This window comes from Bos grunniens, chromosome 11, assembly GCF_055505025.1.
Source record: "Bos grunniens cultivar Pamir isolate PY7600 chromosome 11, Bosgru_T2T1.0, whole genome shotgun sequence".
Taxonomy (NCBI): Eukaryota; Metazoa; Chordata; class Mammalia; order Artiodactyla; family Bovidae; genus Bos; species Bos grunniens.
In genome coordinates this window covers 60,354,073-60,412,088 of record NC_141175.1, presented here as the reverse complement: position 1 = coordinate 60,412,088, position 58,016 = coordinate 60,354,073, and the positions used below count along the sequence as shown (strand labels likewise).

Here is a 58,016-nt window from a genome sequence, read left to right as displayed (position 1 = left end):
GAAGTGCCAAAGTTCCTGCCCCCAGAATAACTAGTGACACTCAGAAAAAGTACCCACATGAGAGAGTGTTTCCTAGCAGTAGAAGCAAGCACCTTTCACAACCCAGATTTGCTGTGTCCTGAAACTGAAAAGAAAACATTCTACTAAAAAAAAAAAAAAAAAAGGCCTCAAATAAACTGGGAAGTCTTTCTTAATCTTTTTTTTTTTTTTTTTGGCAACACTGTTTGGAAGTGTTGCCAACACCCTCCCCTCTTTATTTCTGAACCTTTCCTATAGACTTACAACTGATTTCTCTGGCCCACACTCTGCCTGATTCATCCCATCCTCCTCCCTGCAGCTAGCAGTGACAGATCACCTCTCTCTACTGCCTAAAACACCCACTGTCAAGATTCAGAACAAAGCCTTTTGCTCTGATGAACATGGCCCTTCAGTAAGTGGTTCCTGCCTTTCCTTTTCTCAGCTCCTCCTGAGTCACCATAACTTGTCACCCACTCGCAGCTCCTCAGGGTCACCCACCAGTTCCTCACTAATCCTTGCCTTTGCACACTGTTTCCCCTTCATGAAACACTTCTCTCCTCATCTCCTTCCCCACTCATCACTGCCTGCTGGTGGTCTTTTACTCCTCCTTCAAGATTCAGCAGCTGGAGCAACCACCTTAGAAAGTCACTAAAATATAAACAGTAAAAAAGGAAACAAACAAACAAAAACCAGAAGAATTAGAACAGTATATTTTAAAATTTATTTAAATAAAAAAAAGGAAGTACAAACACACAAGCAGATAATGAAATAACATATCCACACAGAGATATATACATCAATACCAGCATTACTCATAAAAAATGGAAAAAACCCAAATGTCCATCAACTGATGAATAAATAAAATGTGCCATATTCATACAATAGTATGAATAAAAAAGAATAAATATTGAGAAAATTTTCCCAAAGAGAAACCCCTTGTCTGTTAGCAGTCACTCCCTATTTCCCCCGCAATGCCTCCCACCCCCAAACCCAGGTCCTAGGCAACCATGAATTCACTTTTTGTCTATAAATTCGCCTCTTCTAGAATTTCACATAAATGCAGTCATACAATATATGATAACTTGTGTCTTTTATTTAGCATTATGTTTTCAATCTTCATTCATTCTTATACAATGCATCAATATTGATTCTTTTTATTAAAAAAGAATAAATAAATTTTTTTGAATTAAAAAAAATCTTTTTTAAGTTACAGCTAAATGATCACCTACACTACAAGGCTTTCCCTGACTTTCCCAGGCAGAATACACACATATAATCACACATCTCAATAATCCTACATGGCACTTCATAGGGGTAACTAAAATTATTGTAACAATTTTTTGTTTCAGCAAATTCCAAAAAACAGTTGGCAGGTTATTAAAAAATTTTTTTTTATTATTACAGAAAATATCACACAAAAGCAGACAGCAGGGAACTCCCATTTACCTATGACTCAGTTCATGGTTTCCCCATCCAATAACACCCCCCCCCAAATTATTTTCAGCAAGCTATTTTTGCACATCCTAACCATTCTTCCCTCGTCCAAGGTAAGGAGCAATGGCTGCGCTTTGCTGGAGCAGCCGTGAAGAGATACCCCACGCCCAAGGTAAGAGAAACCCAAGTAAGACGGTAGGTGTTGCAAGAGGGCAGCAGAGGGCAAACACACTGAAACCATACTCACAGAAAACTAGTCAATCTAATCACACTAGGACCACAGCCTTGTCTAACTCAATGAAACTAAGCCATGTCCGTGTGGCAACCCAAGATGGGCGGGTCATGGTGGAGAGATCTAACAGAATGTGGTCCACTGGAGAAGGGAATGGCAAACCACTTCATTATTCTTGCCTTGAGAACCCCATGAACAGTATGAAGAGGCAAAATGATAGGATACTGAAAGAGAAACTTCCCAGGTCAGTAGGTGCCCAATATGCTACTGGAGGTCAGTAGAGAAATAACTCCAGAAAGAATAAAGGGATGGAGCCAAAGCAAATACAATACCCAGCTGTGGATGTGACTGGTGATAGGAGCAAGGTCCAATGCTGTAAAGAGCAATATTGCATAGGAACCTGGAATGTCAGGTCCATGAATCAAGGCAAATTGGAAGTGGTCAAACAAGAGATGGCAAGAGTGAATGTCAACATTCTAGGAATCAGCAAACTGAAATGGACTGGAATGGGTGAATTTAACTCAGATGACCATTATATCTACTACTGTGGGCAGTAATCCCTCAGAAGAAATGGAGTGGCCATCATGGTCAACAAAAGAGTCCGAAATGCAGTACTTGGATGCAATCTCAAAAACGACAGAATGATCTCTGTTCGTTTCCAAGGCAAACCATTCAATATCACAGTAATCCAAGTCTATGCCCCAACCAGTAACGCTGAAGAAGCTGAAGTTGAATGATTCTATGAAGACCTACAAGACCTTTTAGAGCTAACACCCAAAAAAGATGTCCTTTTCCTTATAGGGGACTGGAATGCAAAAGTAGGAAGTCAAGAAACACCTGGAGTAACAGGCAAATTTGGCCTTGGAGTACAGAATGAAGCAGGGCAAAGACTAATAGAGTTTTGCCAAGAAAATGCACTGGTCATAATAAACACCCTCTTCCAACAACACAAGAGAAGACTCTATACATGGACATCACCAGGTGGTCAACACCGAAATCAGATTGATTATATTCTTTGCAGCCAAAGATGGAGAAGCTCTATACAGTCAGCAAAAACAAGACCGGGAGCTGACTGTGGCTCAGACCATGAACTCCTTATTGCCAAATTCAGACTTAAATTGAAGAAAGTAGGGAAAACCACTAGACCATTCAGGTATGACCTAAATCAAATCCCTTATGATTACACAGTGGAAGTGAGAAATAGATTTAAGGGACTAGATTTGATAGATAGAGTGCCTGATGAACTATGGATGGAGGTTCATGACATTGTACAGGAGACAGGAATCAAGACCATTCCCATGGAAAAGAAATGCAAAAAAGCAAAATGGCTGTCTGGGGAGGCCTTACAAATAGCTGTGAAAAGAAGAGAAGCGAAAAGCAAAGGAGGAAAGGAAAGATATAAACATCTGAATGCAGAGTTCCAAAGAATAGCAAGAAGAGATAAGAAAGCCTTCCTCAGTGATCAATGCAAAGAAATAGAGGAAAACAACAGAAGGGGAAAGACTAGGGATCTCTTCAAGAAAATCAGAGATACCAAAGGAACATTTCATGCAAAGATGGGCTCGATAAAGGACAGAAATGGTATGGACCTAACAGAAGCAGAAGATATTAAGAAGAGACGGCAAGAATACACAGAAGAACTGTACAAAAAAGATCTTCATGACCCAGATAATCACGATGGTGTGATCACTGACCTAGAGCCAGACATCCTGGAATGTGAAGTCAAGTGGGCCTTAGAAAGCATCACTATGAACAAAGCTAGTGGAGGTGATGGAATTCCAGTTGAGCTATTCCAAATCCTGAAAGATGATGCTGTGAAAGTGCTGCACTCAATATGCCAGCACATTTGGAAAACTCAGCAATGGCCACAGGACTGGAAAAGGTCTGTTTTCATTCCAATCCCAAAGAAAGGCAATGCCAAAGAATGCTCAAACTACTGCACAATTGCACTCATCTCACACGCTAGTAAAGTAATGCTCAAAATTCTCCAAGCCACACTTTAGCAATATGTGAACCGTGAACTTCCTGGTGTTCAAGCTGGTTTTAGAAAAGGCAGAGGAACCAGAGATCAAATTGCCAACATCTGCTGGATCATAGAAAAAGCAAGAGAGTTCCAGAAAAGCATCTATTTCTGCTTTATTGACTATGCCAAAGCCTTTGACTGTGTGGATCACAATAAACTGTGGAGAATTCTGAAAGAGATGGGAATACCAGACCACCTGACCTGCCTCTTGAGAAATTTGTATGCAGGTCAGGAAGCAACAGTTAGAACTGGACATGGAACAACAGACTGGTTCCAAATAGGAAAAGGAGTTCGTCAAGGCTGTATATTGTCACCTTGTTTATTTAACTTATATGCAGAGTACATCATGAGAAATGCTGGACTGGAAGAAACACAAGCTGGAATCAAGATTGCTGGGAGAAATATCAATAACCTCAGATATGCAGATGACACCACCCTTATGGCAGAAAGTGAAGAGGAACTAAAAAGCCTCTTGATGAAAATGAAAGTGGAGAGTGAAAAAGTTGGCTTAAAGCTCAACATTCAGAAAACGAAGATCATGGCATCCGGTCCCATCACTTCATGGGAAATAGATGGGGAAACAGTGGAAACAGAGTCAGACTTTATTTTTCTGGGCTCCAAAATTACTACAGATGGTGACTGCAGCCATGAAATTAAAAGATGCTTACTCCTTAGAAGGAAAGTTATGACCAACCTAGATAGCATATTCAAAAGCAGAGACATTACTTTGCCAACAAAGGTCCATCTAGTCAAGGCTATGGTTTTCCTGTGGTCATGTATGGATGTGAGAGTTGGACTGTGAAGAAGGCTGAGCGCCGAAGAATTGATGCTTTTGAACTATGATGTTGGAGAAGACTCTTGAGAGTCCCTTGGACTGCAAGGAGATCCAACCAGTCCATTCTGAAGGAGATCAGCCCTGGGATTTCTTTGGAAGGAATGATGCTAAAGCTGAAACTCCAGTACTTTGGCCACCTCATGCGAAGAGTTGACTCATTGGAAAAGACTCTGATGCTGGGAGGGATTGGGGGCAGGAGGAGAAGGGGACGACAGAGGATGAGATGGCTGGATGGCATCACTGACTCGATGGACGTGAGTCTGAGTGAACTCCGGGAGTTGGTGATGGACAGGGAGGCCTGGCGTGCTGCGATTCATGGGGTCGCAAAGAGTCGGACACGACTGAGCGACTGATCAGATCTGAACTGTTCTTCATTTTTTAAGACCCGAGGAACTTATATTTTCTAGAAGTCCACAGCAGTCTAATAAAAATATAAGATTGATTAGCATTTTATGTGCCAATAACTGCTCTAAGCACTTGGCATGAATTAGTTCATTTAACTTCAAAATTACCTGAAAAGGTAACAATTTTGCAGCCATTTTACACTGAGGAAATCAAGGCTTATGGGTGAAATCAGTTCATTTCAGTTCAGTCGCTCAGTCGTGTCCGACTCTTTGCGACCCCATGAATCGCAGCACACCAGGCCTCCCTGTCCATCACGAACTCCCAGAGTTCACTGAGACTCACGTCCATCGAGTCGGTGATGCCATCCAGCCATCTCATCCTCTGTCGTCCCCTTCTCCTCCTGCCCCCAATCCCTCCCAGCATCAGAGTCTTTTCCAATGAGTCAACTCTTCGCATGAGGTGGCCAAAGTACAGGAGTTTCAGCTTTAGCATCATTCCTTCCAAAGAAATCCCACGGCTGATCTCCTTCAGAATGGACTGGTTGGATCTCCCTGCAGTTGGAAGGACTCTCAAGAGTCTTCTCCAACATCACAGTTCAAAAGCATCAATTCTTCGGTGCTCAGCTTTCTTCTGGAGAAGGCAACGGCACCCCCCTCCAGTACTTTTGCCTGGAAAATCCCATGGACAGAGGAGCCTGGTAGGCTGCATGGGGTCGCTAGAGTCGGACACGACTGAGCGACTTCAATGTCACTTTCATGCACCGGAGAAGGAAATGGCAACCCACTCCAGTGTTTTTGCCTGGAGAATCCCAGGGATGGGGAAGCCTGGTGGGCTGCCGTCTCTGGGGTCACACAGAGTTGGACACACCTGAAGCGACTTAGCAGCAGCAGCAGCAGCAGCAGCTTTCTTCACAGTCCAACTCTCACATCCATACATGACCACTGGAAAAACCATAGCCTTGACTAGACGGATCTTTGTTGGCAAAGTAATGTCTCTGCTTTTCAATATGCTATCTAGGTTGGTCATAACTTTTCTTCCAAGAAGTAAGGGTCTTTTAATTTCTAAACTTGTTCAAAAGTTACCAACCAGAAGAATGGAATTCCAAACCAAGGTTACTAATCATACTTAACCTCTCTCAGAAAAAAGTATACCTCAACTAAAATAGGGCTTCCCTGGTAGCTCAGAAAAGAATATGCCTGCAATGCAGGAGACCCAGGTTCAATCCCTGAATTGGGAAGATCCCTTGGAGAAGGGAATGACAACCCACTCCAGTATTCTTGCCTGGAGAATTCCATGGACAGAGAAGCCTGGCAGGTTACAGTCCATGGGATCGCAGAGAGTCAGAGACGACTGAGTGACTAACACTTTCAGCTAAAATAATCATTTAACTTAGAAGCTGAAAGAATGGTTCTCTTTCCTGGAGTTAAGGCCACTTATAAGGTCAGAGAGACCATCTGCTTGAGACACAGGTCTCAGTTCAAATTAGGGCAACTAAAGGGAACCCTTTCGGAGGCCGTCCACTTGACTCCATACTCTGTGGGTGTTAAGAAACATCTAGGGCCACAGTAGAACCCAGGCTGGCTTCAGGAAATCAAAGGGGCCTTTAAAAAGCAGAACAGGGACTTCCCTGGTGGTCCAATGGTTAGGAATCCACCTTCCAACACCAGGGACACGGATTCCATCCCTGGTCTGGGAACTGAGATCCCACATGCTGCAGGGCAGCTAAATGGCAACTAAGATCCAACACAGCCATAAAAAATATTATTGTAAAAGCCAGAACAAGGACAATACCAGAGTCCCCCACAATTCTAGAACTGTGTTCCCCAATCCTGGGTCACTGACGAATGAGTACTTGGAAGGTGCCTAGTCCAAAAGAAGACATACTGAAATACAATACACACTGTATTATAAAGACAGGGCTTCCCAGTTGGTGGTAGTGGTAAAGAACCCACCTGCCAACGCAGGAGACGCAGGTTCGATCCCTGGGTTGGAAAGATCCCTTGGATGAGGGCATGGCAATCCATCCCAGTATCCTTGCCTGGAGAATCCTAAGGACCAGAGGAGCCTGGTGGGTTACAGTCCATGGGTCGCAAAGAGTCAGACATGAATAAAGCAACTTAGCACACACATGAAGCCTTCAGTTCAGTTCAGTCGCTCAGTCGTGTCCGACTCCTTGCGACCCCAGGAATCGCAGCACGCAGACATGAAGCCTTAGTACCCCCAAAATGTAAAATATTGATTGAATATAGTCCAAATAGTAATATTTTAGATCTGTTGGGTTAACTACTAAAATTCATTTGTTCTTTTTGTTTTTTAACCTTTTCAGTGCAGCCACTAGAATGTTTGAATTACGTATGTGGCTCACAGTTCCACCGGGCGGTGCTATGCAGCCCTGGGTGCCAGCTCCCTGTGGGCTCTCACCTTGTGGCTGCCTCTCACAAGTTCACCAAGAAACCCGAGGCACACCACTGACATGGGAACAGAGGCCAAGTACAGCTAAACTCAGATCAGAGTTCTGATCTGAACTGAAATCATCAGGGACTGGAGACTGGCCCAACACTCCACCAAGAACAGCTTCTGAAATAAAATGAGTGCAACTCTACCTGCAACTCAAGTTGGAATACCCTTGAACCTGGGAACTCCCTCCAGTGTAGTTACATAATCAGGGAGACATTTGGGGGGTCTCATGGCCGGTACGCTGAGATGCAGGAAGCCAGGGCTTCGTTTCCTGGGAGAAACTGCTTCTTCCACCTTGCTGCTAAAGCAGAGATGTTCTCAGTGAATGGAGTTCCAACACAATTTATTCATCAGTAGTCTGCCTAATGTGCGTGCATGCTTAGTCACTTCAGTTGTGTCTGACTCTGTGCAACCCGAGACTGTAGCCTGCCAGGCTTCTCTATCCGTGGGATTTTCCAGGCAAGAACACTGGAGTGGGTTGCCATGCTCTCCTCCAGGGGATCCTCCCGACCCAGGGATCGAACCTGTGTCTCTTAGGTCTCCTGTGTTGGCAGGTGGGTTCTTTACTACTAGCATCACCTGCATGGTGCACAGAACACTGGCACCCCCTCCCCTTTGGATTCCACCCCACCCCAAGACCCGTATTAGTCATCACATTTCCTTCCCTCTCAGAGCTTCATTACAGGTGTTTACCTGCAGAGGTCCACTAGGGCACAACTGAATGCAAGGCTATATTGGGGTGTTTTGGTGTCCTACACTAAAAACCTGGTTACTAAAAAAGCAAAGGCACTGAACCCCTCTCAAAAACATCATGTGATTACTGGGTTAGTGGAGAGTGAAGACTGATGCAACTCTAAGTCTGGCTGCATCAGCTGCTAGGTGAGGCAGGAAGTGAGCAAACTACCTGGCACCAATGAAGCCTTGCAAGGCCGGAGTCACAGCATCGGCCATCTGTGGCCTGACCCTGCCACCCCAGTGCCCAGCATAGAGAAAGTGCTCAGTGCCTGTTAACCAAAGGGAAGGAGAGAGGAGATCATAGAACACTCAGGCCTCCAGTTCCTGGGGTCAGCAGATTCCGAGAAAGAGAAATGACAGCCAGGAACTGGCCTGGCTCCATAGCCCAACTTTGGTGTTGCTACGAACTAGCCTGGCACCCACGGCGAGACTACCGTGCTCTCCTGTGGATCATAAACAATCTCACAGACCATCACCAGACAGGGGCACTCTGTGTTATTTTTGTTCAGTTGCTAAGCTGTATCCAACTCTTTGTGGCCCCATGGAACTGCAGCATGCCTGGCTTCCCTGTCCTTCACTATTTTCCAGAATTTGCTCATACTTAGGTCGAGTCAATAATGCCATCCAACCATTTCATCCTCTGTTGCCCACTTCTCCTCTTGCTCTCAGTCTTTCCCAGCATCAGAGTCTTTTCCAATGAGTCGACTCTTCACATCAGGTGGCCAAAGAATTGCAGCTTCAGCTTCAGCATCAGTCTTTCTAATGAATATTCAGGGTTCATTTGCTTCAGGAGTGACTGGCTTGATCTCCTTAAAGTCCAAGGGACTCTCAAGAGTCTTCTCTGGAACAATTTGAAAGCATCAATTCTTCTGTACTCAGCCTTCTTTATGGTCCAGTTCTCACATCTGGTCCAGTACACGACTACTAGAAAAACCAATGGCTCAAAAGGTAAAGAACCAGCCTGCAATGCAGGAAATGCAGAAGACTCAGGTTTGATCTCTGGGTCAGGAAGATTCCCTGGAGAAGAAAATGGCAACCCAGTCCAGTATTCTTGCCTGGGAAATCCCATGGACAGAGGAGCCTGGTGGTCTAGTCCATAGGGTCACAAAGAGTCGGACACAACTGAGCATGCATATGCAACCCTAACCTTGACTATATGAATCTTTGTGGACAAAGTGATGTCTCTGTTTTTCAATATGCTGTCAAGGTTTGTCACAGCCTTCTTCCAAAGAGTGTCTTTTAATTTCATGACTGCTGTGTGACAGTGATACAAACACCAGATGACTCAATGATCATTTTGTCTCCATAAAACAGACAAAACATGAACATCATCCAAACCACAAATAGGACCAGACACCTCCCTTCCCTGGCTGTTGAGTGACTGCTGCTTCTTTACAATCCCAGCGTTATAGCCTTACTTTCTCAGTGAAAATTAGGATGCTGGGTCACAGAATTCTCCTGCTTCTTGATGACATCCAACCCAGAACAAGGTCCTCCCCAAAGCCCCAGACAGACACCTAAGTTCTCTAAGTCCTAACAGCCTTGGGCTGAGACTCCTTGTGGCATGTGACTTCCTTCATTCAATGAATCAGTAAAACAAATTTGGGGGCTTCCCTGGCAGCTCAGTGATAAAGAATCAGCTGGCCAATGCAGGAGACATGGGTTTGATCACTGGTCCAGGAAGATTCCACATGCTGCAAAGCAACTAAGCCCAAGCACCACAACTACTGAGCCTATGCTTTAGAGCCCGGAAGCCGCAACTATCGAAGCCCTCTTGCCCCAGAGCTGGTGCTCCACATCAGATGAAGTCACTGCAATGAGAAGCCTGAGAACCGCAACTGGAGAGCAGTTCCGCTTCATCACAACTTGAGAAAAGCCTGAACAGCAACAAAGACTCAGTACCATCAAAAAGAAAAAGAAAAAAGAAAATCAACTTTGTTCAGTTATGTGTTCTGAAGTCTTTGACTACAGGGAACTAACAACCCTTAGCCATAAACATCCTTCCCGGGCTAGTAGTGCCAATGGTTGCCACTGTGCCTATATCCTGGAAAGTGGAGAAAGGAAATAAGCACAGGAGGAGAGAAAACTGGTGGCAGCCTAAGGACTGACTCCTGCAGAGGGCCTTCCCAGGGCCAACCCTAGATTGTGCAATCTTCTGTGCCTTTCTCCCACTAAAAGAAAGCTCATTAGAAAAGAGAAATTTTCTACTATTATAGGATTACCCATGAACCTACACACATATACAATAAACCCGTTCACGAACTTCAGAACTTTAAAAATTACACATTACTTGTGATTCAAGTTACAAACGGTGGACACAGCATTAAGGAACGCAAACTCTCCAGAGTCCTACAACCAACTGGAATGATGAGCCAGAAAAGTCTGTCCTGTTTTCCAGTGTCTGACCTGAAAAAGTTACTTAAACTGAGCCTGTTTCCCACAGGCTCCACAACAGACACCACCAAACTCCTGTGAGATAACAGACTAAAGGCCCGGGACACAACCTGTACAAAGTAACAGTTAGGGCTTGGTCACCAGTCGCTTGGTAACGTTTCCCACCTCACAGCCCCTCTTCCCTACTGAACTGACAATTCCTCTGTGACCCTGTCTCACTCAAAAGGCTGGAAGCGTCTGGAGCCCAGGCGGTGTCTTACTTGTCTCTGCTCTCTACCCTCTTACTGCTGCTGCTGCTGCTGCTAAGTCACTTCAGTCGTGTCTAACTCTGTGCGACCCCATAGACGGCAGCCCACCAGGCTCCCCTGTCCCTGGGATTCTCCAGGCAAGAACACTGGAGTGGGTTGCCATTTCCTTCTCCAATGCATGAAAGTGAAAAGTGAAAGTGAAGTCGCTCAGTCGTGTCCAACTCTTAGCGACCCCATGGACTGCAGCCTACCAAACTCCTCCATGCATGGGATTTTCCAGGCAAGGGTATTGGAGTGGGGTGCCATTGCCTTCTCCGACCCTCTACTAGTCCCCACTAAGAATCGGCACATGATGGGAACTCAGCAAAGGCTTGATGACTGAAGAATATCAAAACTTGAGCGCTGGGGCCTCCCTGGTGGCTCAGTGGTAAAAGAGTTGGCCTGCCAATGCAGAGACAGAGGTTCAATCCCCGGTCAGGGAAGACCCCACATGCTGAAGAGCAACTAAGCTCATGAGTCACAACTACTGAGCCTGTGCTCTACAGTCCAAGTTCTGCAACAAAGAGAAGCCAAAGCAATGAGAAGCCCACACAGAAACGAAGACTCAAGACAACCAAAAATTAATAAAACTTAAAAAAACAAAAACCTTGTCAGCTGAAATAAAAATTGAATAGATTCTAATTCAAGTGATTTTTTCCCCCTGTAATGCCTCCCAGATATGTGGCAGCTTAATGTGGATATAAACCTTTCCCAAACACCAGGTTTGCAGCTTGTCCTGTGCCCCTGGGACTGACCACAAGCCTGCAAATGGGGAACATCCAATAAGACCACATTTATTAATGACTTCACTGAAGAAACTTTAATCAAAATTTACTTGTAGAACAAACTGGTATATGTGTACCTGAAACACAGGTGTTTAAAGAAGGAAAACCTCACATTCACAGTTAAGAGAACTGCACTTGGCTCACAGGTGTGAAGGCCTGTGAAACCCACCATGCATTTACTTGTGCCGTGGAACATGCAGGTGTTTTTCAGAAACATAGTTTAACTTTGTTGTTTATCTTTATCCCTGAATTTAACCTAAGAGCTTTTAAGGATCAAGAAGCAGTTGTATCAAGTTTTCTCAACTAAGACCTAGTGCCCAGTCTGTGTAAAAACTATGTACCATCCAGACCAAAATAGTCTTGGAGAAAAATAAAGCACTCCTAACAGCAGGTTTCCTAACAATGTGTGAACCAACTATTTTTAAAGAGCACCTTCAGAGAGAAAAAGAAGGAATTCAGAAGGAAAAGAAAACCTCTTCAAAGCTCAGTCCTGATGATTGACTTTGAGCTTAAAACTTGATTTAGCAGGAATTCTGATGCCTCTAGGTTTGGTAGCTATAATCCAAGAGTCAAAACAGAGGGCAAGGCGAGTGACATGACCGTCTAAGGATTGTGCAAAGTCAGCACTGGGGGATTAGGGCTCTCAACACAAACACCTTTACAGCAGGATGGATTCAGAGTCCCATCTAGAATCATCGCTGAGTTGATCACGGCCTTTCTGTTGCCATCTGTGAAGCTTTCTGGATGTTCACTGCTCGTTGGGCACACTGAAGATTACACACTGGGAGAACACAGGAAAGTCGGGTGACCCATTTTACTGCTTGTCAGCTTCCACGACTGAGGGTCTGACTAGCATAAAACTTGGGGATAATCTGTGACTTTTGTTCAGCTGTGTTAGTCTCCATTAATAAAGAAAATCGATGTCTTGTTTGACAAAAGTTCTATGAAATAAAGCTGCTATCAAGCTCTCTCAGAAATAAAGGAAATATTTATCTACTCTTGGGCTCAAGATTTGAGTGAATCCCACCCCTTATCAAAGATCCAATGTAAATTAAGTGAGCAAAACTGATTCCTATTTTACTGTAAAACGGACACAAATTATATAACAAAGACAAAGAGCCAAAATGGCACCATACTGTTTTATTTCAACCTTCAAACAATATAAAGAGGTACAACTTCTGATGCCAAACCATGCCAAGTAACAACAAAGGAACGAAAAAAATATTAACAACAAAAAGACAGTCATTGAAAGGTGCTTCACAGCAGTGCTTTGGCAGTTCTGGCAAGTATTTCTGTCCAATGGCTTCAAAACAAAAGGGTCTGAATGAACCCATGACCTCAGCTGAAGAACTCCCACACCCTCCCTGGGTAGTTTACACATTCTGAGTCATCACACACCACACCCTATACTCGCCAGACTTATATTTTTATAGTTCACCTCTTAGAACACAGAACTACAGATTGTGCGTAATTGCAACAAAAACTAAAAAACAAAACAGTGTGGTAGAAAAGTAAACGAACTCCTATGTTTCCAGTAAGGCATCAGGGAAATCGCTGCTGGCTGTGCCCTTCATTTCACCAGTTTGAAGAAACGTTTGACTTATATTTCTCAGCAAACCCAATATTCAGAAGCTTAACCAGCAGGCTCAAGTTAAAAGTTTAAAAGACAGTCCTTTTTTTTTTTTTTTTTTTGGTAAATGTTTCTTATAAAACATGAAATCAAGTTCCACTTTATTAAAAAAAAACAACTGAGCATTTTTAATAGTAAAAATATATATATGTTTATATCTCTCTTTTTAAAAAGACATTTAATAACAATACTTCAGAAGACTGGATTTAACCCTCACCCTGCCAAGCTGTCCACCTGGCACAGATACATTAAGGCAAAGGCTCAGAGAGGCATGGCCACCTTGGCGGTGGGCTGGGGACGCAAGAGGAACACACTCTGCTCCTGCAGGGCCCATTCAGAACGGCTTCTCCCTCATGTTCACCGAGCCGTCCTGCATCCCGAAGTAGACTCTCTCGGCCATGTTGATGAACAGCCCCGTGTCCACCACACCTGTGGGACGAAGGGCAGAAGGAAGTGTTAAGTTTGAGCCTCCCAAGGTAGGAAGAAAACCAGGATCACGGGGTCCGTAGGAGTGACCACCTTCAACAGCACCAGACAAATGATACATCTAAAGATGCACCTCATGCATGGTGATGAAAACACATCCTCGTTATTTTTATTCCTTCTTGCAGTCTCTCCCTCTCTGGGATCCTGGATTTCTCTCTGTACTCAAATGTGCAAGCTCTTTCCTGCCTCAGGGCCTTCGCTCACACTGTTGCCTTTATCTGGACCAGTCATCTTCTCAGAGAGGCCCTCCATCATGACTCTAAGTGCTCCCATTCCCAGTGATCCTCAATCACACTATCAGCCTTAGAAGCTTTTCCCACAAAGGGCTGAAAGATACTTGCAATGCATATACTACGTCAAGATGAAAACTCTCCAGATCAGTAAGACAACAGACAATCTAGTGGAAAAATGGGCAAAAGACTTAAGAGATACTTCACAAAAGAGGTTCTCCAAAACAGCCAATAAACATAGAAAACGGTGCTCAAACTGGTCAATAGGGAATGTAGGGACTTCCCCAGCAGCCCAATGGTTAAGACTCTGCTCTGCCAATGCAGGGACGTGGGTCCTGTCCCTAGTCGGGGAACTAAAGGTCTCACACGCTGCAAGGTGCAGCAAAAAAACTGAAAAAAAAAAAAAAAAAAGAATAAAATAAAGGATACATTTTTTTTTAAAAAAGAGAATGCAAATCAAGACACCACTACACACTCAACAGGATGAGTATAATGAAATTTGACTGGAATGTAAAGACACTCCCACACATTGACTATAGGAGTAAACTGGCAAAAAACCATGCTGGAAAATCTTTCTCGGTATATCTTCTAAAGCTGAACATATTCATACCTGATGATCCAGCAACTCTACTCCTCAGTATATATCAGGTATATATATATGATCCTCACAAGATATGTAAGAGAATGTTCCCAACAGCTAAAAACTAGAAACACCCAAATGCCCATAAGAGTAGAATGGATATACAGACGTTTTTTCACACACAAAAATGATGGTATACTATTCAGTAGTGCAAATTAACTACAACTGTCAGCAACCTTTACTGAAAATATTTCATATACACACATACTACAGTGAGATAATACTGTTCACCTACTCATGGACCCAGTGTGTGGGGAAGCACACTGGCATGCACTTCAGGCAGAAGGTAAGCTAACGCCATTGTGGAAGGCAATTCTGCACTATCTGGCAAAACCAGATACACTTATTCTTTCAGCTGGTAATCCCCTTCTAAAAAAGGACTGGAAATGAGTATCTGCTCATGCGGATCTGCCTAAATAAATTTTGTGAGCGTCACAAGATGGAATGCCATATTACTAAGAAAAAAAAAAAGAATGAGGAAGTTCTTTTGTGATCCATTATATAATAACCTTCAAAGGGGCGAAAAAACAGGAAAATAGGAAGACAGAAAAAACAGGAAAATAGGAAGACAGAAAAAACAGGAAACAAAACATGTGCCAAATATGCTGTCAACTGTGTAAACAAAGAGATGGGGGTGGGGGAGCTGACTTGTGTTTATGTAAAATCAACTCAAGAAGGCCACACACACACAAGGACACACAACTCTGGAAGCACTGGCTGTCTTCAGATGGGGAAAGTGGAGGGATGGAAGACAGAGACTTTTCACTGCTGATTCTTAAAATTTTGAAGTATGTAAATTCAAAAGGATAAAAAAATTTTCAAAGACAGCCCCCCCCATACATAAATAAAATCATCTACCGGCACTGCACCAACACGACAGGGGCCTCCCAAAGACATGCCCAGTGGCCACTCAAGACCCAGGCTTCTCAAAAATTCTACTGAGTCAAAAAGTTCCTTAGAGTTTTTCCATAACATTTCAAGGAAAAATCTGAACAAACTTTTAGGCTAACCCAATGTAACATAAGGTGACAGCTTCCACCTGATTCACGAGAAAGCCAAACTGAGTTCAGAAAAGACTTCAACGATTTAAGAGTAGAGGTGCAGGGCAGCTGTCAAAGGTCTGATCTCAAGAGCCACCTCTCTTCAGGTTATTAGGACGCTGGGAGTGACTAACCCATTCCTACACCCATCCCCAGATTAGTGGAAAGGGGAGAGGTGGCCTGGTCTGAACAAGGGGGAAAGAACCCCGCTGGCTTTGGCCCTTCTCTGCTCCGGGTGTAGCAGTGGAACACCCAAGGGTGTGGGAGCCAGGGGCCAGTTCTGCTGCCCTCTAGGTGTCCCCACACAAATGGACGTGCATGGGACACAGGCAGGGTGACAGAGATAGACAGGGAAGCTTTCCCTTCCCTCCTCCCTTGACCCAGTCCAGCATCACATATTACAACAGACCAAAGAGGAGGAGAAAAAGAGAATGAGAGAACAAACCACACGGATGACCCTGGAGGCACTGTGCTAAATAATTCACCATCTAGCTTCTCTGTTTACACCGTCTTCACTTAAGCTCCTAATGAAGCTCTGAACTTCTCTAGGATGTAGCTTCTGCTGACTGAGATGGAGACCAAAAGATGGGAGAAATCTGCTCACAAAGGACATCTCAGTGTCTCAATTAGCCTCGAAAAGTCTGAGCAGGTGCACCAGAGTCCCCTAGTGGGCACTGCAAGTAATCCTCCCACAGAGGAACAGCGCCCTCACTGGTGGGGGCTCCCTGTATTTGCATTATCACTAGGGCTAATTCTTCCAGATTATCAACAGCGTCCAGGCAGAACTCCCTATAACACACAGCACAGCACCTCGCCCACGGCAGGAATCTAACGAAGCCTGGGCTAACTGAGTCTTTCTTCTCCAGAGAACAGGCCAGAATCAAAGAGGTGGCAGCCAAGCTCTTTGCAGAGAAGGTGGGTTTATTTCAAGGCAAGCCCCCTGACACTCCATCGGCCCCATGCCTGCCCCAATTGAAACGGGTTGTGAAACGCCAACTAACAAAGCTGCTAGGTGAACAGTAACTGTTTTCAGGAGGAAAAGGCAAAGGTGTGAAGTGAGAAATTCCAAACATGTTATAAAACAAATTCTTCCCACCCAAGTCTCAAAGCCACAGCCACTGTGCCTCCCATGGCCAGAGGCAGGGGACAGCTATGAAGAGCCTGGGTGTCCACACTCAAGAGTATGTTACCTGGGATCATTTTGATGGCTATGTTCACTTCACTCCATTTGTGGACCCGGTCAAACTTCCAGTCCAGGATAAAGTTCCCATTATCCGTTACCACAGGACCCTAGAAGGTAATTGTCCAGTGGTGAGGTGATACAGATTCAGGCAGGCAGAGGGGACAGGGGAGTGGAGGTGATAACCAAGGACAAGTATCTTAAGCAACCCACTCCAACCAGTGCTCCACCTCATGCTTTCTGTTACTAGAAGGCAGTGCTATGAAGCAGTAATGAGCAGGAGTCCTGAAGCCACTGAGGCAGCTATCTCACAGGGGCCATTTTCCTCTGTGAGCTTCAGATTCCTCTATGGCAAGAAAGGGATAATGAAACCTACCTCCTTCGGCAGCTTATGCGTAAACCACATGGGTAAGCATTTACCACAGTGAGGGCACAGTGATGCTTAGCCATCATTAGAGTGAAAAACTACAGCAAGAGGACAACCAACAAGGCTCAATGCTCCCAGAGCTTCACACTGAGAACCATCAGTGAGGCAATGTACAACATTCCCCCACATCAGGCAGACCCAACAAAAAGATGGAGCAGTGAGGGGTCCTGGGATCACAGGGGCTAGGGGTAGTTTTAGTTAATTAACCCAGAATTACACAGCAGCTGTGGGCACTAGCAAGCATATAAGACCACAAATGTTGCCAGAATACAAAGACTGCTCTGCAAAATGGAGGAGTGGGAGCCCAGTAAGAACACCCAAAGGCAAGACGCTGGGGCTCTTGTGTGGTGGAACCCCAGCTCTGAGAGAACCCTGACAATCTCCTCTTGAATCCTCAGCTACTCAGGGAGCCAGAGTCAGAGCTTGGTATAACAACTATGATTAAGACTGTGATTTTTAAACAGTCACAAAACACCAGGAAGAAAATACATTAAAATAAAATAAAAGTTCATCAGGGAAGAGTTACAGGTAAGTTGCTTTCTCTCCTGTATGTTTCAAACTTTTTATATATAGTTCTGTCTGCAACTATAGTTAGTTTTAGAATTATTACTACTGCTTGTTTAATTAAGTGTAAGAAAAAAAGTTCTGTTCAACCCACTTTAGAAGCTGAAGTGAAGCGTTTGGACTAAGTATCTGGAGTGCATTCCTGGGGAGGAGCTTACATCCCCCAAGGAACTCGACTTCATTTAAACACAGGATGAGAAAAGAGGAAAAAGAAAATTATACCACAAAACCTGAATAACTCTCTGTCCCAGGAGGGACTCCCCAAACCCATTTTTAGCAGCTGTTAGAGAGATCCAGGTACAAAGATCAGATTACCTGAGGAGCATCAGATTCCAAGGGACAGAAAATGTGCCCATTTGTACAGGGTACAGTGTGTTAAGTATAGTCTTGTCTACATGAGTTTGAATATGGAAACTGATAAAGCCAGTGCTCTGCAAATAAGCCAATAGGCTAATTAAAAATAAACGGAGAGAACTTCCATGGTGGCACAGTGGATTAAGAATCTTCCTGCCAACGCAGGGGACAAGGGTTCTATCCCTGGTCTGAAAACACTCCACATGCCACAGGGCAACTAAGCCCATGTGGCACAACCACTGAGCCTGCACGCCGCAACTACTGAAGCCCACACACTTAGAGCCTGTGCTCTGCAACAAGAGAAGTCACCATGATGAGAGGCCCACACTTCTAGAGTAGCCCTGACGCCAAAACCAGAGAAAGCCCTTGAGCAGCAATGAAGACACAGTGCAGCCAATAAATAATCAACAGAAGCCACCTGCCCAGTCTGGGTAAAGACCTAACGGGAGGAGGAGGACAGGCCCCGAGAGCCTGGAACACCTTCCAGAAACCTTCCAGCCACTCACTGCCTTGTTGACGGCCATGCGAAGTTCAATCACGCCCCCAAACTTCTGGGTCACAGTTCGGCTCACTGGGACATAGGCCATAGGGATGACCTCAATGGGGATGCCCTTGTGCCACTGATCCCCGAGGTTCTTTGAATCTTTCCTAGAAAGAAAGAGTCAGAAATACAACAGATATCAATAAGCTCAGCAGTACAGACATGCCAAATTCAGGCATGGAGTTACTAACGAGGTGAGAGGGCAGGGCCAAGTGTCCAGGGCTTCAAACGGACTGGCTATGCTTTACTGTAATTAAATATGACAAAAATGTTAAAACCTGGATATGACTGGCTTGTGGTTAAACAGGTGTGAGGAACATAATCATTTATGCTCTTCCTACAGCTGTAATATTTTTTTTAATTAACATGCTCAGCACAAGTGCCTTCTAGTAGACTCTGAGAGCCTGGTCAAAGGCTGTCCACAACACAAATCACATGTGACAGAGGGGAAGCAGGGGTGCTGGGTGACTGCCCAGGGGCAGGCCTGACCTGCTTCCTCCGCAGGGAGCGAATAGGGTGAATGAGTGATCAATAAGGACATGCTCTATTAATGAGTGTGACATCAGTTTCCTCCTTCCAGCAGACACAAGAAATGGCAGTATCTTCCTTTAGCACCAAAGCAGAACATAATTGTCCAAGGCACTCTCCTGAGTCACAGGAAGGAGAAGTGCTCCTCCCTCCAGCTCTGTTTTCTCCTCCCTAAAATGAGGGCTGGCGTCTGAGGCACCTCCTCAGTGGACAGTTGAGAAACACTGAACATCGTACCTGAAATCGGCAATCACGATGAAGCGACTGGCATTGCCGGCCACAATCTTCTCCTGGGTCAGGCAGCCTCTGGGGAACGGGGAAGAAGCAAAGGAAAAAACACGGGGCTAAGTAAGACAAAATCTGAATTTGGGAACTAAAGTCAGATAAAGGAAACCAAAATCCATTCAGTTCTGACACTCAGAAATTTAATTTTTAATTCTTAAAGGAACAGCCCCACTAACTCTATCACACTGCAACAGACTAAATTGCGTCTCCCCGCCCTCTGCCCCCTAAAATTCATCTGGTGAAGGCCTAACCCCTAATGTGACTGTATGTGAAAGATGAGGTCTCTAAGGAAGTAACTGTGGTTCAATGAGGTTACTGAAGTGGGGCTCTGCTCTGATTAGGATGGGTATCCTTCTAAGATGATACCAAAAAGCTCTTACTCTCTCTCCTGCCACCACAGGAGGCTACACTGAGAAGGCAGCCATCTGCAAGCCCAGGGCTTCAGAACTGTGACAAACAAATTTTTCCCTTGAAGTCACCACATCTAAGATTTTTGTTATGGCACGTGGGCTAAAGACCTGCTACTTCCAGTAAATGGACTGTGGCAAAAGGAGTCTGTGTCTGGGAGAAAGGGCTCCCAGTGGGGCCACAGGCATAACCCAACTAAGATGCATCTGCATCTGCCAGAGAGCACGGTGCCTGGGGGAGGTCATGTGACTGTGGCATGAAGGGGAGGAGTAAGGACAAGCTTTGAACAACCTGCCCTCTCTGCCATTTGACAGCCAGTTATGAAGCAGAGATAGCACAGTGAGACTTTAAGCATGTTTTGTGTCACTCCAGAGTCTGGTTGATTATAAGAACGAGGAGACAGGGACTTCACCTTCTTCAACTCACCACTTCCTAACTCCCCAAAATTAACACTCAAGAAACACCCAATAAATGTTTTCCAAAGGAATAAATACACACATCACTCCCTGCTCAGAGCCCACCAACCTAGTAATCTAGTCCCAGTAATGTGTTCGCTTTAGGCTGTGCAATTTTTTTTTTTTTTTGGCTGTACAATTTTTAAAGTTGGAATCAGCAGAAGGCAGCAGAGAACCCATTAAGATGAATCACTTCATTGACCAGGCTCAGGTCCCTGTCACCAGACTGCTACTAACAACCACAAATGCCCAGCTGGCTCTACAGTCTTATGCCATCAACATCCGAGAAGAAAGACAAACTCGTGTGTATCACAGAGGCACTGTACTTATCCTGCATTCCACTTGGCTTTGCTAAGGATTAACTGGCAGATACTTGGCAAAAAAAGGCCCCACAACTCACCCACCACCCTTGATGAGGTTGAGGTCAGCGTCGACTTCATCAGCACCATCGATGGCAAGATCGATCTGCATTGAAGAAAGATACAAAAACCACTGAGACCCTCGTGAGGGAAGGCTCTGTGCTAAGCATGAACCTGCAACAGCTCTTCAGATCCCAGCTGCCCTATTAGCCAAGCACAGTTATTATTCCTATTTAACCAGTTAGGAAACTAAGACTCTCAGTGATTAAGTTATTCCACTAGGGTCATGAGGAAACATATAGACCACATCTGGGTGCAGCTCTCATCCACCACTTTATTCTTCCTCTACTCTTTGATGGGCTTCTCTTTGGACAAGCTGGAATTACTGAGCATGCAATCTCAGTGTGAGTAACTTCACTTCCAAGTACAGAAAGAGATATATAGTATATCTGTGGGATTAAAATTTCCTTGGAAGCAGGCAATAACGGAAAAAAGTCTGAGAAGCACTGATTTAGAAATGTCTGAACTAATATGGCAAAAACACGGGTATGCTGACACACATCTGATGTGATTTAGAATTGGAAAATTTCTGAGATCCCGCCCCCATGATCCCACTAAAGCACCTGTCTGGGCTTGCCCACTGCCTTTAACAGGAAGTTCCATTGCCAGCCCAAAAGCAGTGAAGGAGGAGAATAGGTTCATTCATGTTTCAAAATGTGAAATCAAGGAAGAGATATATTGATACTTCTCATCACTCCTGGTACTCTGCATGGACCATATGGGAGCCTCAGGAATGGTTTTTCTAAAAACATCAGTATAAAGAAGAAAATGGCAACCCACTCCAGTATTCTTGCCTGGAAAACCCCATAGAGAGAGGAGCCTGGTGGGTTACAGTCTGTGGGGCCACAAAGAGTTGGACAGGACTGAGCAACTGAGCACACATAAAACCTCAGGGTGCAAATTCAGTTCAAACTGCAAGTCAGAAGTTGCCTGATACGGAGGTACCAAAACTTTAGTGGGGCAACCTCACTTCTGCCTTTTTACAAGGATGAAGTGACAGCCCACAATGCTCCCCCCTACCCTGCACTGACCCCAGCTGCACCACAGCCAGCTCCCTGGGGACTGGAGGGAGGCAATCTTTTCTGCGTAGGTCCCATGTCCACCTTCAGCCCAAAGTATGCTATCACTTGGTCCTAGACACCCAAGCCACTCTGGGCACTGTCCGCATATGCCCACATGCTAGCCTGGAGCTGCTCCCAGGGTTCCCATCCTTGCTGGAATGTTCTCTCCTGCCCTTGCCACCTAGCATCACAGCTCTGCTCAAATTTTCACCTCTTTCCACAAAACCCCTCTAAGCAGCAGCACTCTAGAGCTGGAGGCACCTGAATTCATCCTCAGGCTCCCACTTAAAAGAAGCAAGGCCTCAGGCAAACACCTTGCCTTCTCCATGCCTTTCTCACATTTGTAAAATGGGATGGTAATAGTCCCCACCTTCCGAACTACAGGAGCTTAAATACAGGTGACCCTGAACAACAGGGTCAGGTTCAAACCGTGCAGGTCCACTTAGAGGCAGATTGTGTCCACCACATATGCACTGCAGTACTACATGATCCATGGTTGGCTAAACACACAGATGCAGAACCACGAATACAGAAGGCCAACTATGGCACTCAAGCATCTGTGGATTCTGGTTTTCACAGTGGGTCCTGGAACCAAGCCCCTCGGACACTGAGGGATGACTGTGGTTTAATACTGACCAGCACTTAGTAGAATAACCATACACAGTGAGTTACAGTGTACAGTGAGGGCTCGGGAAATGCCAGCTGTGAGGATGCTCCACACTCTCCTCAACGTCAGTCTCTGGATTGCTTGTGTGTTCAATCATCTTAATCATAAAACTTCTGTTTTCAAAAGCCCATGCTTGCCTCAGACAATTGCTTCTTATCTCCATTTAGCGGTAAACTCCAAGGGCCAGCCTGCTCATATTACATGTCTGTGTGAGGGCTGCAGGAAGTCCTGGGTCTCTGAGCCCCCTCAGTTAAACCACAGGGAATGTCCTGGAAATTAAGAACCTCCCCACTTGTGACCTCAGCCAGGATTAATATCTAAAGTCCCAGGAGAAGAGGTAGTATGGCTGACTGACTTTCTTCCTAGACTTGATCAGATATCCTGAGCCCACGAACAAGTGACAGTCATGAAAAAGGAGGCAGAAAAACCCAGCAGCCTCTCTTACCTCTGGGTGTCGGTCCAGGTCACTGAGAGTTAAGCCATACTGCAGGATGAGTTGACGGGCCTGTGGAGAACAGGAAAAAGCACCTGTAATCATCTCTGACCGAGGGTGAGGATTCTCAGAAGCCACTTGGATCTAAGGGTCAGACACTCAGTACCACCAAAGTGAAGTGAAGTTGCTCAGTCGTGTCCAACTCTTTGCAACCCTGTGGACTGTAGCCTACCAGGCTCCTCCGTCCATGGGATTCTCCAGGTAAGAATACTGGAGTGGGTTGTCATTTCCTTCTCCAGGGGATCTTCCCGACCCAGGGATTGAACCCAGGTCTCCCGCATTGCAGGCAGATGCTTTAACCTCTGAGCTACCCTCCCAAATCCAACCTGAACCACCAAGAGATAGGGATCCAGCCCCGAGAATGGCAAAAGTTGGCCCATTCCAGGAACTGGAAGAAGGCAAACAGCACCTACTGAACACTCTGCTCCAGCACTAGACAGAGTCCCTCCTCTGTGACCTGTTACTTAAAATGATGTCATGGCCTCCAAAGCCTCTGGTAATACACTACAGTTGTTGCTGTTTTACTCTCTGAGTTGTGTGTGACTCTGTGTGACTTCCCTGGTGGCTCAGACGGTAAAGTGTCTGCCTACAATGCAGGAGACCCAGGTTCGATCCCTGGGTGGGGAAGATCTCCTGGAGAAGGAAATGGCAACCCACTCCAGTATTCTTGCCCAGAAAATCCCGTGGACGGAGCAGCCTGGTAGGTTACAGACCATGGGGTTGGACGGAGCAGCCTGGTAGGTTACAGACCATGGGGTTGGACGGAGCAGCCTGGTAGGTTACAGACCATGGGGTCAAAAAGAGTCGGACACGACTGAGCTTTCACTTTCTTTCTTTCTGTGTGACTCCATGGACTATAGCCCACCAGATTCCTCTGACCATGAGATGGATTCTCCAGGCAAGAATACTGGAGTGGGTTACCATCTCCTTCTCTAGGGGATCTTCCTGACCCAGGGATCAAACTGAGTCTCCTGAATTAGCAGGCAGTCTTTAATGCTGAGCCACCAGGGAAGCCCAATACAGTACAGTAGGTAGCCCTCATCTGTGGTTTCAGTTACCTATGGGCAACCTCAACCCAAAAATTTTACATGTAACATTCCAGAAATCACAAGTTTTAAACTGCACACCACTTTGAGTATAGCACGATGAGATCTCTGCTACATACTCCATCTGGTCCAGGATGTGAATCATCCTTTTCTTCAGCACACCCCACCTGTTAGTCACTTAACAGCCATCTCAGCTATCAGCCTGATGTCACAGTATCACAGTGCTTGTGTTCAACCAACCCTTACTGCACTTCATACTGGCATTCCTCAGTTTACTGTGCTTCGCTTTATTGTGCTTTGTTACCAGCTGAAGGCTGTGGCCACCCGGCCTCCAGGGAGCGTAAGGGTGCAATTTCTCCAACAGCATTTGCTCACTTTGTGTGTCACACTTTGGTAGTTCTCACGGTATTTCAAACTTTTTCATTATCATTATTACGTTTGTTACGGTAGCCTGTGACCAGTGAGCTTTCACGTTACTACTGTAACTGCTTTGGCGTTTTTTCAGCAATATTTTTAAACTAAGGTATGTCCATTGCTTTTTTAGACATAATGCTATTGCACACTTACTAGAATATAATGGAGTGTAGACATAACTTCTATATGCACTGGGAAATTCAAGTAGCTCACTCTGTATCATATTATATTACAGTGGAATGGAACCAAACCTGGACTATCTCCAAGGTAAAGCTCCAAAGCACAATAGTGATGCTGGCAATTCAGATACACCAAAGACAAGCCATAAAATGCTTTCTTAAGCGCAACAGTCAAAGTTGTTAACTTAGTAAGGAAAGGAAAAAAATTACACGCTAAAGCTGCTAAGATCTAAAACTGTAAGAACAAATCTTCCATCCATGAAACTGTAAAGAAGGAAAAAGAAATTTGTGCCAGTCTCACTGTTGCAACCCAAACTGCAAAAGTTATGACAACAGTGAGTAAATGCCTAGTTAAGATGGAAAAGGAATTAAATTTTACAATAGTGTATTTTGAGAGAGAAACCATGATCACATAACTTTTATCAGTGTCTTGTTACAATTGTCCTATTACTAGTTGTTGTTCTCTCTTACCATGCCTAATTTACCAACTGAATGTCATCACAGGTATCTATGTATATGAAAAAATATAGTATACATCACATTCAGTTGTATCCGCTGTTTCAGGCAGCCACTGGGGGTCTAGGAATGTATTTTCCATGGATGAGGGGGCAGGGGAAGGGGGGAGATTACCATTACTTTTTAAAACTTCCTAAGCTAAGACTTTGGGCTCCTAAATCACTGCAGATGGTGACTGCAGCCATGAATATAAAAAGACGCTTGCACCTTGGAAGGAAAGCTATGACAAACCTAGATAGCATATTAAAAAGCACAGACATCACCTTGCCGACAAAGATCCGTCTAGTCAAAGTTATGGTTTTTCCAGTAGTCATGTATGGATTTGAGAGTTGAACCATAAACAAAGCTGAGCACCAAAGAATTGATGCTTTTGAACTGTGGTGTTGGAGAAGACTCCTGAGAGTCCCTTGGACTGCAAGGAAATCAAATCAGTCAATCCTAAAGGAAATCAGGCCTGAGTATTCATTGAAAGGACTGATGCTGATGGTCCAATACTTTGGCCACCTGATGTGAAGAACTGACTCACTAGAAAAGACCCTGATGCTGGGAAAGATTGAATTTGACTCCTGGATTTTTATTTGATCCTATGAATGATTACTGCTTAATTTTTTAAGTACTGTGGAGATGTTTAAAAGTCCCCCTACTTTTCACAGAGACATAATGAAATACATACAATGAAATCATACTATGTCTGGGATTCCCTTCAAAATAACACAGGCAGAGGAGAAGGGGACAACAGAGGATAAGATGGTTGGATGGCATCACTGACTCGATGGACATGAGTCTGAGCAAGCTCCAGGAGTTTGTGATGGACAGGGAAGGCTGGCATGCTGCATTCCATGGGGTCACAAAGAGTAGGACACAACTGAGCAACTGAACTGAACTGAAACTAAGAGCCAAATCTATAAAACATAAGAAAATTTTTTTTAATAACGTAAAAAAAAATGACAGAAGATCACTATAAATTGATACACAGTGATAATTTCCAGGCCACACTGTTGAATAAAAATAAGCAAGAGAATACCCACACTTAGAAGAGGATGTAAAGGCAGGACACCAGAATGGCTGCTAGTGAGGAACACGGCAAACTGAGAGAACAGACTGGGAAAAATCAGGATGTTTGTGGCCAAGTCAGCACCACTGACTATATGCTTTCAATATATGGAGCAACCAAAGCATGGAAACCTTTTTACCAAAAGCCACGTCTAGAAAATATCTTCTACCTAAAGTCAAAACCACCTGAGATTAAGAATGAGAAGGTCTTGGTTCTAATCTTAAATAAACCAGTCACATGACCCCTATCAAGTTTTCTCACCTATAAAAAGATGAGGATAGATAATGACCAATGTCAATCTTCAAATCCTAAGACTCTAACAATAAAACACAAACACCCTGGACTTTGAAATGTATGGGTCCTATCTGGATCCTGATTCAAACAAACTGTAGAAAAATATTTTTAAAGGATAAGACAATAGGGGAAATTAGAATCCTGGATTTTTACTTCATCCTATGAAAGATTACTGCTTAATTTTTTAAGTATTGTGGAGATGTTTTAAAGACTCCCTATTTTTCAGAAAGACATAATGAAATACATACAATGAAATCATACTATGTCTGGGATTCATTTCAAAATAACACAGGCAGAGGAGAATAGGATACAGATGAAACAAAACTGGCCATCAATTGATCACTGTGGAAACTGGGCAATGGGTACACAGAAGTTCATTGCATTATTCAGTATCCTTTTTGAAGTTTGAAATTTTCCATAATAAAAAGGTAAAATAAAATGCTGAGTGAATCAAGTTCAAAAGAAAAAAACTCATGATTTTGAAAGAGAAATACATAATGAAGGGAGGAAACAAGAAACAAGGTATTGCTGGTTCATTTCTCAGTTCCTAGGTTTCTCCCAACATGATATTGGAGAAACGATACTGATCACAGACCCTTAGGCTATAAAAACATTTGGAAGATGAACCCCCAAAGCCCCCCGCGCACTGTGGTACTCATGCCTTTGGGGAATCCCTGCCCATGACGTCCTGAGGTTGTCCTGTGTTACCAACCGCACACAGCAGACGTGATGGCAAGCCCCAGCTGAGATTAGTTTACAAAGAAGAAAGGGCATGCTCCCTCAAGATTCCGACCCCTTCCTCTACTCACCCTCTCTCACACACACGCTAGGAAAACCTGCTGCCAAGCCCTGAAGACACTGAGAGCCCTGGGGACAAGGCCCACTTCACAGCCTGTGAAGAAGTAAGGCCACAACATCCACTTGACAGAGCATGGAAGCAGATCCTTCAAGCAGAGCTGAGATGCCTGCAGCCCTGTCCAACATTCAGCTGCAAGCTCATCAGACTCAAGGCCAGAAACACCCAGCTCAACCATTCCAGATTCCTGACCCCTGGAAACTATGAGCTTACAAATATTTGTTGTTCTAAGCTGCCAAGTTTCGGGGTAATTTGTTCCAGTGACAGATATCTAATACAGATGGAATATCTAATACAGATGCTGGAATAATGATATGAACTGAATGTAGCTCAGTGTGATATTCTATCACAAATAAAACTGTGTTATATATACTACTGGTGCTCAGTTCCTCAGTTGTGTCCAACTCTTTCAACCCTATAGACTGCAGCCTGCCAGGCTCCTCTGTCCATGTCCATTTTTCAGGCAAGGATACTGGGCTGGGTTGCCATTTCCTCCTCCAGGGGATCTTCTCAACCCAGGGATCGAACCTGTGTCTCCTGCATCTCCTGCACTGGCAGGAGGATTCTTTACCACTGAGCCACCTGGGAAGCCCATTATATATACTATGACCCCTGTTAACTGTATACTTTGGGTTGGCCAAAAAGTTCATTCAGGTTCTTCCATAAAATGTTACATTTGATGTAAACCTGAACAAACTTTTTGGCCAATCCACTAGTTAGAAACAATACTAAACTACATTCAAATGTATTACATGAAAACTGATGGAAGAAAACAATTCTATCATGATTCCTATGGGGGAAAGAAATCTGTATAAAATATATCATTTTCATTTAACACGAAGTTTAAAAACTGCCTGCACCACTTGCCAGTGTTATTGTTTCATGAGGATGTTCTGTTTGTCCACCTAGATGGTAATCAGAGTATGTGAGAGTACATTTTATATACACTTTCACCAGCAGTTAGGATTAGCTGAGCCAATAGTTGAGTAACTATTGTGAGTTCATTCAAAAAGGAGTTACCCAGTACAAACTCCTGCTTTAAGAAAAAAAAATGATGAGACTTCCCTGGTGGTTCTGTGGCTAGGACTCCATGCCCCCAATGCAGGGGACCCAGGGTTCGACCCCTGGTTGAGGAACTAGATCCCACATGCCTCTTCACCACTGCCGCCAGCTGCCTGAGTCAATGCCTGTCCAGAGTCTGCATGTGAAAGGAGCCCAGTAGGTAAGTTCTGCCTGTCTTACGTGGCTGGGAGGCCAAGTGCTTTCCATTTAAACAGTCTGAATCCCCAGTCACAACGTGAAGGGCCCTGTACAATGACCTCAAGGATCCCACTCAGGAGGGACCCTTCAGGCCTGCTTCCATCAGCAGGTCCTCCAGCACTCTCTTCTCCCCATATCTGACTGGATTCCCCCACAAGGCCTCTGTGCACAACCCTGCACATGGAGAGAAGCATCACCATGAGTGGCACAAACTCCTTCCTCCCTGGGTGTAATGCATTGTACTGTGCTCCCCCAAAAAAAGATTTATTGGGGCTTCCCTAGTGGCTCAGTGGTAAAGAATCCACCTGCCAAAGCAGGAGACACAGGTCCAATTCCTGGACGAGGAAATCCCACACACTGTGGAGCAACTAAGCCCATCTTCCTCAACTATGCAGCCTGTGCTCTAGAGCCTCTAAAGCTTCACAGCCTCTAAAGGAATCAATATCTAGCCTCCAGAACCTAGAGACAATGAATTTCTGTTTTTTAAGCTGCTCAATCTGTGGTTCCCTGTCATGGCAACCCTGAGAAACCAATGCAGTGAATTCAACACCACAGCCCTACTGTGGGAACATGGACCCATGGCTGGCTCAGCCACAGGTGCTCAACTGAGATTAGTATCTGTTGACACCATATACTCCAGGCTCACATACTGAGGGGCTCCTGAGAGTGTAATGAAACAACTCCTGTCTGTCTCTTCCAGCTCTTAAAAGTGCAGGGAGCAGGAAAGCTAATGATTAGTTTATACTTCTGGAAAAAAAGACAGGAAGAAAAATTCCTTTATCATAAATTTCTGCCTTCTCAATGCAGTTTCACAGCTGGTGCCTGCAATGCCTCATGTGATCAAGGACAGTGGCATGTGGCAGGCGAGCATTCCTGTTTTTCATCAGTTTTACAATAAAACCTGAAAACTCTGCATCTTCCCTTCTATCACCTTACAAAGGGAGACTAAAGGCCATTGTGAATAAACGCTGTTTTTGCTTAGACCAGATCTAGCTTTTAAATACTATGTTTATTTTCCTCTCACCAAATCTTTTAACTTTGAAGGGAAAATCTACAAAAATCCTTTAAGTCCCTAGGGGTTTACTTGTTTAAAAGATAGAGCATAAAATATTTTGGCTTCCTTTTAGTCATTTCAGGAGACTACAGCTGGCTAAATGTAACACAAAATAAGTTTGAATTTGAGGGAGAGAAAAAAACAAACCTCTGAACAAGTTTATTTTTTAAAGTCCTATGAACTGTGAATGACTCTTCCAACCGATCAACTGGAACTGGCCATCATTTTCCAGTCTTGCTATTAATTACCATGATAACACAAAGGTGTGCTGGGAGGATGCTATCTGAAAAACACAGATCAAACTTCCTTCCAATTAAAGAAATTTAATTGAAACTTCTTGAATGTGAACACCTGTATTTAGCTCAGCTCTTTCCCCAAACCTCTCTACATTTATGATAAAGGAATTTTTCTTAACGGCATAAACCAAAAAGAGGAGAAAACAGCAACCAGTTTTCAAAAGTTAGACCACTGATGAACAATCAGATCAGATCAGATCAGTTGCTCAGTCGTGTCCGACTCTTTGCGACCCCATGAACTGCAGCAAGCCAGGCCTCCCTGTCCATCACCAACTCCCAGAGTTCACTCAGACTCACGTCCATCGAGTCGGTGATGCCATCCAGCCATCTCATCCTCTGTCGTCCCCTTCTCCTCTTGCCCCCAATCCCTCCCAGCATCAGAGTCTTTTCCAATGAGTCAACTCTTCGCATGAGGTGGCCAAAGTATTGGAGTCTCAGCTTTAGCATCACTCCTTCCAAAGAAATCCCAGGGCTGATCTCCTTCAGAATGGACTGGTTGGATCTCCTTGCAGTCCAAGGGACTCTCAAGAGGGACTCTCAAGAGTCTTCTCCAACACCACAGTTCAAAAGCATCAATTCTTTGGCGCTCAGCCTTCTTCACAGTCCAACTCGCACATCCATACATGACTACTGGAAAAACCATAGCCTTGACTAGACGAACCTTTGTTGGCAAAGTAATGTCTCTGCTTTTGAATATGCTATCCAGGTTGGTCATAACTTTCCTTCCAAGGAGTAAGCGTCTTTTAATTTCATGGCTGCAGTCACCATCTGCAGCAATTTTGGAGCCCAGAAAAATAAAGTCTGACACTGTTTCCCCATCTATTTGCCATGAAGTGATGGGACCAGATGCCATGATCTTCGTTTTCTGAATGTTGAGCTTTAAGCCAACTTTTTCACTCTCCACTTTCACTTTCGTCAAGAGGCTTTTTAGCTCCTCTTCACTTTCTGCCATAAGGGTGGTGTCATCTGCATATCTGAGGTTATTGATATTTCTCCCGGCAATCTTGATTCCAGCTTGTGTTTCTTCCAGTCCAGCATTTCTCATGATGTACTCTGCATATAAGTTAAATAAACAGGATGACAATATACAGCCTTGACGTACTCCTTTTCCTATTTGGAACCAGTCTGTTGCTCCATGTCCAGTTCTAACTGTTAGTTCCTGACCTGCATACAAATTTCTCAAGAGGCAGATCAGGTGGTCTGGTATTCCCATCTCTTTCAGAATTTTCCACAGTTTATTGTGATCCACACAGTCAAAGGCTTTGGAGTAGTCAATAAAGCAGAAACAGATGTTTTTCTGGAACTCTCTTGCTTTTTCCATGATCCAGCAGATGTTGGCAATTTGATCTCTGGTTCCTCGGCCTTTTCTAAAACCAGCTTGAACATCGGGAAGTTCACGGTTCACATATTGCTGAAGCCTGGCTTGGAGGATTTTGAGCATTACTTTACTAGCGTGTGAGATGAGTGCAATTGTGCGGTAGTTTGAGCATTCTTTGGCATTGCCTTTCTTTGGGATTAGAATGAAAACTGACCTTTTCCAGTCCTGTGCCCACTGCTGAGTTTTCCAAATTTGCTGGCATATTGAGTGCAGCACTTTCACAGCATCATCTTTCAGGATTTGGAATCATTCAACTGGAATTCTATCACCTCCACTAGCTTTGTTCATAGTGATGCTTTCTAAGACCCACTTGACTTCACATTCCAGGATGTCTGGCTCTAGGTCAGTGATCACACCATCGTGATTATCTGGGTCATGAAGATCTTTTTTGTACAGTTCTTCTGTGTATTCTTGCCAGATCTCTTCTTAATATCTTCTGCTTCTGTTAGGTCCATACTATTTCTGTCCTTTATCGAGCCCATCTTTGCATGAAATGTTCCTTTGGTATCTCTAATTTTCTTGAAGAGATCTCTAGTCTTTCCCATTCTGTTGTTTTCCTCTATTTCTTTGCATTGATCACTGAGGAAGGCTTTCTTATCTCTTCTTGCTATTCTTTGGAACTCTGCATTCAAATGTTTATATCTTTCCTTTTCTCCTTTGCTTTTCACTTCTCTTCTTTTCACAGCTATTTGTAAGGCCTCCCCAGACAGCCATTTTGCTTTTTTGCATTTCTTTTCCATGGATGGTCTTGATCCCTGTCTCCTGTTCAATGTCACAAACCTCATTCCATAGTTCATCAGGCACTCTGTCTATCAGATCTAGGCCCTTAAATCTATTTCTCACTTCCACTGTATAATCATAAGGGATTTGATTTAGGTCATACCTGAATGAACAATGGTAAGTGGCAAAAATGAGGGAGAGAAATCCTAAACCTGTACTGGAGAAAGCTAAGAAGCAACCCCCAAAAGGTTCCAGGAACTCAGCGACACTGTGAACTTCAGATGCAACAATGGAAGTCATAAGGGAAAGCTGGCTGAAAGGCTATTTGAGAACCTGTTATAGCTTCTCATCTTTCTCCACTTCTTCCAAAGTAGCATGTTTATTCCCTGGAGAAGGTCAAAACAGCAGGCTCGGGACTGGGCTGCCAGGCAGAGCTGAAGATGGGGTTCTCCATCAGTGAGCTTTTGCTGTGGAGTAGCTACCCCAAGAGTAAGAGGCTTAAAAGAGCAAATAGTTATTAATTCTCATGATTCCATGGACAGACTGAAAAGTCTCTAGTATGACCTCACTCACTCGCCTCTTACCCTCCAGGGGAGTTAGCTGAGGCCTGTTCACAAGGCAACAAGAAAGGTTTCAGGAGCAAAAAGGCCAATCCCCCAAAGCAAAAGCACTTTTCAACCCACTGATGACACATTCCATTGGCAAAACAAGTAATATGATCAAGCCCAGAGTCAAAAACACACTGCAAAACGTAGCAGGTACTTATTTTCCATCTAGCACAAGAACAACACTGAAAATGGGAGAAATCAGAAACAGGTTTATGTCTTGAATAATGACAGATGTCTTCTCACCCTCCTCTCCTATTTGGTTCCCAGGACATGGCAGCTATGCATACCCCTTCTAAAAGGGCACTGGGCAGTCTGCACTAGGAAACCTGACCAGTCAAAGGAAAGAAAAATGATCTGACTCCAGAAGTTCCCCCCAAGATAAGGGCTTGGCAGACAAGCCGAGAGCAAGGGCTAGCCTCACCCTGAGGGCTGCTTTCCAATCAGCTTCTTAGTCTGCTAGTGTTCAAAACAAGCAGCCAGCTGAAGAACACCAGAATTAAGAAGTGCCAGAATTAAAAAAAGAAAAGACCAAGCACTCTAACAATATTTGTCTGTGTTGGTTGTGATTTGACCATATCAGTCAAAACTCAGAATTACATGCTAAAAAAGAGTAATTTTTTTTTTTTGACTGTACCACACGGCATGCGAGATCTGAGTTCCCCAACCAGGGATCAAACTCATGCTTCCTGAAGTAATAAGTGTGGATTCTTAATCTTAACCACTGGACAATCAGGGAAGTACCAGAAAAAGAGTAAATTGTACTGTCTGTAAATTATACTTCCAACAAACTGTAAACAACAACAAAATTCTGAGGAAAGATAAGAGGGAGAAGAGATCTTAGAACAAAAACAAAAGCATTAATATCCTCAGGGAGCTTAGAGAAGAAACTGGAAAAATTGAACCCATAAAACAAACAAACAAAAACTACTCAGAGAACAACAAAAAGAGTTCTTACATGAAATTAAACATATGAAACTAAAGAAAGCTCAATAGAAAAGTTAGAAAAAGCTCAATAAAAGGTTAGACAAAAGGACAAAACAGGCCATGAGCACCAAGGACTTAACAAGGGTCCCAAAAGAAAGATCAGAGAAAACAGAAAAGAAAATCAAAGGAATAATAGGGAAAAAGAAAAATCCCCCAAATTGAAGATGGTCAATTTGTAGAATGACATGTCCCAGCAAGTGCCCAGCACAGTGGACAAAAATAAACCCACACCAAAGTGAAATTTCAAAACAGTGGAGATAAAGATAATATAAGGGTGTTAAGAGTTCAGAGAGAATGAAAAATAGACTTCATACAAAGGATCAAGAATCAATGGCACCAAGCTCCTCAATAGCAAATTGAAAGCCAGCAGACAGAACCAAGAACTAAGAAATGATTTAGCATAGATTTCTATACCCAAATACCTGAGTCCCAGAGAGGCTAGAATAAAGACATTTTCAGACATCCAAAGTGCCGACAAGTTTGCACCCCGTGCACTTGGGTAGCTATCTGAAGCAGCAGTCCCCAACACTTTTGGCACCAGGATGGGTGCACCAGGATGGGTTTCATGGAAGATGATTTTCCCACAGGGGTGGAGAGGTGGTTTGGGGATGATTCAAGCTCATTACATTTACTGCGCATTTTGATTACAATGTGGGTAAACCTCAGTGGCTCAGAGGTTAAAGCGTCTGCCCGCAATGCAGTTTGATCCCTGGGTCGGGAAGATCCCCTGGAGAAGGAAATGGCAACCCACTCCAGTATTCTTGCCTGGAGAATCCCATGGATGGAGAAGCCTGGTGAGCTACAGTCCACGGGGTCTCAAAGAGTCAGACACGAATGAGCAACTTAACTTTCACTTTCTAACTTTTGATTACAACGTGATATATAATGAAATAATTATACAACCCACCATTATGCCGCCACTGATCTGACAGGAGGCAGAGCTCAGGTGTAATGAAAGCAATGAGGAGTGGCTATAGAAATGAAGCTTCCCCAGTTTCTAACTGGCCACAGACAGGAACCAGTCCATGGCCCAGGTGTTGGGGACCCCTGATATGAAACACGTGTTTCACTAAAGTTGAAGGAAACAAACTAAAGGATATGGGGGAGTAGTGAGGAGGAACAAGACCAAGGGACTGGATGATCCAAAATGAGACAGAACAGGTAAGTTCCTGAGCAGGAAGGGAGACACCTCCAAAGCCACAGCAAGGTACAGCTGCTAGCAACCAGAGACCCAGGCAAGAAGACAAAAGTCAAAGAGTAGAACATCTACTGGCCAGACAGGTGAGACTTTCCATGTAGCTAAGAGTTCGAGGCTGAATTAGTAAGGAGTATGTAGATAACCTGGCAAATGAAAAAAAAAAAAAAAAACCAAAGGCAATTTACTTAACTTTCAGAAAAACAAAACAACGGGCAGGTAAGGAAGCGTAACCACAGCACACTGTACAGCTCAGCTGCAGTTTGGACATCAGCTTTCTGTAAGCACTCAGTAAGCCTCACCAGAATATGACTGTCCTGAAGACTGGGAGAAGGGTGTGTGAACTGTGGAAACAAGGAGGGAAGAGAGAAGCAAATGCTCATCTTCCTTTCACCCATTCAGTGTAGAATTATTACCTAAAGTTGAAAAAAAAAATGTAAATAGCAAGAAAAGTATGTAGTTTCCAGATTCTGGAGCAAACATCCAATGAACTAAAATAGTTTTAAAAGTTTGTCCACCTATGGGACTTCCCTGGCAGTCCAGTGGCTACGACTACGAGCTCCCAATGCAGGGAGTGTGGATTCGATCCATGGTCATAGAACTAGATCCTGCATGCCGTAATGAAGATCAAGGATCCTGAATGCCCCAACTAAAACCCAGAACAGCCAAGTAAATAACTATTAAGAAAAAAAAAGTTTGTCTGCCTAAAGAGCCAGAAACAGTGGTGGTTGCGGGGGGTTGGGGGGGGGTGGCGGGGGGACAGTGCTGACGGGAAGAGAATTAAAGGAGTGTTTTGCTTTTTAATAAAAAAGAAGGGGCCTTGTTCACCGAAACTTGGTCTCACCATGTCGTTCTTTCTCTTACCTTCTGGCTGAATTATTCAGCCTCTTTTCTCCACTGAATTTCTTCACTGAGCTATCCTCATTCTATTACTCTTTATATCCTTAATTAACGTTTAATTAAGCAGTTGTTTCCTGATCCTCGCCGACGCCGTCCCCGCTTCGAATACCCTGGATCCACCGGGGCTGGTCCCCGGCACCTCAGTTCAGTTCAGTTCAGTCTCTCAGAAGTGTCTGACTCTGCTAGACTAATTTAGGGTCCTCTGGATTCATTGTTTACTTTAAATAAGAAATCAGAAGGAATTCATTTGTAAGCCAAAGTCATCTATAGCAAATATCATCCCAAAACTGCTCCATAAGTGTGTGGAATTTTAAAAAGCTGCTTCTCTCCCAAACTCATTTTAATGAAAAGACATAAAAAATTGGAAATGTAAAAGGGTAGGCACTAGTCCTGACTTTCCTGTTCATTAACTTGCTATGTGATATGAACAAATTATCAGTGGGGCCTCTATTTTGTTCCATACTCTTAAGTATAAAATGGGATTCATGTGATAAACCATAATGGAAAAGAATATGAAAAAGAATGTATATTTGTCATATAGGTGAGTCACTTTTATGTACACCAGTAATTAACAGAACATTGTAATTCAACCATACTTCAGTAAAAAAATAAAAAAGTAAAGTACAATTCAGAATGTGTATACTGGAGAGGATGAATCAGAAGAGATGTTATTATAGATATTTATTGTACAACTGAAGTACAAAGTAGCAGTCCAAAATTGAGGAAATGTAGTGACTAAGAGACAAGTAGAATAAACACAACTGAAAAAGGAAGGGTATGCCATGAAAAGGAGGTATTCAAAAAAAAGAAAAAAGAAAACTGGAATTATTTGACTCTTCAATCTACATGTATGTGTAACTGTGGGCTTCCCCGGTAGTTCAGATGGTACAGAAACTGCCTGCAGTGCAGGAGACCCAGGTTCAATCCCTGGGTTGGGAAGATCCCCTGGAGAAGGAAATGGCAACCCACTCCAGTATTCTTGCCTGGAGAATCCCATGGACAGAGGAGCCTGGCAGGCTACAGTCCATGAGGTCACAAAGAGTCGGACACAACTGAGCAACTAATGTCATATACAACTTTAAAAATGAACACCAATATCAAATAACTTACTAAATAAGAAAAATGCTAGATGATCAATTCTTTTGGAAAAATGACACACTTAGGATTTTTCAAAAGACCAAGGCAACCCATCACAACCCTTCTGACTTAGAGTATCTCCTTAGGACAGCCAGATTTCAAAAGCAAGAAAGGCCAGGTAAAACCACTTCCTTCCCAACCCAACGTAAGAATTATGGTACTGTCTTCAGTCCCGTGGGTGCCCACCCAGCTGGTCAGAGTCTCCAAGAGATATAACTTCAAGGAAGCTCTGGCAGGACACACTATCCTAACTTCCTATCATGTCTCCTCCTCCATTCCCCACTGACAGGCAGGGGCACACACCTGATTTAGAAGGAAACTTTCCTTGTTTAGTCACTCAGTCATGTCCAACTCTGCAACTCCGTGGACTGTAACCCACCAGGCTCCTTTGTCCATGGGACTCTCCAGGCAAGAATACCAGAGCTAGTAGCCATTCCTTTCTCCAGGGGATCTTCCTGACCCACGGATCAAACCGAGTCTCCCCCATTGGCAAATGGATTCTTTACCACTAAGCCACAAGGGAAGCCCAAAAGGATACCGTCCTCTCCCTTCAGCTCTGTCCCTTCACCAGAGCTACCTGCAGTGCTGAGCCTCCAGGACTGAGGGTTTCTTTAACCAAGTCCACAATATCACAGGAGCACCAATCGCCAGCAAGGCTAACCCCAGCTCACAGTACCTCCTCAATGAATTCAATGAGAGATGATAGGCACAACCTCCCCACAACGACCCCCTCCCTTCCTGAAGTCTACTCTTCCCGTATCTTTCCCTACATTTAATTGGCTCTGTTGCTTTCCTTCACCAGCCCCTACTATTTTATGGTCAAACAGCATTAGATATGGACTCAAAATACTATCCCTGTATTACTAACACATCAGTTAATGCCCTGTAGCCTGTTTTTTCATCCATAAATGGAAAAATACTTCTTGAGGATGGAGACCATGTGCTTATCTCTACATACTCCACAATATACTAAAGATATGCTAAAATATTCAGAGTAAATAAAGGAACACCTCTAAAACCATGCTTCTGAGGAGCAATCTCCCATCAATTGACTAGCCTCCTGCTCCTGGCTCTCTCACCCAGAACCACCCTGGTGCACAACCCAGAACCACACCCCCTCGTCCTCAGCAACCTGAAGATTCAGTGCCAACTGCCAAGATGGAGAAGGGAAAGCAGGACATACCTGGAAGGAGGTGGGAATACAGACGAGCTTCAGATTCTCTTGTTCCACTCTTTCAGCTGTGAAGACAAAAGCCATGCTGGTGGTTTTTCACTCTCCTCACTTTATCTTCCTTGTCATACACATACTTGCTCAAAGCCAACAGAAAAGGTCTAATCCCCACCACTGACAGGTCCCTTTCATTCCATGTCCCCACCCTTGGTGAAAAGTTGGTAAACAGACTGCACATGTCACCAGACAAGGATAAAAATGCCTAAAGAGGTTAAGAACCAATCACGGAAAGAGAAACATCAGTGTTTGCTAGTATGTGTTTGGGATTATTCAAAGAACTTTGTACATATGAACTCTTTTAATCCAGGAACCCAAAGGTAACTTACAATTATTATTCCCACTTTACAGATGAGGAAACAGGTGCAGAGAGACAAAAATAACTGGTAAGCAACTAGCAAACAACAGAACTAAGATCTGATCCCAGGCAGTCTAGCGCCACAGTCTTAACTACATCCCTATATTGCCTTTTACAGACAAAAGCTAGAACGTGACTTCTGCATTTAATAAAAAAATATAATCATTTATAGACCCCAGAGGACAGTTAAAAGAGGGTTTATTTATTCACTTAAAATTTGCACCTTTCCAGAAAGTTTGATTTAAACAAAAACAAAAGTCTTAGGAATTCCCTGGTGGTCCAGTGGTTAAGACTTGGCGCTTTCACTGATGGGGCCCAGGGTTCAGTCCCTAGTTGGGGAACTAAGATCCTACAAGCCATGTGGTATGGCCAAAAACCAAAAAACCTCAAGGGATGCAGACAAAGAATGCCTCCTCTCATTTCAGTAAACAAAGGATGTCATCAAGTCATGAGTCACTGCACCCACCCTAGGCAGTACACTCGGAGAGGATTCAAGATGGAGAAAAACAGGACACTGGCCCCAGGTTAAGCTGCATCAAAGGAGTAATTTCATTAAGCCCAGACTCTTGCATCTTCCCATACCCAGAAAAGCACTAAATTTATTAACTTGAGATCTGGTTTTTCCTTAATTAGCAGTAATCTTTTGATGTTCGACTACTGGAGTTTTGTGTGGTTATTTTTTTTGCAAAAACTCCTACATGTCCTGGCTTCTCAACGGTCCCTCAGAGCTATCTGAAAAGCTGTATCTGAGACTTAAGTCTTCAGTAATGCCCCAAATAAAACATAATTCTTGGGGAATTCCCTGGCAGTCCATCCAGAGGTTAGTACTCTGCAATATCATTGCAGGGAAAAGGGTTCAGTCCTCTTCAGGGAACAAGGGTTCAGTCCTCTTCAGGGAACTAAGATCCTGCAAGTCATGTGATGCAACCAAAAAAAAATCATAATGCTCAATTTTTAGGTTGAGCTTTTTTTTTTTTTTCCCCAGTCAACAGGGGAAAACTGTCTTATTAAAAAATATCAAATCTCTTGAGTCACTGAATGTGCACCTAGGGAGGTTTAGATGGCACTACGACGAAATCTACAGTAATCCCTGTGCCCTAAAAGCCCTCCACACGCACACAGTGCTGAGGCACAAGGGTGTACCACACTGAGGCCCTGTTAGGCTAATGAGAAGGCTTCCAGAAGCCAGCATGCCTGTACCACAATCATTCCTTCAAGACAGAGCATTCCTGGGCTTTGTCCCCTGAGCGCAGCCCCTTGGCACTGGGCAGAGGAGAGCAGCATTCAGGAAAGCCTCTCCTCTGGGCTCTGTTCTCACAAACAAAAGCAGGGCCGTCAAACCTGTTGAGCAGCCACCAGGGTTGACAGTTCCTGAGCCTTTCCTGAGCCCAGAGACACCCAAATCTAAATGAAGTCAGCACCTGCGGAGCCAGCCACCAACTGATAGGTCACACCATTGCCAGGGTCACAAATAGGACAAGCCTGGGCTGGCCTCGATTTGTGTGCCTGAGGGACCTCCAGCTTGAAAGGGCTTGCCTGCCTTAGGATCCATGAGGCCAAATGCACGCGCGCACACACACACACACCACCACACCAATGATGATGATTAAGGTTCCATGGAAAACACACACACAGAGACACAGAAACACAGAGACACACACCTCACCTTAAGTCAGCTCCTCAGCTCCTCACCTGCAGCACAGCAGAGCAAAGAAAGCCAGGGTAACCCCCAGAGTTGGGTGACGGGGCCCAAGAATAGCACTTAGAGGAGGACAGATATACTCACCTGACTGCAGGCTCCACATGGCTGGCACCAAGTTGGGCAGATGCCCAGCCAGTGCCCGCTGCCTACTTCTCCTCTATATCCCCTCCCCCACTGTCCTGCACAAAACATCGAGTTGGCCCCAAGACCATACCTATTCGCTGCACAGCATGGACAATTGTAGAACCACTCCCAATTCCCAGCACTTGGTTATTCTGCAAAGATAAAAAAAGAAGAGGGAAACTTTATTAATACTGTATTTTACTCCCTCACTAGCACCCTTTCTAGAGCTATAAAATTATAAGGAATAGCAATTCACTGACATGGGCACAAAGCAGGTACTGTGGCCACAGAAATATAATCACTGAACCTCAAAGCTGGACTTTGTTCCGGTGCCCAGTGGCAACTTATCAGCAGAGCCCTCCTCCTTCCATCCTTGACAATGCTACTACCATTTCCTCCTCTTCAAAGATAAACTGAGGCAGGTTAAAACTTTTAAGATTTTATTTCAGCAAACATCAACTCGAATTCGGCAGGATTCAACCTAGCAAACAGAAAGGATCTCTAAGAAGCTGTATAAAATTAAAGACTTTTATAGCAGGAAGGGAGTAGGAAAAATAAAGAAGCTACTTTTGGCTAAAAGGGAGTTGGTTACTGTAAGGTGAATTCCTGTAGGGGATGGCAGGGGTCTCCCAGGCAGATGGCCTCACTAGTGCTGATCAGGCGATCCTTGATTGGCTGGGCTAAGATTCCATTTCTGGGGGAGCCAAAAGCGTAATTAAGTATCAGTTTGGTGACCTGTGGCTTGGCATAAGCAACTCCCTTTGGGGCCTGTTGTCTTATTTTTAACACTCCTCATATTCTACCACACAGAAATGGCCTGCAGATGAACACTGGAGGATTTCTGGCCAACTCCAAAGAGAAAGACCCTAGGGAAAAACAGCCTAGCTGTACATTAATAGCAGAAAACAGAGGTTTCTGACTTCAGTGACTTTTCATCTATCTTCCCACATTGTAGATGTCAAGTTTTAACATCCACGAGGCAGGGGGCTGACCACAGTCTCCTTCAAGTTGGTGGCATCACAGCAAACCTCAGAGACACATCAAGTCTACCATCCAGAGCTCCAACCAAAGCCAACAGAAGAGAGGAGAGTCTGAAGCAACCTTGAATATCAAATCACATCAAGGGATCCTCATTTTGCACAAGTCTGCTTCAGAGAATATGGGGAGAGGGGGAAAGCTGAACTGGGAACATGAGAAACAGTCTTCATCTGGTGGCCATATAGGAAAGCATTCCATGAGTACAAAGGAGGAGAACCAGGCATCACACTACTGAGCCTGCCATTGTAAGAAAGGGGGAAGGGACCTGAGAGCAGAGCAGGGGCCCAGCCGAGGTCAGTTAGACCACAGACAGCAAAATAAGGCCAGGGTACTAACAGGAACTAATGTGGAGCTTGGTTCCTAAGCAACTTCCTCCGAGTAAGCTCTTCCCTGTTTAGGGCAGAACAGCTGCAGGCCAAAGCAGCAGCTATCCGCTACTAAGCACCTACAAAGATTTACAATGTTGATAAAGGTTGAATCTCACAACAATCCCTTGTGACCTCAAAGCCCCTCAGAGGTAATTCAACACCCCAAGGGAAAATAGATGGGCAAAGAGTGGAAACAGTGGCAGACTTTATTTTTGGGGGCTCCAAAATCACTGCAGATGGTGACCGCAGCCATGAAACTAAAAGACACTTGCTCCCTGTAAGAAAAGCTATGACCAACCTAGACAGCATATTAAAAAACAGAGACATTACTTTGCCAACAAAGGTCTGTCTAGTCAAGGCTATGGCTTTTCCAGTAGTCATGTATGGATGTGAGAGTTGGACTATAAACAAAGCTGAGCACCAAAGAATTGATGCTTTTGAACTGTGGTGTTGGAGAAGACTCTCGAGAGTCCCTTGGACTGCAAGGAGATCCAACCAGTCCATCCTAAAGGAAATCAGTCCTGAATATTCATTGGAAGGACTGATGTTGAACTCCAATACTTTGGCCACCTGATTCAAAGAACTATCTCATTTGAAAAGACCCTGATGCTGGCAAAGATTGAAGGTGGGAAGAGAAGGGGACGGGACGACAGAGGATGAGGCGGTTGGATGGCATCACTGACTCAGTGGACATAAGTTTGAGGGACCAGGAGTTGGTGATGGACAGGGAGGCCTGGCGTGCTGCAGTCCACGGAATCTGACTGACATGCAAAGACTGTCGCTTGGACATGACTGAGCGACTGGACTGAAAGGAACTGACTGAAGCGAAAATTTAAGACTTAGAAATGAGCAAGAGACTATTAGACTCTTACAACGAAATGCTGGAATGTGCAGGCATTATCTGATCCTACATGGGAGTGTGCCCCTGCAAATTCTTGCCCATTGAAATGCAAATTGTTTTGTGAAATCCAACTAATTATCCTATAGCTCTTGTTCAGTTGATGATAAGTCGATGATTAGTCCAACTCTGTGTGACCTCATGAACTACAGCATGTCAGGCTTCCCTATTTCCCAGAGTTTGCTCAAACTCACGTCCATTGAGTCAGTGATGCCATCCAACCAATTCATCCTCTGTTGCCCCCTTCTCCTGCCCTCAATCTTTTCTAGCATCAGGGTCTTTTCCAGTGAGTCAGCTCTTTGAATCAGGTGGCCAAAGGACTGGAGCTTCAGCATCAGTCCTTCCAATGACTATTCAGGGTTGATTTCCTTTAGGATTGACTAGTTTGATCTCCTGCTATCCAAGGGACTCTCAAGAGACTTCTCCAGATTTATAAGAGTTCCTGTAAATTTATTTAAACATTCCCTGACTGTATATAATTTTGTGGTTCTTTGGGTTTTCCTGTGAACAGTTTGGGTTTCCCAGGTGGTGCTAGTGACAAAGAACCCATTTGCCAATGCAGGAGACGTAAAAGACATGGGTTCGATCCCTGGATCGGAAAGATCCTCTGGAGACGGCCACAGCAACCCATTCCGGTATTCTTGCCTGGAGAATCCCACAGACAGAAGAGCCTGGTGGGCTCAGTCCAAAGGGTCGCACAGCGTCAGACATGACTGAAGCGACTTAGCACGTGAACAGGTTATAGCATCTTTTCCAGTTCCCTCAATTCAATGAGTCAAATTGGAAAAAAAAAAAAAAAAACCTCTGATAATGTTATTTTATATCTGTATTAATTATCATGATTTTACCTTTAAAAAAAAAGTCATTTTTTAGCAATATTAATTACTCCCCTACACAGCCTCACCTTGAATAAGCAACTACAGGAAGTTCAATTTGCTCAAGCATTTCAATTAAAATTTCTTAAGAGTTCCAGCAACTGATTAACAATGAACTCATTTGCCAAGGGGCAGGGGGGCCCTTTGTAGGAGGAAGAAAGGTCCTGGAGACCCCTCGGGACAAACTCCCCATGGGACAAATGCCACAGGAACCTCCAGGGCGAGCCCATGGACCCCACTGCTGATACAGTCCTTCTCAAAGTGAGAGGACAACTCTAGCAAGAAAAGACTGGAAAGAACGAGAGGTGGACCGAGTTACAAAAAAAACAACAAATCAAACGCTTATGTCCCTGCTTCTAACTGGGCCTCTCCTACCTACACAGGGCTCTGCCCATCAGCCGTGTTCCTGATCTGATGGAAGTCACTTTTACTGGCTCAAAGGTTACCAAATAACATCAAGAGGCCTTAAAATGGAGCTCGTATTAGGTCAGGAATCCACCCATGGTGGTGCCCTCATGAAGGTAATGCATCCACCAGCTGCTTAGCTACCTGGGCAAACCTCAACAGCAAGGTCTTCAAGACCAGTAAATGCTACACTACCACACAAAATAGATGAACATCAGAAAAATGTAAAAATCTTCAAGTAACGAAGGTGCTTCCTTAACTAGGGTGCTTCCCTGATGGTACAGCGGCTAAAGAATCTGCCTGCAAACGCAGGAGACACAGGACACGCTGATTCAATCCCTGGGTTGGGAAGATCCCCTGGAGGAGGAAATGGTAACCCACTCTAGTATTCTTGCCTGAAAAATCCCAAGGACAGAGGAGCCTGGTGGGCTACAGTTCGTGGAGTCACAAAGAGTCGGACATGACTGAGTGACGAGGCATTCATGCACACTCCCAGCAAACTAAGCAAACAAGGAAATGCCTTGACTAGGCAGGCTCCGCATGACCATCACATTCGACATGAAGCTGAGAGCTCCAGCTACACAGTAATTCAACTGCCAGATTCCTCATTTCCCCACTCTCCTGTCATCCAGCAGGCAGGGAGCACACAGATGAACTTGGGTGAATCACACAAGCTCTGTGCAAGGCTCCTCCCTTGGCTTTTTTTTGGTAGAGGCCAAGAATTGCGCAGACCTGCCAGGCCCAAAGCTCTTCAGCGCTGTGGTCTTGCTGCCCTGGAATCCAATGACTGGCCAGGAATCAGTGTAACAGCCAAAGCTATACAGAGGTGGCCCAACAGTAGCCAGGCAGGCTCCACCGGAGGAGCAGGCCCCTCCTAATGGCAACACTAAACCACAGGTCATATGTGCAACATCACAACTTGGCTCACCATGTCCAGTGGGGTAACCTCTTCTGTTGACCTACAGGAACTACCGTCCACCAACTTCTTCAAGCTCAGTCAGCCAAAATGCAAAGGCCAGGCTCCAAAGAGAGCATAGGAGGTTATAGACCTTTAGGAGAACGTGGCCCTGCGTGGTGACCCATGCTGCACCAGCAGACCTGAGTCAAGGATGGCTACCTAAGCCCTTCAGTAGAGAACTCTCCAAAATTTCCATTCACCCAGGAATGGAAGTAGTCACCACACTGGAGCACCAAGGGCCTCGGGAAGGGAAACCCTAACACTCCAGTGATTCAGCCTGCAACCTCCACATGTGTCCACACTCCACACAACTCATCAGACATTTAGCAGGCAGGTCCCACTGCGACCAATGCCGAATGAAAATCAAGTTTACTACCTTCCAAAAGTTTACCCTTCATGGGATTGGGATACACACATAACTAGACCATGAAACATAAAGCACCTAAGAGGTATGGAGGACTACAGAATTTAAAGGAAGAATTCCTCCCCCTACAAGGCTAGGGAAAAACTGAAAGGAAGAATGGCCTTTGAACCAAACCCTGAAGGACAGGGTTTTAACAGGCAAGAGCAGCAGACAAGAGCATTCTAGGTAGAGGGTAATGACATGAAAACACAGCCACGTCCAGCAGTCTGTCCCTTCCAATGTTCTGGTCCCTGGGAGAGAGGAGAGCAGAGAAGGAAACAAGACTGTGGGCTTAAGGACCAGAATCAGAGCCTCTTATCCTTGTATCCCCTCCACCTGGCTCACTACTGGCTTGTAACAGATGTCATACAGAGGTTAGGATGAGGCTAAGAGCAGAAGGGAGCTTCAGGAGGTGACAATGTATCACTTGGCTAGTCAGAAGAGACAAGACAAGGGCAACTGTGATCTTCTGGCCACAGGGAAAGCCTGAACAGGGAAAGCTGGTCCACAGGAAGGGTCCGTTCTAAGAACATTTCAAAGGTGGAACCAATAGAACCTGGCACAGAAGCTACCTTGATAAACTTACACAAACTGAGTATAAAACTGAGCAGGCCCTTGTGCTCTGTTTGTTGTTTGTAGGAAATAGGCTTCATACAGCCTCCTTGACCTTCCCTGAGTTCCAAAGGACAGATACAAGCAGTCACTATTCAGGTAAGGTAAGGAATGCAGAAGCAAGGGAGGAGCAGTCAAGAAACAAAGCGCTGTGAGGCAGGGTCCTGGTTCCTCCTCAAGGAATACACAGGACAACACATCTCTGAATTCTTTCACAGGAACTAAGGCCCCACCCAAGTAGAAAACTGCTAACCACCACACAGTTACCTCACCATCAGCCAATCAGAAGAAGGTCTACACACTGTGGAAGATAAGACTCTGACCTCCCTAAATGATTAACTGCAATTAACGTCCCCTTTCACCTTAGGAGTAGGTTCTAGAAGTCTGCCTTCTCTCCAGGTTGCCAGCCTCCAAAACAAAGCAATCTTTTCTTTCCCAAGTTTTGAAAGCAAACTTGTCTTTCAAGGGGTGAGCAGTAAAATCTGAGTTGGCTAACAAGGAAACAATTTCAAGTCGCAAAGTGCTAAAGGAAAATTTGGCCTTCGATGGAAAAAATGGATAACCCTGGAGAGGGCTGCTAAACCTTGACAATCAGGTACAGGACTATGATCAATAAACTTGTCTTGGAATTAAGTGATCTTGTTTGCAAAATACCCAGGATCAGCATCTTCTCCTCCCTTTAGCCACATCTCTGGCCACCACACCAACTACCTGACACATAGCAGGCACTCAACAAGTTCCCAGCACAGGAATGAAATGAATGAATCAGGGATACAAAGTACAAAATACAGGACTTCTTGGTGGCTCAGTAATAAAGAATCCACCTGCCAATGCAGGGGACATGGGCTCCATCCCTGGTCCAGGAAGATCCCAGGAGAGCAACTAAGCCTGTACGCCCCAGCTATTGAGTCTGTGCTCTAAGGCCTAGGAACTGCAATTACTGAAAACTGTGTGGCCTAGAGCCCATGCTCTGCAACAAGAGAACCCACTGCAATGAGAAGTCTGCACACTGCAACTAGAGAGCAGCCCCGGCTCACCACCAACTAGAAAAACAGCTGGAGCAGCGACAAAGACCCTGCACAGCCAAAAATAAAGAATAAATAATTATTTAAAAAAAAAACATTCAAATAGTGTTGACATCTCAGGAAAGAAGTCTGCAAAGGCAAATGGTGTTAACTGAGACTGGGGTGAATGCCAAAAGGTCAGTGGAGATCTCCCCAGGATTGTCTGGCAACTTCAGGCAACAGGTGGCTGGAGGCTCTGGCCTGAGGTGGGGGCTTGAAAATTTTTATTTAACCAAATACATAATAATAATAATAATAAACAATGGTCAGGAAGACATAATAGTAATAGGATAATAAGAAATCTAACATACAAGTCTTTTCTATTTGTATAGATTTCATTTGCCCATTACCATTCACTTTCTCCAGGTATTTGAAATTTCAACTGATTGTCCCAATGTTGCAGCTGAGACACTGAATCCCAAAAGGAGAGCCAGATGACACATTCCACATTCTCTCTGTGAACTCCCATAGAAATTCCTATTGCTAACCAGACTATTACACCAGAACAGGGCAGCTATGTATCTGGGTGAAGGCCACTAGAACAGGAGTCACTGGGTTTGGGTCTGGGAGGATACTCGGTCATTCCTCCTACAGAACACTTTGAGCCACAGGTTACCACGCGGGCCCCTCCCACTTGGCCAGGCTGTAGGAGGATCTAACATCTATCCAGCAAAATAACTTCGTACGCGAAAGCATTACCAAATGTAAAGAATAAAGAACCATTATTAGAGAAAAGAGAATCTGATACCACTTTCCAGAAAGCAGAAAACATTAAAAGCCAATGAAACCCAGGAAACTCCACCTAAGGGCAGAGATACTCCACTTGGCTCCCTGCTCCCAAAATTCTTACAATTAAGATAATTGATTGTTGACAGCAAATCCAAAAGACTCCACCAAGAGGACCACACCCGCCACTTAGCCAACAAGTGGGGTCACGACCTCACTAACATTACATTACGACCTTACATTAACAGCTAAACATCTCCACATCCCGACCTTAAAGAAGATCTCCGGACTTCAAGTGTCCACTCGAGCCCTGCCAAAAGGAGGAGGTTTAAAGTCTTTGGCTCCTCCGCTTTCCTCCGGCAAGTACATTCAGGAGCCGGTGCGCGCCCAGCTAAGCACGTCCCTGGAGTTAAATTTCAAAACACTTTTCAAATCAGCTTCCCACCGACTTCCCTGGGCAGTGAAGCGAGGTGAACACTTCTCAGCAGTCCCAGTCTCTTATCTGTTGATAAAGGAAGCCACGCGCTAAGTCCCTCCTAACCCCACTCCGAACATCAGACACACACCACCACGCTCCACTTGGCAAACTGTTATCTGGCCTGACAAGTAGTCTTTAGACAGCTCAACTTTAGCGTACTCGGCCCCAACCAATTCCGTATTTCAAAGGCCTTGAAGGAGCAGGTCTCAAGGCAGGTCAAGTGCGTACTCTCCCCTCTCACGCAGCCCCCGCTCTGCCAGGAACTTGGCGCACCTGGCAGCGCTCAGAACCCACAGCAAGAGCCCATAAGGCCGAACAAGGGGGCCCAAGCCCTGAACTGCTCACCCTCACGTGGTTCTCCACGGCCGCGCGGCCAGCCAGCTTCTTGGCCTCCTCGGCCTTTGACATCGCGGACGGGCCCGGACAGACGGTGTTAGTCTCCCTGATGCCGGTACTTGTACTGCCAGCGCCGAACTGCGAACGTCCCGGTAACTGCACGTGGGAACCCGGAACGCCCCAGCTGTTCCCGCCTCCGCCAGAGGCCGCGCCCCCGGCCCGCCCGGGCAGCGGGGCCAGGACCCGCCCGTAGAGGGTGCTGAAGGGCCCGGGGCGCTGCATCCCGCCGCCTCGCTCCAGCCTCCGCCACGGTCCCGCCTCCGGCTCCGCCGGAAGTCTTGAAACCCACGTACGAGGTCCGCTTCCGCTGCGGCGCGGTACATGCTGGGAAATGTAGTTCTAGGACTTCAGTGACCGGAAACAGCGCCTCAGCCTGGACTACCAGCCCCACAATGCTCCGCGACCGGGTGCGCAAATCGAAGACGAACTTTGGTGTGACGGCTCGTACAGCGCAAGCAGCCCCGGATGGATCAAGGCTAGAGTGTTTTCTGTTTGCCCCCGTGTCTGAGATGGGCGTGTTGGATCTAATCCTGTTGGATTTCCTAGACGTAAGAACGTGGCGGCGTTCGAGGCCTCAGGGCAGTCGCTCTTATGGAAATGTCCTTTTAGGAGTGACTTCTCTAGATGGACTCCACGGGGAAACGTACCTTCGGACAGCGGCTCACACTTTATTCCACCTTTAGACCTCCTTCCACAGGAGCAGGGCTACAAATTTAGAACCCCCAGCCTTAGGTGTTGTTCTGCCCTGCGCAGCATTGGATGGTGCGGTTCCCTCCAGATGGAGCTTGACTCGACGCCTATGTGTGACCTATAGAAATTATTGACTCAAAAAGGACTGTCGTTGAACTAAACAACTCTCTTCTTCCCTACCTATAAAGTGTCTTGCTGTGCGTGTCAACTGAAAAAAAGTACAATGTAAGAAAAGTGAGTTTCAGTTTTATTCTGGCAGCTTACTCGGGACTACAGCTGGGGAAATAACATTTCATCTCTGTGGAACTATTCCAAAAAGATAAGGGAGGAGCCAGTACATACATGTCTTTTTGGTCTTGGAAATGTAGTCAAGCGTTGTTGTTCAAGTAGCTCAACCACGTCAGGCTCTGCGACCCCATGAACTGCAGCCTGCCAGGATTTCCTATTCTTCACCATCTCCCAGAGTTTGCTCAAACTCATGTCTGTCCAGTCAGTGATGCCATCCAGTCATCTCCTCCTCTGTCTCCCTCCTCCTCCTGCCCTCAATCTTTCCCAGCATCTGGGTCATTTCCAGTGAGTTGGCTCTTAACATTCAGGTGTCCAAAGTATTGGAGCTTCAGCTTCAGCATCAGTCCTGCCAATGAATATTCAGGGTTGATTTCCTTTGAGACGGACTGGTTTGATCTCCTTGCTGTCCAAGGGACTCTCAAGAGTCTTCTCCAGCACCATAGTTCAAAAGCATCAATTCTTCCACACTCAGCCTTCCTTATGGTCAAACTCTCACATGTATATATGACTACTGGAAAAACCATAGCTTTGACTATACAGATCTTTGTCAGCAAAGTGATGTCTCTGCTTTTTAATATGCTGTCTAGGTTTGTCATAGCTTTTCTTCGAGGGAGCAAGCATCTTTTAATATGGCTGCAGTGACCATCTGCAGTGATTCTGGAGCCCAAGAAAAGATCTGTCACTGTTTTCATTGTTTCTGCCATGAAGTGATGGGACTGGATGCCATGATCTTAGTTTATTGAATGTTCAGTTTTTGATACAGTCAAGCATGCATCTTGGTAAAGTAAGACTGCTAATCACACACACACACAAAGATTCTCAAGTTAATGATTTTAGTTCTTTCCCAAGTATGGAAAGATGCAAGAATCTAGAGTCATTAAAATTCTTCCTTAGATACACATCTGAACTATCTAGAGGCCTTGTAGCCATAACACTAAATGCTTCATCCTTTTTACTCCATCCTGAATCACCCACGGAGAGCACTCTTGGGGCAGGGTTGAGTATAGCTGGATGATGAGTGAAACTCTTTCAAATCCTTTTTTACAGAGGGAATAGTAAGTGTGGGAGGATGCTTGTGTGCATGTGTGCTCAGTCACTTCAGTATTGTTCAACTCTTTTGTAACACCATGGACTGTAGCCTTACAGACTCCTTTGTCCATGGGATATCCCAGGAAAGAGTACTGGAGTGGTTGCCATTTTCTCCTTCAGGGGATCTTTCTGACCCAGGGATCTAACCTGAATCTCCTGCATTGCAGGTGGATTCTTTACCACTGAGCCACCTGGAAAGTCAAAGCAATGTTTAAAAACAAATCTAATGTAATCCCTGTTTACATCTTGATGGTACTCCATCATTTTCAGGATGAGTTCTAAACATCTTAACAAGGCATGCGGTGCTTCCCAGAAGCTGATCCCGACCTTTCCCTGGGCATCCTCCTCCCTCATAAGCACCAATCATAGCCAGCAACAGTTTCCCAGTGCACCTTGTTTTGTCATGTCTTCATGCCCAATGTCCTCCACGCATCCTTCCACAACCCTGGCCCCCAACTTCATCTTCGTCTGGCTAATGCCTCTTCATTTTCTAAGACCTGGCTAGGGCCTCACTTCCTGAATAAACTTATCTCAGTACTTTTCACGCTGATATACATCGTTTGCCCACTAGAGGGCAAGCTTCTTGATTCAGAGCCTAGAGCCTGCGTCTTTTCGGTCTGTGTCCACAGGGCTTTACAGTAGCAAAGGTAGGTGCTCAGTATGTGGTTGTTAGCTGGCTGAACAGATAGATGCATTGGGTGATGCATGGACAAAATGAGCATATCAAGATTTTGGTACAAACCAGAAATTGTTTAATGGCTTACAGTTTATCAAAATATGATTTAACATATATAACATCTGATTGAATTCATATCATATAAATTAAGTATGATGGAATGGAAAGAATAAAGAATTAGATTAAAACACACTACTATATATAAAGTAGATAAACAACAAGGACCTACTAATGAGCAACCATGTTTAAAAACAACTGGACTATATGATAATCTTTTATCTAGTTTGTTTTACTTTTTATACTTCATATTCAATGTTTCCATTTCATTTAGTTTATGTTTTCCAATTTCTCCATCTCTTTTATTTTTGATGTTCTTTCTCAAGCCTTTATCAAGAGTAGTAGAAAAGCTTTTGTATACATATATATATAAATAATTCAGTTCAGTTCAGTTGCTCAGTCGTGTCCGACTCTTTGCAACCCCATAAACTGCAGCATACCAGCCCTCCTTGTCCATCACCAACTCCCAGAGTTCACCCAAACTCATGTCCATTGAGTCGGTGATGCCATCCAACCATCTCATCCTCTGTCATCCCCTTCTCCTACCCTCAATCTTTCCCATAATCAGGGTCTTTTCCAATGAGTCAGCTCTTCGCGTCAGGGGGCCAAAGTATTGGAGTTTCAGCTTCAACATCAGTCCTTCCAGTGAACACCCAGGACTGATTCCCTTTAGGATGGACTAGTTGAATCTCCTTGCAGTCCAAGGGACTCTCAAGAGTCTTCTCCAATACCACAGTTCAAAAGCATCAATTCTTCGGTGCTCAGCTTTCTTTATAATTCAACTCTCACATCCATATATGACTACTGGAAAAACCAAAGCCTTGACTAGATGGACCTTTGTTGGCAAAGTGATGTCTCTGCTTTTTAATATGTTGTCTAGGTTGGTCATAACTTTCTTTCCAAGGAGTAAGCATCTTTTAATTTCATGGCTGCAGTCACCATCTGCAGTGATTTTGGAGCCCCAAAAAAAAAGTCAGCCACTGTTTCCCCATCTATTTCCCATGAAATGATGGGACCGGATGCCACGATCTTGGTTTTCTGAATGTTGAGCTTTAAGCCAACTTTTTCACTCTCCTCTTTCACTTTCATCAAGAGGGTCTTTAGTTCTTCACTTTCTTCCATAAAGGTGGTGTCACCTGCATATCTGAGGTTATTGAGATTTCTCCCATCAATCTTGATTCCAGCTTGTGCTTCATCTAGCCCAGCATTTCTCATAATGTACTCTGCATATAAATTAAATAAGCAGGGTGACAATATACAGCCTTGATGTTCTCCTTTCCCTATTTGGAACCAGTCTGTTGTTTCATGTCCAGTTCTAACTGTTGCTTCCTAACCTGCATACAGGTTTCTCAAGAAGCAGGCCAGGTGGTCTGGTATTCCCATCTCTTTCAGAATTTTCCAGTTTATTGTGATCCACAGAGTCAAAGGCTTTGGCATAGTCAAGAAAGCAGAAATAGATGTTTCTCTGGAACTCTCTTGCTTTTTCCATGATCCAGCGGATGTTGGCAATTTGGTCTCTGGTTCCTCTGCCTTTTCTAAAACCAACTTGAACATCTGGAAATTCACAGTTCACGTGTTGCTGAAGCCTGGCTTGGAGAATTTTGAGCATTACTTTACTAGCATGTGAGATGAGTGCAATTGTGCAGTAGTTTGAGCATTCTTTGGCATTGCCTTTCTTTGGGACTGGAATGAAAACAGACCTTTTCCAGTCCTGTGGCCATTGCTGAGTTTTCCAAATTTGCTGGCATAGTGAATGCAGCACTTTCACAGCATCATCTTTTAGGATTTGAAATGGCTCAACTGGAATTCCATCACCTCCACTAGCTTTGTTTGTAGTGATGCTTCCTAAGGCCCACTTGACTTCACATTCCAGGATGTCTGGCTCTAGGTCAGGGATCACACCATCGTGATTATCTGGGTCATGAAGATCTTTTTTGTACAGTTCTTCTGTGTATTCTTGCCAGATCTCTTCTTAATATCTTCTGCTTCTATTAGGTCCATACCATTTCTGTCCTTTATTGAGCCCATCTTTGCATGAAATGTTCCTTTGGTATCTCTAATTTTGTTGAAGAGATCTCTAGTCTTTCCCATTCTATTGCTTTCCTCTATTTCTTTGCATTGATCGCTGAGGAAGGCTTTCTTATTTCTCCTTGCTATTCTTTGGAACTCTGCATTCAAATGGATATATCTTTCCTTTTCTCCTTTGCTTTTTGGCTTCTCTTCTTTTCACAGCTATTTGTAAGGCCTCCCCAGACAGCCATTTTGCTTTTTTGCATTTCTTTTTCTTGGAAATGGTCTTGATCCCTGTCTCCTGTACAATGTCACGAACCTCTGTCCATAGTTCATCAGGCACTCTGTCTATCAGATCTAGTTCCTTAAGTCTATTTCTCACTTCCACAGTACAATAATATGTATAATATATATATTTTAGAAAACTTATGAATTTTTGCCTAACTAAAAAATTTATGACATTTTGATTCCACTTGTTTGACTAAGTATGAATAGAATGCTAGGTTTCTAATTAAAAAATAGATATGCAACAAGCAGCAAATGTTTACTGTATATGACAGGGAACTATAGTCAATATATTGTAATAACCTATAATGGAAAATAATTTCAAAGATAATATATGTGTATATGCATAACTGAATCAGCTTGCTATGTACCTGAAACATTGTAAGTCAGTTATACTTCAATAAATATATATTAAGAAAAAAAAAAAAAGCTTCCCTGGTGGCTCAGACGGTAAACCATCTGCCTGCAACACGGGAGACCCGGGTTTGATTCCTGGATCGGGAAGATCCCCTGGAGAAGGAAATGGCAATCCACTCCAGCACTCTTGCCTGGAAAATCCCATAGACGGAAGATTATAGGCTACAGTCCATGGGGTCACAAAGAGTCGGACACAACTTCACTTTCACTTTCAAGGGAAAAAAAAACAAGGACCTACTGTATAGCACAGGGAACCATATTCAGTATATTGTAAGAACCTATAATGGAAAAGAATCAATCTGTCTGTTTGTCTATCTATCTAAAATAGCATCACTTTGGTGTACACCTGAAATGTAAATCAACTATGTGCCTGCGTGTGTGCATGCTAAGTTGCTTCAGTCGTGTCCAACTCTTTGCAACCCTATGGACTGTAGCCACCAGGCTTCTCTGTCCATAGGATTCTTCAGACAAGAATACTGGAGTGGGTTGCCATTTTCTCCTCCAGGGGATCTTCCCAACCCAGGGATTGAACCTGAGTCTCTTATGTCTCCTGCACTGGCAGGCAGGTTCTTTACCTGGGAAACCGCAAATCAACTATACTTCAATTAAAAAAGAAGACGAGGTAGAAGAATCAACTTTTAGTGCAGTCTTTGTTACTAGCAGATAGAGGCTGCTTGCATTCTTGGCTTATGGCTTCTTCCTACGTCACTTGGTTTTGTGGTCACATTTCCTACTACTCACTCTGATCTACTCCCTGTTATTAGGAGCCTTGTGATTATATCTGACCCACATAGATAAACCAGGATAATCACCTCCTCTCAAGAACCTTAATTTAATCACACCCAAAAATCCCTCTTATCATACTTGGATGTGTAGTGGTAGTTGCTCAGTCATGTCTGACTCTTTGGGACCCCATGGATTATAGCCCGCCAGGCTCCTCTGTCCATGGGATACAAGGTAACATTCACAGGCTCCAGATATTAGGATTTGGACACCTTTGAGGGACCATTATTCAGCCTACCACAGGTAACAATAAGAAATGGCAGGTGTCAACCTAAACCTTTTAGAAGATTGAGAGGAAAAAAAAATCCCCTTTTCTTCCCTGCTCTACTATTACTATTAGGGAAAGTATTGACTGAAACAGCTTGCCCAGCAGTAAGGCAAGACTGTAGCTGCTTGCATGAGCTATCTTAACGACAAGAGGTCCTGGTAAGGAATGCAGAACCCAAAAGCTACCAGCAACCAGAAGAATTCAGGAAAGGTCAAAAGGAAAGAGGATTCACCATTCCATATGTCCTACCAACCTCCCAGAATCCTTCTCACTGCAATCCATCTTGGCTGAGTGATGCACACACCACTAGGAAAGACCCTAAATTAAGGAAATTTTAAGCTAAGAGTACATGTATATTCATGAAGGGGCTTGAGCAGCAGAGAACTCAGCACAGAATTGGTGCAAATATTCAGAGTCTAAGCTTTAGTTGATTTAGTTACCAGGGTCAAAAAAGGTCAGCATTATTATTGTATCCTCCACCTGAGTTCCCGCAGAACTGAAAGGTAAGTATCAGATTGCAATATATATCCCTTGAAGAGGAACTAAGGCTTTGTTTCATCGCTGAACTATTGTTTCTTAACTGCTTTTCCTTTGTTCCTGAATTCCTTCATTTCCATTTGTTGTTCAGTAGTTAAGTCATGTCAGACTCGGTGACCTCATGGGTTGCAGCATGCCTGTCCCTGTCCTTCACTATCTCCTGGAGTTTGCTCAAATTCGTATCCACTGAGTTGCTGATGCTATCCAATCATCTTGTCTACTATTACCCCCTTCTCCTCCCGCCCTCAATCTTTCCCAGCATCAGGCTCTTTTCCAGTGGGTCAGCTATTTGCATCAGGTAGCTAAAGGGCTGAAGCTTCAGCTTCAGCAGCAGTCTTTCCAATGAATATTCAGGGTTGATTTCCCCTAGGCTTGACTGGTTTGATATTTTTGCAGTCTAAGGGATTCTCAAGAGACTTCTTCAATACCACAGTTCAAAAGCATCAGTTTTTTAGCACTCAGCCTTCTTCATGGCTCAGCTCTCACATCCGTACATGACCACTGCAAAAACCATAGCTTTGACTATATGGACCTTTGTCGGCAAAGTGATATTTCTGCTTTTTAATATGCTGTCTAGGTTTGTCATAGCTTTTCTTCCAAGGAGCAAGGGTCTTTTAATTTCATGGCCTGTTCAAAGGCAAGCATTGTGGCCAGACTTAGGTCACAAAATGCCTGAGGCCAAAATGAAAGAAAGTCTTGCATGCTTCTCTTTCTCCAAGACCGTTTACCCTATCTGCTTCCACCAGCACCTCCACGAGTTCAATCTGGAAGCTTTCCAAACTCCTTACCTTAAGAGTTTTTATGAAGGCTTCATAATTTTGGTAGAAAAGGAACCCCTTCCAGGGCTTGAAAGTGGCTCTTGTCTAATACTTGGAAATGAATTATGCGAGGAGACTCTCATGCTGACAAAGCAAGAGGCTTCATTGGGAAGGAGCACCTGGGTGGAGAGCAGCGGGATAAGGGAAACCAGGAGAACTGCTCTGCCATGTGCGTGACTCATGGTCTTGGGTTTTATGGTGATGGGATTAGTTTCCAGGTTGTCTGTGGCCAGTCCTTCTGACTCAGGGTCCTTCCTAGTGGAGCACACATCACTCAGCCAAGATGGCTTCCAGGGAGAAAGAGTCTGAGAGGCTGGTACACATATGGCCTGGAGTCTCCTCTATGGTTTTGACCTTTCCTGAACTCTTCCGGTTGATGGTGGCTCGTTAGTTTCATGTTCCTTATCAGGACCTCCTGTCATAAAATAACTCATGCAGATGGTTACTGTGGTACCTGGCCAGGGTGGACGGTTTCAGTCAGTGTTTCCCTTAACAATAACACAGGCATGAATGATTAAATCATTGGCCATTGGTGATTAGATTCAATCTCCAGCCCCTCTCCTCTTCCTTGAGGTGTGGTTGGGGCTGAAAGTTCCAGTTCTCTAATCACAGTGGTTGGTTCCCCTGGAAGTTAGCAACCCCCACCACATCCTTAGGGTTCTTCCAAAAGTCATCTCGTTAACATAAACTCAGGCTGTGTTTGAGTTGCAGGTAAGAGTGGTGCAAGAGGATGTTGCAGTGAAAAAGAGAAGAAAAGTTTTCCTTTTACTCTTGCCCTTTCCTGAGTTTTTTTTTTTTTTCTCTAACTGTTCTAATCTATAGTGTGTAATGAAGTTTACTTTTCTAAAAACTAACCTGATATTTTGTAAGTTACATCCTGTACCTATCTCCCTCTAACTCTGGATGGGCTACATTTGCACCTGTTATCCTCTGTGTGTGTGTTAGTTGCTCAGTCGCTCTCTCTCTCACTCGCTGACTCTTTGTGACCCCATGGACTGTAGCCCTCTGTCTATGGAATTCTCTAGGCAAGAATACTGGAGTGGGTTGCCATTACCCTTCCAGGGGCTCTTCCCAACCTAGGGATCGAACCTGGGTCTTCCACATTGCAGGCAGATTCCTTACTGTCTGAGCCACCAAGGAAGCCCTGTTACCCTTTAACTCTATGCTGATCACATCCTATATCTGGTGCTTACCTTTGCAGCACTCTCTTTTCAGACCACCCCTGCGGGGAGCGAGCTCCGCCCCTGGCAAAGGTCATGAGGAAGGAGGCTTGGCATACGCAAAGGCGGGATCAAGCCTCAGAAGTCTCCCTGGAAATTCTCGAGCAATCTACCCCCAAAACCAGAGTCTGCCTACTTTCTGCTTTGTGCTTTCACCTACACCTCTGACTTTACGGGGGGCTGTCCCCCACTACCTCTCTGAAAAAAGAGTTAGCTTACAGCTCCAGTTAATAATTCCTGGGTGTGACAGTGTTTCAACCTACAAACTCCCTTGGAAGTCCTCTAGCCTGCCTGAATAGGTTTTTCTGGCCACATGTGATTGCTCAGAGCCTCCAAACTGAGAGGCATGAGATGTTCTAAACTGTCTAAATACAGATTCCTTTGAGCAGTTAAAAGATTGAT

The 58,016-nt window shown here is 44.5% G+C and overlaps 1 protein-coding gene and 1 non-coding gene across 4 annotated transcripts; one reads left to right on the top strand and one right to left on the bottom strand.

Moving 5' to 3' along the window:
• Positions 1 to 12,670: 12,670 nt before the first annotated feature.
• Positions 12,671 to 49,396, bottom strand: RPIA (ribose 5-phosphate isomerase A). Of its 3 annotated transcripts, XM_086326645.1 has the most exons (9): positions 48,426 to 49,396; positions 40,347 to 40,407; positions 38,028 to 38,083; positions 22,906 to 22,965; positions 20,714 to 20,778; positions 19,403 to 19,471; positions 18,603 to 18,744; positions 16,762 to 16,861; positions 12,671 to 13,604 (listed from the first exon to the last, which is right to left on the bottom strand). In XM_086326645.1, exons 1-9 carry the CDS (start codon positions 48,696 to 48,698, stop codon positions 13,510 to 13,512), a joined length of 921 nt encoding a protein of 306 aa, XP_086182771.1. In that variant the 5' UTR covers positions 48,699 to 49,396; the 3' UTR covers positions 12,671 to 13,509. The 3 variants fall into 3 exon arrangements, 2 of the variants coding, with proteins under 2 accessions (XP_086182771.1, XP_086182772.1); XR_015136814.1 differs by lacking the exon at positions 18,603 to 18,744; XM_086326646.1 differs by lacking the exon at positions 16,762 to 16,861.
• On the top strand, positions 23,509 to 23,580 carry TRNAC-ACA (transfer RNA cysteine (anticodon ACA)). Its single transcript has one exon. It is a non-coding gene; the product is annotated as a tRNA-Cys (tRNA).
• Positions 49,397 to 58,016: the final 8,620 nt, after the last annotated feature.

What these genes read in the sequence shown, in the direction of transcription:
- RPIA (XM_086326645.1), bottom strand. Translation starts at nt 48,698, where the DNA reads ATGCAGCGCCCCGGGCCCTTCAGCACCCTCTACGGGCGGGTCCTGGCC. An exon ending in CCGTGGAGAACCACGTGAGG is followed by an intron (nt 40,408 to 48,425) that starts GTGAGCAGTTCA and finishes TTATCTTTGCAG; the next exon opens with AATAACCAAGTGCTGGGAAT. An exon ending in ATCGTGATTGCCGATTTCAG is followed by an intron (nt 18,745 to 19,402) that starts GTACGATGTTCA and finishes CTTTCTTTCTAG; the next exon opens with GAAAGATTCAAAGAACCTCG.